Source organism: Oncorhynchus nerka, linkage group LG7 (genome assembly GCF_034236695.1).
Source record: "Oncorhynchus nerka isolate Pitt River linkage group LG7, Oner_Uvic_2.0, whole genome shotgun sequence".
Classification (NCBI taxonomy): Eukaryota; Metazoa; Chordata; class Actinopteri; order Salmoniformes; family Salmonidae; genus Oncorhynchus; species Oncorhynchus nerka.
In genome coordinates this window covers 47,347,393-47,419,481 of record NC_088402.1, presented here as the reverse complement: position 1 = coordinate 47,419,481, position 72,089 = coordinate 47,347,393, and the positions used below count along the sequence as shown (strand labels likewise).

The following is a 72,089-nucleotide window of genomic DNA, read 5'->3' as shown; positions in this document are numbered from 1 at the left end:
TTTAATTTTGTTTTAATTGTTAACTTAATATAATCAAGATGAACTAGTGTTGATTTTGATTAATCACAGATCACAATCCTGCTGTCACGCCCTGGCCTTAGTTATCTGTGTTTTCTTTATTATTTTTGTTAGGCCAGGGTGTGACATGGGTGATTTATTGTGTTTCGTCTTGTCTAGGGGTTTATTAGATTAATGGGGTTGTGTTCAGTGTAGTTGTCTAGGTGAGTCTATGGTTGCCTAGAGTGGTTCTCAATCAGAGGCAGGTGTTTATCTTTGTCTCTGATTGGGAACCATATTTAGGCAGCCATATTCTTTGGGTATTTGGTGGGTGGTTGTCTCCTGTGTCAGTGTTTGTGCCACACGGGACTGTTTTCGGGTTTTCACGTTTCTTGTTTTGTATTCTGTTCATGTATAGTTTATCTGATTAATGAACCATGAACTTTAACCACGCTGCATATTGGTCCTCCGATCCTTCTCGCTTCTCCTCTTCGGAAGAAGCCGTTACAGAACCACCCACCACAACAGGACCAAGTGGCGTGGTATCGGGCAACAGCGGCCGAAGAATCAAGACTCCAATTAGTTTTATTTGATTGTCAATTTTTTTCCCAGGATATCAGCCATGAGAACCCATTTTGGAGCTGATAATGCTGCAAACCACTGCCTACAACAGTGGTTCCCAACTCCAGTCCTTGAGTGCCCACAACGGCACACATTTATTGAAGCCCTGGACAAACATAATAGATTAAACTCATTGAGGGCTTGATGATTAGTTGACAAGTTGAATCAGGTGTGTTCGTCTGCAGCTACAATAAAACTATAATGTCGGGGGGTACTCGAGGACCGGAGCTGGGAACCACTGGCCAATAGTATGATGGCATTTGCCTTATGGGCATTTGCAATGCACCCCTTGACATTGTGCAACTGAAGCAGAGAATAGCTTAACTCACACACTGTTTTAATATTGTTAAAAACAATATCAGTCGATAATGTATATGAGGCTAATCATTATACTACATTTTGTACATGCCTTGTGCTGAAATCCAACCCTTGTGATCTTGGTGGGGAAATGTCTGAAAGCAGGGGATGAGATCCTTAGCTTAAAACATACACACAACTACTACTACCAATTTCAATTCAAGATACTTTTCTCCAAGGTCTGAGTGGCACTTGTAGGTGACACTGTGATAATGAAGATGGTTTGCCTAAGACTACCAAAACAATTACATTGTCTAAATCAACGCAGGTGTAGACCTCAGTGAAATGCTTACTTACAATCCCTTAACCAACAATGCTTTAAGAAGATAAGAAACAAATAAAATAAGTGTTAAGTAGAAAATAGAAAATAAAAGTAACAAATAATTAAACAGCTGCAGTAAAATAAGAAGTGAGGCTATATACAGGGGGTACCAGTACAGAGTCAATGTGTAGGGGCACTTGTTAGTTGAGGTTATTGAGGTAATATGTACACTACCGGTCAAAAGTTTTAGAACTCATTCAAGGGTTTTGCTTTATTTGAACTATTTTCTAAATTGTAGAATAAAGTGAAGACATCAAACTATGAAATATGATTCCATATGTGTTATTTCATAGTTTTGATGTCTTCACTATTGTACAATGTAGAAAATAGTGAAAATAAAGAAAAACGCTTGAATGAGTAGCTCTTTAAAAACGTTTGACTAGTAGTGTACATAACTAGAGTTAAAGTGACAATGCATAGATTATAAACAGAGTAGGAGTAGCGTAAAAGAGGGGTCTTGGTGGCCCTTTGATTATCTGTTCAGGATTCTTATGGATTGGGGGTAGAAGCTGTTAAGAAGACTTTTGGACCTTGACTTGGTGCTCCGGTGTTGCTTGCCGTGCGGTAGCAGAGAATACAGTCTATGACTAGGGTGGCTGGATTCTTTTAGTGCGTTCCTCTAACACCACCTGATATACAGTGCCTGGCACAAATATTCATCCCCCCTTTTCCTATTTTGTTGCATTACAACCTGTAATTTAAACATATTTTTATTTCAATTTCATGAAATGGACATACACAAAACAGTCCAAATTGGTGAAGTGAAGTAAAAAAAAAAAAAAAAATCTGTCACGTTCTGACCTTAGTTCTTTTGTTATGTCTTTGTTTTAGTATGGTCAGGGCGTGAGTTGGGTGGGTTGTCTATGTTCCTTTTTCTATGTGGTGTTTTTGTGTTTGGCCTGGTATGGTTCTCAATCAGAAGCAGGTGTCGTTAGTTGTCTCTGATTGAGAATCATACTTAGGTAGCCTTTTCCCACCTGTGTGGTGTGGATGATTGTTTTCTGTTTTGTATATTCACCGTACAGGACTGTTTCGTTTCGTTCGTTCTCGTTATTTTGTTTTTGTGTTCATGATAATAAATTATCAATATGGCCACTTACCACGCTGCGCATTGGTCCTCCTCTTCTTCCATCACAAACGAGCGTTACAATTTCAAAAAAACGAAAATGAAAAAAAAAATGAACATTTGTGCATGCATATGTATTCACCCCCTTTACTATGAAGCCTCTAAATAAGATCTGGTGCAACCAATTACAGTTGAAGTCGGAAGTTTACATACACCTTAGCCAAATACATTTAAACTCCGTTTTTCACAATACCCTGTCTTAGGCCAGATAGGATCACCACTTTATTTTAAGAATGAGAAATGTCAGAAAAATAGTAGAGAATGATTTATTTCAGCTTTTAATTCTTTCATCACATTCCCAGTGGGTCAGAAGTTTACATAGACTCAATTAGTATTTTGACGCCAAACCCACTGGCTCCAGGTTATCTACAAGACCCTGCTAGGTAAAGTCCCCCCTTATCTCAGCTCACTGGTCACCATAGCAGCACCCACCTGTAGCACGCGCTCCAGCAGGTATGTCTCTCTGGTCACCCCCAAAACCAATTATTCCTTTGGCCGCCTCTCCTTTCAGTTCTCTGCTGCCAATGACTGGAACGAACTACAAAGATCTCTGAAACTGGAAACACTTATCTCCCTCACTAGCTTTAAGCAACAGCTGTCAGAGCAGCGCACAGATTACTGCACCTGTACATAGCCCACCTATAATTTATCCCAAACAACTAACTCTCTGTCACGCCCTGACCTTAGAGAGCTTTTTATGTCTCTATTTTGGTTTGGTCAGGGTGTGATTTGGGTGGGCATTCTATGTTCTTTTTTCTATGTTTTTGTATTTCTTTGTTTTGGCCGGGTATGGGACATCTATCGTTGTCTCTGATTGGGAACCATACTTAGGTAGCTTTTTCCCACATGGTTTTTGTGGGTAGTTGTTTTCTGTTTAGTGTTTTGCACCTGACAGGACTGTTTCGGTTTCGGTTATTCATTTTGTTATTTTTTGTTTAGTGTTCAGTTTAAATAAAGAGTCATGAACACTTACCACACTGTGCACTTACCACACCACGGTCCGATTCCTCTTCATCCGACGACGACACCCGTTACACAATCCCCCCCACTGTATTTATTTTGCTCCTTTGCACCCCATTATTTCTATCTCTACCTTGCACATTCTTCCACTGCAAATCTACCATTCCAGTGTTTTACTTGCTATATTGTATTTACTTCGCCACCATGGCCATTTTTTGCCTATACCTCCCTTATCTCACCTCATTTGCTCACATTGTGTATAGACTTATTTTTTCTACTGTATTATTGACTGTATGTTTGTTTTACTCCATGTGTGTTGTTGTATGTATCGAACTGCTTTACCTTATCTTGGCCAGGTTGCAATTGTAAATGAGAGCTTGTTCTCAACTTGCCTACCTCGTTTTTTGTTATGGCAAGGAAGGGAACACCCCCTCCCATTCAGCTGAAAAGGTGGCGCGGGAAATTCCAAAAATATTCTTTAGAAATATTTAATTTTCACACATTAACAAGTCCAATACAGCAAATGAAAGATTAGCAAGAGTTTATCTACCCATCATGTCCGATTTTTAAAATGTTTTACAGCGAAAATACAACATATATTTATGTTAGATGACCACCAAATTCAAAAACACACACAGACATTTTTCACAGCCAAGGATAGAGTCACAAATGCAGATGACACTCATAGGACATCATGTTATACATGTATTGTGTGTTTTGTTCGAATAATGTGCATATATATATATATATATATATATATATATATATATATATATATATATATATAAATCTCAGTTTACATTGGCGCGTTACGTGCAGTAATGGTTTGATACCAAAACATCCGGTGATTTTGCAGAAATACTCACAATAAACATTGATAAAAGATGCAAGTGTTATTCACTTTATTTATTCAAAGTTCCATCAAGTCCATCATTTAGCCACTTGTTGTTAGCTTGTTCAGCCCAGCATTCAAACCTCAAAAAGCACGAGCAATTCCTCCAGACAAAAACTCAAAAAGTTCCGTTACAGGTCGTAGAAACAAGTCAAATGATGTATGCAATCCATATTTAGGATGTTTTAAACATTAATCAGCAATAAGGTTCCAACCGGAGAATTTCATTGTCTGAAGAAACGCATTGGAACGGAAGAACACTCTCTGGTGACCGCATGCAATGAGACCGAGGCTTTCTGCCAGACCACTCACCCAAAGAGCTATTATGAGCCCCTCCTTTATAGTAGAATCATACAACCAGAATCTAAAGACGGTGACATCTTGTGGAAGCCATAGGAAGTGCATGCACATCCATATCTAAGCTGAACTTCAAATGGCACTGTTTTCAAAATCGAGGTCTCACTTCCTGTTTGGATTTCTTCTCAGGTTTTTGTCTGCCATATGAGTTCTGTTATACTCACAGACATAATTCAAACAGTTTTAGTGTTTTCTATCCACCAGTAATAATAATATGCATATATTCCCATCTGGGAAAGAGTAGGAGACAGTTTACTCTGGACACGCCTTTCATCCAAAAGTGAAAATGCTGCCCCCTAGCCCCAACAGGTTAAATAAAGGTGAGATAAAAACACACAATTACAACATAAATATTCCCTTACCTTTGATGGTCTTCGATCATAATGTAGTGGAAGAAGTCATACTTACCCAAAACATCGTTTGGTTTCAATTCGTGTGTCTTTGTATTATCAAATGCTGCAAGTTCCAGCTGAAATACTACCAAAAATTACTTCTGGTCACAAACAGTTGCGCAACAAAACTTCAAAATTACATATTATACGTCGACTAAACTGGTCAAACTAAGTGCAGAATCAAGCTTTAGGATGTTCTAAACGTACAAAACTATTATCTAATCTCTCGGACGAACGTGTTGCTTGGCAGGCTATCTGGAACAAAGGAACCTGTCTCCAAGAAGTGCGCTCCCGTAACCTTGAATTTTCTCGCGACACTCAGTCTTTTGCCGACTAAAGGCTCAAACCACGCGGGATTTGCACAATTAAACGCTGTACTGAATGAGGACATCTAGTGGAAGACATAGAAAGTGCCTCCAGATCCATAGCTGGTTGGGAAGGGTGGGGGCGATGACGTCAAAGTTGCCCCAAGTTTGAGGCTTCCAAAAATAGTATGGAAGATTGCCTGCCCTGTGAGTTCTGCTATACTTACAGACATAATTCAAACGGTTTTAGAAGCTTTAGAGTGTTTTCTATCCAATAATAATTATTATATGCATATATTAGCAATTTTGGACAGATTTTTTTTCAGTTTACTATGGGCACGCAATTCCTCCAAAGGGGGCAGTATTCTGCCTATCCTTAACTGGTTTTAACCTCTTGATTCCAGCCATCCCGGATCCGGGATCGTGAATACAGCCTCAAAGCTCATTACCATAACGCAACGTTAACTATTCATGAAAATCGCAAATGAAATTAAATAAATATGCTAGTTCTCAAGCTTAGCCGTTTGTTAACAACACTGTCATCTCAGCATTTGTGTAAGATTATTGATAGCTAGCGTAGCATTTAGCGTTGCATTTAGCGTAGCATTCTGCATGCAAGTTTTCACAAAAACAAGAAAAGCATTCAAATAAAATCATTTACCTTTGAAGAACTTCATAAGTTTTCAATGAGGAGACTCTCAGTTAGATAGCAAATGTTCAGTTTTTACAAAAATATTATTTGTGTAGGACAAATCGCTCCGTTTTGTTCATCACATTTGGCTACGAAAAAAACTTGTATCCAGGAGTGTAATTCTCTAGGCAAGCTCATTAGTATAACGCAACGTTAACTATTCATGAAAATCGCAAATGAAATGAAATAAATATATTTGCTCTCAAGCTTAGCCTTTTGTTAACAACACTGTCATCTCAGATTTTCAAAATATGCTTTTGAACCATAGCTAAACAAGCATTTGTGTAAGAGTATTGATAGCCTAGCATAGCATTTAGCCTAGCATTCAGCATGCAACATTTTCACAAAAACAAGAAAAGCATTCAAATAAAATAATTTACCTTTGAAGAACTTCAGATGTTTTCATTGAGGAGACTCTCAGTTAGATAGCAAATGTTCAGTTTTTACAAAAATATTATTTGTGTAGGACAAATCGCTCCGTTTTGTTTGGCTACGAAAAAAACCTGTATCCAGGAGTGTAAATTCTCTAGGCAAGCTCATTAGCATAACGCAACGTTAACTATTCATGAAAATCGCAAATGAAATGAAATACTCTCAGTTAGATAGCAAATGTTCAGTTTTTGCAAAAAGATTATTTGTATAGACAAATCGCTCCGTTTTCTTCATCACGTTTGGGTAAGAAAAAACCCGAAAATTAAGTCATTAAAACGCTAACTTTTTTCCAAATTAACTCCATAATATCGACAGAAACATAGCAAATGTTGTTTAGAATCAATCCTCAAGGTGTTTTTCACATATCTGTTCGATGATAAGTCATTTGTGGCAGTTTAGTTAATCCTCTGAAGAAATGGAACGCGCAAGGACCTGGGGATTACGGCATCATTTCGACGCAGGACACCGGACGGACACCTGGTAAATGTAGTCTCTTATGGTCAATCTTCCAATGATATGCCTACAAATACGTCACAATGCTGCAGACACTTTGGGGAAATGACAGAAAGGGCAGGCTCATTCCTGGCGCATTCACAGCCATATAAGGAGACATTGGAACACAGCGCCTTCAGAATCTGGGGCATTTCCTGTATGAAACTCCATCTTGGTTTCGCCTGTAGCATTAGTTCTGGGGCACTCACAGATAATATCTTTGCAGTTTTGGAAACGTCAGAGTTTCTTCTTTCCAAAGCTGTCAATTACATGCATAGTCGAGCATCTTTTTGTGACAAAATATCTTGTTTAAAACGGGAACGTTTTTTATCCAAAAATTCAAAGAGCTCTGAAGAAGTTAAGAAGTTAAGATGCAGATTCAATACACACCAAAATACAGTTGAAGTCAGACGTTTACATAGACCTTAGCCGAATACATTTCAACTCAGTTTTTCACAACTCCTGACAATTCAGTTTTAGGTCAGTTAGGATGACCACACAGTCGTCCGGAACAGCTGATGCTCTCATGCATGCCTCAGTGTTGCTTGCCTCGAAGCGAGCATAGAAGTTATTTAGCTCGTCTGGTAGGCTCGTGTCACTGGACATCTCTCGGTTGTGCTTCTCTTTGTATCTTTGTAGTCTGTAATAGTTTGCCACATAAAACGAGCATTGGAGCCGGTATAGTATGATTCAATCTTAGCTCTGTATTGATGCTTTGCCTGTTTGATCGTTCGTCGCAGGTCATAGCAGGATTTCTTGTAAGCTTCCGGGTTAGAGCCCGCACCATGAAAGCGGCATCTCTACCCTTTAGCTTAGTGTGAATGTTGCCTGTAATCCATGGCTTCTGGTTGGGTAATGTACGTACACTGGGGACGACGTCCTCAATGAACTTATTGATAAAGCCAGTGACTGATGTGGTGTACTCCTCAATGCCATCGGAAGAATCCCGGAACATGTTCCAGTCTGTGATAGCAAAACAGTCCAGTAGTTTAGCATCTGATTCATCTGACCACATTTTTAAAGACCGAGTCACTGGTGCTTCCTGCTTTAATTTTTGCTTGTAAGCAGGAGGATAGAATTGTGGTCTGATTTACCAAATGGAGGGCGAGGGAGAGCTTTGTACGCTTCTCTGTGTGTGGAGCACAGGGGATCTAGAATTGTTTTCCTCTGGTTGCACATTTAACATGTTGATAGAAATTTGGTAGAACTGATTTAAGTTTCTATTCATTAAAGTATCCGGCCACTAGGAGTACCGCCTCTGGGTGAGTGGTTTTCTGTTTGCTTATTTCCTTACACAGCTGACTGAGTGCGGTCTTAGTGTGGTGGTAAATAAATAACCACGAAAAGTATAGCTGAAACTCTCTAGGCAAGTAGTGTGGTCTGCAATTTATCACAATATACTCTACTTCAGGCGAGCAAAATCTAGAGACTTCCTTAGATTTTGTGCACCAGCTGTTGTTTACAAATATGCACAGACCGCCCCTCCCTCGTCTTACCGGAGTGTGCTGTCCTATCTTGTCGGTGCAGCATATATCCCGCCAGCTGAATATCCATGTCGTCATTCAGGCACGATTCCAAGAAACATAGGATATTACAGTTTTTGATGTCCCGTTGGTAGAATATTCATGATCGTACCTCGTCTAATTTATTGTCCAATGATTGCACGTTGGCGAGTAGTATTGACGGTAACGGCAGCTTTCCCACTCGCCTTTTCCGTGTCCTGACCAGGCATCCGATTCTTTGTCCTCTGTACCAAATAACTGGGATGTTGGCCCTGTGGGGTGTTTGGAGAATGTCCTCCTTCCTATAGAAAAAAATATTTGTCTAATTCGAGGTGAGTGATCACTGTCCTCATACCCAGAAGCTCTTTTTTAGCATATGATATGGTTGTAGAAACATTATGTACAAAATAAGTTACAAATAACACGAAAAAACCCCACATAATAGCACAATTGGTTGGGTGCCCGTTTTGCTAAGACAACTGAACCCAAATAAATTCAGTTAGCATTTACAAGCCACCTGTTGTATGCTTTGTCATTGTCAACACACACACACACACACACACACACACACACACACACACACACACACACACACACACACACACACACACACACACACACACAGCAAATGCAGGGACAGTTATTTTTCAACAGACATTAGCTATGTCATCTTCAGTCCAGCTTAATGAGGTGGAGCTAACAAGACATTACAAAAACAAATCTGTCAACAAAATGTATTTGACTATCTGAGGTGGAATCTAGCTACAGTAACTAACGTTACCTTTTAACGGGTACCCTGATAAACTGTGTTGCAATGTTAGTTGCATTTCAGTTGCTGGCTAAATTGATTTGCTTTGGGGTGTAGGTGTTCACAAAACACTTCAGACGCAATTAGTAAGTTACCTTCAACTAGAGTTGCAACAAGAGTTGAGTTGTCCAGTATCTAACGCTAGCATAGTCAACAACAGTCATGACCAGTTAACGTTACTTCAGGCTCCATTGCATTGACTCCTTCGTTCAGTCGCTTTTGCTTGACACCAAAATCAGCGATGTTGATGATGGTCAATCGGTAACCCCTACACCATAACCCTCAAAATGTCAAATGGAGGAGCAAAGCTTCAACGTAGGCCTATGATTCCTTTCCATTCAGAAACCCCCGGTTGCTGCATCGAAAGTGCCCTTCATCGCAAAGTCTGCCTCCGCGAAATGCTGTCTGCAGATCCTGCTAGCTCGAGCTGGCACGTCCTTCGTCTTCGGGACATGGAGCAACTTCTTCAAAAGTTGTAGGTCCTGGTAGTCGACGGTAGTTTACCGAGGGATTTTTTTGGAGACGATTCAAACAGCCTGGCGCTATACAGTTCATGTTTGAATTACTATTTGCTGTTGCCATCTTCGTTGTCCGCCCTAAACTCTATTCGATTCACTCTCTAGGCGAAATCTCAATACCAAAGAGAATTTTCTGATTCCTGCCAGTCACACACGGACTGGTGTCAGTCGTTACTATGACAATTTAAAATGGCACTGACCATAGCTGAAATAAACCTTGTCGACGATCAAAATACTAAATATAGAGATGTTTTTGTGTTAAATGCACATTTAGTATTAGTGGATTGAAATAATTTATTTGCTTCGATTTACTTCCCTACGTGGTTCCATTCCCCTTTAAAGTAATGATGAACTGTCATTTCTCTTTGCTTATTTGAGCTGTTCTTGCCATATTATGGACTTGGTCTTTTACCAAATAAGGCTATCTTCTGTATACCACCCCTATCTTGTCACAACCCAACTGATTGGCTCAAACACATTAAGGAAAGAAATTCCACAAATGAACTTTTAACAATGCACACCTGTTAAATGCATTCCAGGTGACTACCTCATCTATTTTTCTTGATCTACACTTGAACAGAAAATTAATGCTGGTGGATGCCTTCCTCATAAACAGACTAAAGCACCTTATAGACTTTACGAACCTTGTCCTTTTAAGTGTAAATGATTTCATGAGTCAAGTCAAAACAGAGGATTCTAATCTTTTAATATGTGTTTCCTTCATGTTAAGCGCTCTGACCACATATAAACTGTTTTTGATACGTTTATACTATCTGTTTGGTAATTAAGTGGATTCAGTCAGTGTGGATTCATGATGAAATTCCAATGCTTCTGTGGAATGTCAGGTAGTCTGTTATTTTTTTGTCGACAGGTGTAGACAATACATTTTTTATTTTCAGATTTATTAACAGTGAAGACATATTGAAACCTAGGTTCATTTTTCAAAAATGCCCTGTATAATACAACATATTATAAAAAATATGGGACACGCAAATAAAATATCACAAATCACCCAGAAAACAGTTACATTCCTCCACAAATAAGTCCCCAGTCAATACTTTAATTGCTCGAACGACACCAGGACATCAAGATGAAATGTATTTGGAATTTTGTTTAAGTAATACGGTGCATTAAAACTAAAAACAGATTTATCTAGCTCAGTGGAGACCCTAGGAACCTCAAGAGTTAACCAATCCTGTGGAACGGGTTAGGCAACTCAGGTGCCTATACTTCAACAGCAAAGTTAAATAAGACTGAAGTTTTTGAAGTAGGGCCTTAATAAAAGAGAGTAATATAGAGATCTATGGGTCTTTAGCGAAGTTCAGCCAACCTTTTGATACAGGATGCAGTGAAGAATATCAAAACTGTCACCTCTAACTAAAGTAAGGGCACTATGGTAGATAGCTTCTTAAACCTTTGGATGCTAACTGCTTCAAAGACACAATGAAAACGTTGATGGACTGTCATACCTGTAAATTACCTAGATTATCCTAATAGTGATTAGCATACTGTGCCCCTTTCAGTGGCTACGAGTCATTCAGGGTAGGCGGGGACAGAGCCCCACCTGTTTTGAGCCCCACCTGTTTAACAAAATAATTCAATAAAATAAAAACATTTTGGTGCCTGTTTTGCATGTTATTTTGGCATTAATACATGTCACATATCAGTTTGCAGACAATGTAAAAATATATATATTGAGTTAATAGAGCCTCATACAAACATGGTCTTGTTTTTGCTTTCTTTGGTAAGGCAGCTCCAAAATGCAGGTGTTTCAGCCTAGATCAGTACTTTATATGGTGGTGGGGCAGCCAGTGAAAATACAGAGCATGTTGGTAATGTTCTCTAGTTGTGACGTGATTGGCTCAGTGTTCATGGAGACACAACGTCACCGCAAAATCTACAGGGAGAGCTCGAAAATTTCTACTTGCACATCAGCTTCTGCACATCTATCACTCCAGTGTAAATTTGCAAAATTGTAAATGAGAACTTGTTCTCAAATAGCCTATCTGGTTAAATAAATGTGAAATATCGATATATATATTTTTAAACAATAGCATGGTATTCTTACACTGTAATAGCTACTGTAAATTGGACAGTGCAGTTAGATTAACAAGAATTTAAGCTTTCTGCCAATATCAGATATGTGTATGTCCTGGGAAATGTTCTTGTTACTTGCAACCTCATGCAAATCGCATTAGCCTACATTAGCTCAACCGTCCCTAAGGGGAACCACCAATCCTGAAGAATTTTTAATTATAGATTAGCAATTACACTTACTTTTGCTACATACGTATATTTAAAACCAAATACTTTTAGATTTTTACTCAAGTAGTATTTTACTGGGTGAGTTTTATGTGAGTCATTTTCTATTACGGTATGTTTACTTTTACTCAAGTATTACAATTGGGTACTTTTTTCACCACTGCCTACGTCCTACCACACCATCTTCAGAGATAGCTGCGCACATGGAGATGTTTCCCTCATATTGTCTAGGCACTTGGACGGTCAGCCATTGGCCAATGAGGTTCTGCCACAGCAATGAGTTTTGGCCAGGTTGAAGCCTGCTTCATCAAAGATACGCTTGTGATGGTTCACAGCAGCATCAAGCACCATCACTCTCTAAAAATATATTTAGGTTAGTTCATGGTAAGGCCTCGGTTTGCTACGTGGTCAACAACGATGGCCCAGACTTCATTAGACACAACAGTTCCCTGCCGCCTGCCTCGCTCTTTCTGATCTCCACCTCTTTGATATGGCCCATGTCCAACTATATGATGGGGCCCCATGCTCACCTTATAAAAATGCCCCTTGTCCATGAGCTCTATGATTTCTTCCTCTCCCTTGCCATCTATCCTGTTCCATATTGAAAGAAATTGCAAGTGTTCACACACCCTTTTATATGGTAACCAGTTGTGCTTAACAAAACTTCTTCCACACCGATCTAGACAAACCATGTCTGTATGGATGGGAGCATTGTTATACTTAAACATAAAATAAATTTACATAATCTTACATCAGCTGATATATCAAAGTGCTGTACAGAAACCCAGCCTAAAACCCCAAACAGCAAGCAATGCAAGTGTAGAAGCACAGTGGTTAGGAAAAACTCCATAGAAATGCCAAAACCTAGGAAGAAACCTAGAGAGGAACCAGGCTATGAGGGGTGGCCAGTCCACTTCTGGCTGTGCCGGGTGGAGATTATAACAGAACATGGCCAAGATGTTCAAATGTTCACAAATGACCAGTTCCATAGCTGCAGGCAGAACAGTTGAAACTGGAGCAGCAGCACGGCCAGGTGGACTGGGGACAGCAAGGAGTCATGCAAGGTAGTCCTGAGGCATGGTCCTAGGGCTCAGGTCCTCAGAGAGAGAGAAAGAAAGAGAGAAAGAGAAAATTACAGAGAGCATACTTAAATTCACACAGGACACCGGATAAGACAGGAGAAATACTCCAGATATAACAGACTGACCCTAGCCCCCCCGACTCAAACTACTGCAGCATAAATACTGGAGGATCAGGAGACAGGAGGAGTCAGAAGACACTGTGGCCCCATCCGACAGGACAGGGCCAAAAAGGCAGGATATAACCCCACCCACTTTGCCAAAGCACAGCCCCCACACCACTAAAGGGATAACTTCAACCACCAACTTACCATCCTGAGACAAGGCTGTGTATAGCCCACAAAGATCTCCGCCACGGTACAACACAAGGGGGGGAGCCACCAACCCAAACAGGAAGACCACGTCAGTGACTCAACTCACTCAAGTGACGCACCCCTCCTAGGGACGGCATGGAAGAGCACCAGTAAGCCAGTGACTCAGCCCCTGTAATAGGGTTAGAGGCAGAGAATCCCAGTGGAGAGAGGGCAACCGGCCAGGCAGAGACAGCAAGGGCGACTCGTTGCTCCAGTGCCTTTCCGTTCACCTTCACACTCCTTGGCCAGACTACTGAAGAGATGAGTCTTCAGTAAAGACTTAAACTGAGTCTGCGTCTCTCACATGCGTCGGCAGACCATTCCATAAAAATGGAACTCGTTAAAAGACCAAAAATGTAGCTTGTTAAAGGGCCTTCCCCAAACTGTTCCCACAAAGTTGAAAGCACAGAATCGTCTAGAATGTAATTGTATGCTGTAGCGTTAAGACTTCCCTTCACTGGAACTAAGTGCTCTAGCCCCCACCATGAAAAACAGCACCGACATTATTCCTAATCCACCAAACTTTACAGTTGACACTATGCATTCGGGCAGGTAGCGTTCTCCTTGATTTCCCAAAACACAGATTTGTCCGTAGGACTGCCAGATGGTGAAACTTGATTCATCACTCCAGCGAACGACTTCCACTGCTCCAGAGTCCAATATCGGTGAGTTTTTAACCACTTTAGCCAACACTTGACATTGCGCATGGGGAGCTTAGGCTTGTGTGCGGCTGCTCGGCCATGGAAACCAGACGAACTGTGCTGACGTTGTTTCCAGAGGAAGTTTGGAACTCGGTAGTGAGTGTTACAACCGAGGACAGACAATTTTTACACGCTAAGCACTTCAGCACTCCACAGTCCAATTCTGTGAGCTTGTTTGGCCTACCACTTCACAGCTGAGCTGTTGTTGCCCCTTGATGTTTCCACTACACAATAACAGTACTTACAGTTGACGGGGGCAATTCTAGCAGGGCAGAAATTTGACGAACTGACTTGTTGGAATGGTGGTATCCTATGTCGGTCCCATGTTGAAAGTCACTGAGCTATTCAGTAAGGCCATTCTACTGCCAATGTTTGTCTATGGAGATTGCAAAACGTGTGTGCTCGATTTTAAACACCACAGACGGCTGCTGAGGGGAGAATGGCTCATAATAATGGCCAGAACGGAGCAAATGGAATGGCATCAAACACTTGGAAACCATGTGTTTGATGTATTTGAAACCATTCCACTGATTCCGCTCCACTCATTACCTTGAGTCCGTTCTCCCCAATCAAGGTGCTACCAACTTCCTGGTCTTTACACCTTTCAGCAACGGGTGTGGCTGAAATAGCCAAATCCACTTATTTGAAGGGGTGTCCACATACTTTTGTAGATGTATTTGTCTTTTACATTATTATAATTTATTTTGGTAAGACAATATATGCGTCCCATGACACAGTGCTATATTTGAACCATATAGTGTTCAGGCACCCTATTTTAAGCTGTTTGACCACAGTAAAAGTCCAGCAACCCTTCCTATGACCCTACTGAGTCTTTTTCACACAACTTTAGCTGAGACAGGTAATAGACAGTCCAATACACTGTATATTGTATTAGCACGTATGGAGGGGGGCGAAATAAAAGCCAGCAACATTATGACACAGTCCCCCTGCAAAACTAAACATATTTGGTTAGTAGTAATCGCTAGTGGACAGATTAATGGTTAGTGACACTTCTGCAAGAATTTTACTTCTTGGTAACTGAGATTAGGTTAGTAGAGACCGTTCGGAGTCCTTTCCACCTCACTTTAGCGCTCTACAGTTCAATATGTGTTCCATTGTTATGTTCTATGTTCTGTTGCATGGGTAAATAGTCACACACTCCGAAAGACCAAATAATTAGCATTTGTTAGCAAAAGATTGTAAGACAACTGCTGGACACAGTACATAGTGTTATGGTTTCACAGAACTAGGATAAGACACAAGGCTTTAAGCCACAAGGATAAAGATAACCACTATTATTTTATTAATTTAACCTTTATTTAACTAGGTGTAAAGGATGTGAAATAGCTAGCTAGTTAGCGGTGGTGCGCACTAAATAGCGTTTCAATCGGTGACGTCACTTGCTCTGAGACCTTGAAGTAGTAGTTCCCCTTGCTCTGCAAGGGCCGCGGCTTTTGCAGAGCAAGGGGAACTACTACTTCAAGGTCTCAGAGCAAGTGACGTCACCGATTGAAACGCTATTTAGTGCGCACCACCGCTAAATAGCTAGTTATTTCATATCCGTTACATAGGCAGATCAGTTAAGAACAAATTCTTATTCTCAATGACAGCCTACCGGGGAATAGTGGGTTAACTGCCTTGTTCAGGGGCAGAACTGCAGATTTGTTTTACCTTGTCAGCTCAGGGATTCAATCCAGCAACCGTTGTTACTGGCCCAACGTTCTAACCACTAGGGTTCCCTCAGTCCCACCACTAGGGCCATATAATCATCCAGGAATACATCTCAAGAAAACTGGAAAGACATTTAAACTGTGATAGGATCTGTAAGAACCAAAAAAACACCTTTAAGCACAGAACCACTCATATACATAACATAGCCATTTTTCAATGTGCTCCACCTTACAATATTATTTATCTTATGTAAAGTTGTCATTCTCTTTAGTGCACTATGACTATGCAAAAAATATTGATTTCTTATCATACACAGCGTTTAAACAACAGATGTTTATTTTGAAGGAAAACCGGAAGTTTTAATGTTGCTGCCATGACGCTAATAAAGACCAACGAAGCAAGCAGTGCCTACACATAAACCTTCCGGTGAAGAACACGAAAGCGCGAAGGTTCTGCCTTCGAGAGTGTTGAACTACGCATGGTTGTTTGCATTCGTTGTTTCAGTCATGATCCATTAATAGTGTCTAAAACTCAACAGACACTTTTTATTTATTTATAAGTGAATTATTATCATAATTTTTCACGTCCTGCGAGATTTCAATTTCCTATACCTCCCTATATGTCCGTCCGCAAAATATTCCGACTGATTCATACAGGAAGCACATTAAGTTGTGTGCAGTTCAGCTCCTATATATTTCATCTTAAACATATTGTCAATTTATCAATCATTCTGAAACATGGCTGTATCGAATTATTCATTGAAGGTCAACAGACAGCTTTTGGATCCCAGCTTTGAGAGTTACAGACTGTCTCTGGAGCCCATACCAATTTACAACGTAGAGCTAGATGCTGGTGAGAAACTGCCCGCCACGCTGCATTATCCTTAGAGCATGCTAATATTGCCATTATTTTTGATTTAGCTAGAGGGCTGCTAACTTTTGAAGAAAGCTTGGCGTGAGTGAGATTTGCTATGTGAATTTCATTTCCCCTAACACAACCCATGTTTTAAATGGAATTTCCTGTAATTATATGTATTCTTACATGGCTTAAGCCTAAAACCAGGTTGGAATAAATAAATAAAAAATCACAGGTTAGGAGTGTTCAGGGTGCTTTCAACATTAAATTAACACTCAAAATTGGATGACTTTGTTACTTAGCGATTTTTTTTGGGGTGGGGGGTGCAATTTGCTAATAAAGTATGCTAATATTATTTCAATTGTTTTTTTGTGGTTTTACACTATTCAGGCAGTAATTAAATACTAAAAACGGTGGGAAGATTGGAAGCAGAGATTGATCCCTGTTCTTATGCAACACGTGTCAGGGAGTGTTACCAATACACCAAGGCTCTGCACAGGAAACATTCATGTTTAATGGCAGTGGGTAACCAAATCATAGATTGCAGTTGACTTTTCTATATACTGCTTTCAAGATAAGGACACAAACATTTTGTAATTTGGGTGAAATCTCTTGAAGAAAGGTCTCTTAAGAAAATCCTGCTTGCTCTCCAGGAGGGTTGGCCACCACCCCTGATCTATGTTTCCCAAGTGCCGGGGGATTGAAATGTTTTTCTTATTACAATTAATTTCTCAAAATCACCAAACCTTGAAGAAAAATCTGATGAATTTGGGTGGTTTATACCTACTAGGTGAAGATCCTTGACATCATCTTACTCTACCTAGACACAATATTATGCTTTATGAGTTGCCTAGAATGTGCACAATAGTAAAATGTCAAATTATATTTGATTCTTGGAGCATTTACTATCCAATGCTTATTTGTATGACTTGTTCATGAATGGCTGCAATAATACATGGCCTCATAATTAATTTCCAAAGACACAAGTAGGCATATGAGATTTCTAATATGTGATTACACTGGCAAAATTGGGAAGAAGTGGAATAATAAAACACATGTGGGGAATAACAGCAGTGTTCTTGCTGACAAGCACAGTAATTACCCTATATTTTAGCCCATTGTTAGGAATGCACATTTTTCCACTGATCAGACTAAATATAGTAAATGGATAATAACATCCATTGATGACAAATCTGCCCCTACACTTAACCAAATTATTTTCCTATTGTCCTCCATCTAGAATCAAATGTACACTTTTGGGTTCACAATCTGTTTAACAAAATTATTTTCATAGTTACAAGTCAGGTCACCCTACCAAACCTCCCTGCTAAAACATACTGTAGGTCTGTCTGCTGCCTTTTCGTCACAAGCTAAATGCCAATCCCCAAACGAGGGGACTAATGTAAATGTGGAACAACTTTAGTACATGCTGACAAAGGGCTGCAATTCTGCAATAGGGACGGGAGTAAAAGCAACCTAATTTTGTCGACAACATTGTACATAAAACAGCGCTACCATGCTACTCTTTTTACAGTTTTAGAAACTCAGTGGAGAATGTTCTAGCTCGCCATTCAGTGTCACTCTAATCTTGAGGGGTGTTTCTTTACCACATGATTCCTTACATAACTAGACCAATCATAATGGTTCAATGTGCCGCCCCAAGACAGGACAATGATAGAAGTTCCGCTCGTGATGTTAAATTGCAGGCCCAGATGCTGCAATTTCAAAATGATTTGGAGCACCGTTGAAAAGTTAACGCGCTGACTATACAGTACAATGGACAAATAAAAACAGTACTTTTCAATGTTTGAAATATGAGGTATGTCGTGAGAAGAGGGTCAATTTTTTAAATTTATTTTTTATTTTTTATTTAACTAGGCAAGTCAGTTAAGAACAAATTCTTATTTTCAATGACGGCCTAGGAACAGTGGGTTAACTGCCTGTTCAGGGGCAGAATGACAGATTTGTACCTTGTCAGCTCGGGGGTTTGAACTTGCAACCTTCCGTCTACTAGTCCAACGCTCTAACCACTAGGCTAATGGGTAAGAATTGGCAGCTCTATAGCTGGCAATTTTTTCCCCATTGTTTGACTATATACAGTATTACAAGAAATGCACACTAATGACATGGTCTTTGAAAATCATTTGTCAATGTTAAAGGGATAGTCCGTGATTTCGACAATGAAGCCCTTTATTTAAGAGTACTTCCCCAGAGCCACTTGTATGTATCTGAGTCCGGTTTAAAGGAAGTAGGAGGTAGTTTCGCGAGCCAATAGAGATCAATGGCGACTATAGGCTCCCACTCCGCCATGGCTCATTGGCCAAAGCCTATGGAAATCATGTTTGGTTGTTGTTGGATTAATGGCAAAACGTTTTGTTCTGAGAATTTTCATCAGCTAGTCACTTTTAGCGAATGTTGAAGCATTTATATAATAAAAGCAAGCACATAAAGCACACAGGCTTAATAATTCATAAAGGCCATGTTAACTGATAATAATTTCACAAATGCAAAATATACACTTATTGTACACAGTTTTAACATTTTTGACAGTATTTTTTTTCTGTGATGACACGTTTGTGGTGTCTGTCTTCTATTCATACATAGGTGTTCAGAGACGCAGATATCATCCCAGTAACGGGATGTCAGCCCAAAGAGGTAGCACAGGTAGTCATCTCTGTCTTCCGTCTGTTTTGCATAAACAAACGTTGTAACGTGGAAATATGGCTGTGCAGGAACCCTATCCCTATGAAGATGTGTAGTAATTTAACCTTTTTTTGATATTATTTCTCGCTGATATGAAAGATGTTTCCAAAACCGTGCTGCAAGCGATGCGTTTTAATGTTTAATTCAAATGTCGGGGCTCTTAACAAAAACTCCACCAGCCAGAAGATCGTCAATAGGAGCTAAAGGTACTTAGCAACTTCCTTCAAACTGAACGCAGAGACATAAAATGGTATCCATGAGTTCATCGGGCTCTGGGGAAGTGGATAAAGGGCCTCATTGCCAAAATCCCGAACTATCCCTTTAAGTCAATGGCAAAGTATTGCTGAAACAAATCTGGGCTGGAGATTTATTTCTGGGGTTTATTCACTTCAGATTGCTCACACTATTTGGCATATACTCAAAAAATAAGAAGTGTATGCAGGAAAATTATTTGTGCTTCACAGCTAAGAGTTGCAACATCATCTATGTAGAATGATTGTACCTTTTTATAAGTTTATAGGTAGATAATATTCATCAATGGTATAGCATCCAGTTTTTTAAATGACATTTCACAAATTTACATTACCTCCTCTCTATAGCTGTGGCGGAGGTGAAACTGAAGGACAGTCAATACACCCTGGACCATGTGCGTGCTTTTGGCATGTACAACTACCTGCATATAGACCCCTGGTATGAGGACAGTGTTTTCTTTGTTGACTGCAAAGGGCGAGTGCTGAATCTTACGGTTACCCTGGTAAGTATCTCTCAAAATGCTTGATTGGTATCTTGTAAATGTCTTCTGAAAAATGAATGCTGCTTCACAGTGGAAATGTTTTTTTGTTTTTATACCAAGAGCCCAACACCTCTCAGGACATTGCTTCAGTTATACCTCCATCCAACTTGAAATTGATGCCTCCATAATGCATAGCTTTTGAGAAGTATTATTAGTGGAGCAAAGTCTATCTGATACTAATATTCTGACTTGTCCACTCAATGCACTGGTAAAACAGCACATGGGTAACCCACTTAATATGTATATACTGTATTCTAGTCAAGGCCTATCCTATATAACTAGTGTTGTACATACCTTTTTATATTCCTATACTGCCCATGTCTATCTATACACACCATCATATACATACAGGGCATTCGGAAAGTATTCAGACCCCTTGACTTTTTACACATTTTGTTACGTTACAGCCTTGTTCTAAAATTGATTAAATGTTTTTCGTCATTAATCTACACACAAAGCAAAAACAGTTTTTTAGAGTTGGTGCATCCCATTTCCATTGATCATCCTTGAGATGTTTCTACAACTTGATTGGAGTCCACCTGTGGTAAATTCAATTGATTGGACATGATTTGGAAAGGCACACACCTGTCTATAAGGTCCCACAGTTGACAGTGCAGTGCATGTCAGAGCAGTAACCAAGCCATGAGGTCGAAGGAATTGTCCATAGAGCTCCGAGACAGGATTGCGTCAAGGCATAGATTTGTGGAAGGGTACCAAAAAATGTCTGCACCATTGAAGGTCCCCAAGAACACAGCCAACCTGAGCAATCGGGGGAGAATGGCCTTGGTCAGGGAGGTGACCAAGAACCCGATGGTCCCTCTGACAGAGCTCCAAAGTTATTTTCTGTGGTGGTAGAACCTTCCAGAAGGAGAAAAATTTCTGCAGCTCTCCACCAATCAGGCCTTTATCTTTGAGCCATGAGATCGAAGGAATTGTCCGTAGAGCTCTCGAGAGCAACGAAATTGTCCGTAGAGCTCTGATACAGGATTGTGTCGAGTCACAGATGTGGGGAAGGGTACAAAACAAATTCTGCTTCTTTGAAGATCCCCAAGAACACAGTGGCCTCCATCATTCTTAAATGGAAGACGTTTGGAACCACTAAGACTCTTATTAGAGCAGGCCCCCCGGCCAAACTGAGCAATCGGGGGAGAAGGGCCTTGGTCAGGGAGGTGACCAAGAACCTGATGGTCACTCTGACAGGTGTGGCTTTGGTACAAGTCTCTGAATGTCCTTGAGTGGCCCAGCCAGAGCCCGGACTTGAACCCTATCGAACATCTCTGGAGAGACCTGAAAATAGCTGTGCAACAACGCTCCACATCCAACCTGACAGAGCTTGAGAGGGTCTGCAGAGAAGAATGGGAGAAACTCCCCAAATACAGTGTGCGAAGCTTGTAGCGTCATACCCAGAAGACTCAAAGCTGTAGTCGCTGCCAAAAGTGTTTCAACAAAGTACTGAGTTAAGGGTCTTAATACTTACATTTGCAAACAATTTTAAAAACTGTTTTTTGTTTTGTCATTATAGGATATTGTGTGTAGATTTGATGAGGAGAAAAAACTGTTTATTACATTTTAGAATAAGGCTGTAACATAATAATGTGGAGAAAGTGGAGGTCTGAATACTTTCCAAATGCACTGTATATATTTATATTCCGGACTCTGACATTGCTCGTTCTAATATTTCTATATTTTTGAATTTCTTTGTTTTACATTTTTTGGATTTATTTGTATTGTTAGTTATTGTTGGAGTTACACTGTTGGAGCTAGGAACATAAGCATTTCGCTACACCTGAGATAACATCTGCTAAATATGTGTACATGACCAATACAATTTGTTTTGGGTAAATCCATTTGAATTTAACCACTTTTTGACAGTATCCCTTTTGATTCCAACAACACTTTCCATATGTTTTCCCATGGAAGAAGTGGTCAGAAAATGACATTTTGTACCTGAATGCCAAAACATTCAGTATATAAAGCTGCTCAAATTTTACCCATTTTGCACACCCCACCATATCGTGAGATCCATGTCTTCATCACTGGAAAAGGTATACAGTTGAATTTTATATAATTTATAAGCTTACAAACAGGGTTGTCCTTATTTAAACTTTTTTTTTTCATAAAAAAAGAATGAATCGTTTGAACCTTGAACATCAATTATCTAAAAAAGCATAAACTAATTCACATATGTTGAAGCTTAGACCCTACTTTACATCATCGGAGGTTTTTGTATTGTGCCCGCCATCGGTTGAGACACAACATGCTCTTGAAAACAGGGTGGGTCTCATTTCAGTCATAGAAATATAATTAATAGAATTGACTATCCCTTCAAACCACTGCAATTTAGTTGGTACACCATTGAAATGTAAATTGAATTGACATTTTTACTTCTAATTACTACCACAAAGATGGCTGCCGGTCCACCCACTGTCAACTTAAGTGGTCATGTCTATTCTATTATCTATATTTCTATGGTTTCCTATGGTCAGTATACTTTAAAACAGCGATATTCCCATTCAAGTCAACATTCTCTGATGTGTGAGCCTCCAACGATATTTGTGTTACCATTTAAAAAAAAATCAATTTTATTCCCATTTTAGTACGTTTATCAGCCGAAACATGACACCCGCCCTGTATTCAAGAGCATGTTGTCTCAACCGATGACGGGCACAACACAAAAAACATCAGATGTCAAGTAGGGCTTAAGCTACAACATATGCGTTTTTAGATCATTGCAGTTTAAGGTAAACAAAAAAAAGATTTTTTTTAGGAAAGGGACATTTTACCGCTAGACACTATTTAGTTTTTTAACCGAGTCTTTGTACATAATTATGAGTAGTGAAAGATGTTTCAGACGTAATTATGCATCATAGCGGTATTTTCAAATTTTTGCGTCGTGAGAGTTCACCCAAGGACGTCATTAGTTGATTGAGCCTGCTGTCTGATCTAAAAATGAACGGAGTCATGTTTTGTAGCAATTATTGTGGCCTTTTTTTTTGCCGATTGCACGATCACGCTAGCAGCGTGTAAATATGGTTGTCCTTGTTTAATAGAGCCATTGGACTTGCAGGATATCTAGAATCTAGGATACCTTTGCCCTGGCTTTGTGAAGACTACCGCTGACGGGAGCCCTAATTCCTTGTCCAATTGTGTTTCCATCCTCCAAGGGAGGCTTTTAAAAATGGATAGTACTAGTTTCTACAGGTTCACGGGAGCTACAGTGGGGCAAAATAGTATTTGGTCAGCCACCAATTGTGCAAGTTCTCCAACTTAAAAATATGAGAGGCCTGTAATTTTCATCATAGGAACACTTCAACTATGACAGACAAAAAGAGAAAAAGAAATCCAGAAAATCACATTGTAGGATTTTTAATGAATTTATTTTCAAATTATGGTGGAAAATAAGTATTTGGTCACCTACAAACAAGCAATATTTCTGGCTCTCACAGACTTGTAACTTCTTCTTTTTAGAAGCTCCTCTGTCCTCCACTCGTTAGCTGTATTAATGGCACCTGTTTGAACTTGTTATTAGTATAAAAGACACCTGTCCACAACCTCAAACAGTCACACTCCAAACTCCACTATGGCCAAGACCAAAGAGCTGTCAAAGGACACCAGAAACAAAATTGTAGACCTGCACCACGCTGGGAAGGCTGAATCTGCAATAGGTAAGCAGCTTGGTTTGAAGAAATCAACTGTGGGAGCAATTATTAGGAAATGGAAGACATACAAGACCACTGATAATCTCCCTCAATCTGGGGCAAGATCTCACCCCGTGGGGTCAAAATTATCACAAGAACGGTGAGCAAAAATCCCAGAACCACACGGGGGGACCTAGTGAATGACCTGCAGAGAGCTGGGACCAAAGTAACAAAGCCTACCTTCAGTAACACACTACGCCGCCAGGGACTCATCCTGCAGTGCCAGAGGTGTCCCTCTGCTTAAGCCAGTACATGTCCAGGCCCGTCTGAATTTTGCTAGAGAGCATTTGGATGATCCATAAGAAGATTGGGAGAATGTCATATGGTCAGATGAAACCAAAATATAACTTTTTGGTAAAAACTCAACTCGTCGTGTTTGGAGGACAAAGAATGCTGAGTTGCATCCAAAGAACACCATACCTACTGTGAAGCTTGGGGGTGGAAACATCATGCTTTGGGGCTGTTTTTCTGCAAAGGGACCAGGACGACTGATCCGTGTAAAGGAAAGAATGAATGGGGCCATGTATCGTGATATTTTGAGTGAGAACCTCCCGTCAGCAAGGGCATTGGAGATGAAACGTGGCTGGGTCTTTCAGCATGACAATGATCCCAAACACACCGCCCGGACAACGATGGAGTGGCTTCGTAAGAAGCATTTCAAGGTCCTGGAGTGGCCTAGCCAGTCTCCAGATCTCAACCCCATAGGAAATCTTTGGAGGGAGTTGAAAGTCCGTGTTGCCCAGCAACAGCCCCAAAACATCAATGCTCTAGAGGAGATCTGCATGGAGGAATGGGCCAAAATAACAGCAACAATGTGTGAAAACCTTGTGAAGACTTACAGAAAACGTTTGACCTCTGTCATTGCCAACAAAGGGTATATAACAAAGTATTGAGATAAACTTTTGTTATTGACCAAATACTTATTTTCCATCATAATTTGCAAATAAATTCATTAAAAATCCTACAATGTGAATTTTCTGGAGAAAGAATATCTCATTTTGTCTGTCATAGTTGAAGTGTACCTATGATGAAAATTACAGGCCTCTCATCTTTTTAAGTGGGAGTTCTTGCACAATTGGTGGCTGACTAAAAACCTTTTTGCCCCACTGTATTTGGCTGTCAGGAGCTAGCTAGCAATATACGCTTTCTTTTCACACAATGCAGTGTTGTTCAGTCAGTACAGTATAATTTTGTGATAGATTTGGACATAACGTGGCTTGCTAGTACCACTACAAGCAAGTTGAGCCAGCTAGCTTTGTTTACTATACCCAGAATGTATACAAAGGGAATACTTGCATTTGGTGTGGGGGGTGCAGTGAGGTGTTCATAGTCACTTTGATACAAGGGGAGATTGTAGCATAATGTTGTAGCTATGCATCTCATTAGTAGCAAAACTGGAGAAATGTTTTGACGATGATGACGAAGAGTAAAGGAATTACTTTGGCTTCGACTCAAATCAAAGCTTATACCTGTGTGTTCTAGCCAACAGGTGTCTGTGAGATGTGTAATATACTCCCATCGTGCTGTGACAGTAGCAATACAGACAGTACACAACGATTGCCCATGAAAGTCTAATAGCATTTTTTTTGTAATTCTTTTACAGACAATACCGCTTGGTGGCTTACATATTATTTTTGGAGTTTGGTGTATGTGGGGAGAAGTTAGGCAGCGAACACCAAATCCCAGTCCCAAAGCCACTCCTGCATTGTCTTGGCTATGTGCTTAGGGTTTGTTGTCCTGTTGGAAGGTGAACCGTCGCCCTAATATGAGGTCCTGAGTGCTCTGGGGCAGGTTTTCATCAAGGATCTCTCTGTACTTTGCTCCGTTCATCTTTCCCTCCAACCTGACTAGTCTCCAGGTCCCTGCCGCTGAAAAACATCCCCACAGCATGATGCTTCCACCGCCATGCTTCACCGTAGGAATGGTGCCAGGTGTCCTCCAGACATGCCGCTTGGCGTTCAGGTCAAAGAGTTCAATGAGAATATCTTGTTTCTCATCGTCAGAGTCCTTTAGGTGCCTTTTGGCAAACTCTAAACGGGCTGTCATGTGCCATTTTACTGAGGAGTGGTTTCTGTCTGGCCACTCTACCATAGCGGCCTGACCGGCCATAAAGGCCTGAAAGCTGTTGGGGAATAATCAGAATTGGTTGGTAACATAGGTAAGATGTTTTAGTGTTCATCATATGTTTGTAAGTTACTTCTCATCAGAATGTTATTTTTGTATAATACTGTGGCGGGGTTGCAGTATCTGTTCTATGTCAAGACTAAGTTGTTTGGGCCGGAGAGAGGGGAGAGGTCAAAAGCGTGTATCTCTTGGCTCCACAATGTCTGTGTGCCAGTCAGTGTGTCTCTGTGATCTTGTCAAGATAGGATGGATTTGATATATGCCTGTTGATATGGAGGATTGGTTTATGGTTCTGAGTTTGAGAAAAGACATTGTTTAGGAGACAAAGCTGAACGATAAATTATGTCAATGCTGTCTAGCTATGTGTGTTTTTTGCTATTAAAGGATCTCAGTTGCAATGTGGAAGGAACTCTCAGAGAATTAATTGATAGACACTGAATTGATCTGAGAGTCACAGGGTTGTGATAGAGCTCATATAATTAAAGATGGACTTTGTGATAACTAACTGACTTGTGTGTGGTTTGCTCTCATGATTTGGTAAATAGAGGAAATTTCCACGACAATGCCAACTGACATTTACTCCTGAGGTGCTGACTTGTTGCACCCTCGACAACTACTGTGATTATTATTATTTGACCATGCTGGTCATTTATGAACATTTGAACATCTTGGCCATGTTCTGTTATAATCTCCATCCGACACAGCCAGAAGAGGACTGGCTACCCCTCATAGCCTGGATCCTCTCTAGGTTTCTTCCTAGGTTTTTGCCTTTCTAGGGAGTTTTTCCTAGCCACCGTGCTTCTACACCTGCATTGCTTGCTGTTTGGGGTTATAGGCTGGGTTTCTGTACAGCACTTTGATATATCAGCTGATGTAAGAAGGGCTATATAAATAAGTTTGATTTGTATTGGTGGAGTTCTGCAGAGATGTTGGTCCTTCTGGAAGGTTCATCTCCACAGTGGAACTGTCGAGCTCTGTCAGAGTGACCATCGGGTTCTTGGTCACCTCCCTAACCAAGGCCCTTCTTCCCGATTGCTTAGTTTGGCCGTGTGGCCAGCTCTCAAGAATCTTGGTGGTTCCAAACTGCTTCCATTTAATGATTGAGGCCACTGTGTTCTTGGGGCCTTCAATGCTGCAGAAATGGTTTGGTACCCTTCCCCATATCTGTTCCTCAACCCAATCCTGTCTCTGAGCTCTACGGACAATTCCTTTGACCTCGTGGCTTGGTTTTTGCTCTGACTTGTGACAACTGTGGGTCCTTATATAGACAGGTGTGTGCCTTTCCAAATAAATCTTGGCCAATCAATTGGATTTACCTCAGGTGGAATCCAATCAAGTTGTAGAAACATCTCAATGATGATCAATGTAAACAGGATGCACCTGAGCTTAATTTCGGGTCTCATAGCAAAGGGTCTGAATACTTACGATGTGCAAGAGGGTAAAACAAAAAAGCTTGGTGGCCAAATAAACCCTGGCTTATACTATTTCATTCATAAACAGAATTCATAACAGAGATGAGGTTCTGTAGAAATCCTCCATTGATGACAGGAGACTGACAGGTCTTTGCATTTTGTTGACAGGACACGGCACTGGGGAAGCCCATAGAGGTCTTCCACATGCCCTCTGACCCCACTGTGTGTGAGGAACATCTCTGTGCCTCTCTTAGCTTCACCTCTGCCACCTGGGCATCTCTCTCTGACGGTGCGGGCAGACTCTACCTCCTCAGAACCAGCATGAGAAGGGAGAATTGCAGTCTGAAGTGGGAGGTAAGAAGACTTGGACATGCAATATACTCATAATCAATGTTCAGATATTTACCAACAACATTGCATCCACTTTCCACTTTAGTTTTTTTCCCAGATTATTTTTACATCCCATTTTAATAAAGGTCAGCAGTTATATCTCGCTTGAAAAAGAGATATCAATCTCAATGTTACTTGTTTGTGTTTGTCAAATTAACCTACCATAAACCCATGGTGGAATATATTAATCCAGGCCTGTTTTATCTTGAGTCCTCTTTTATATACCATTCTGAAGATCAGGTTTAGCATGTTGATAAGCTTGAAAGAAATTAATAACCTCTACTTAATCACAAGCCCAGCAATTCCAGCCAGTTAGACATTTGGGTAAAGCGTTACATTAACTTTATCCGCAATAATAACATAGGTTACCCAGCGACAAGAAATTCACATTAAATTAACATTATACATCATAATTTATAAAAGCTTTATAATGTATTTGACATGATTATTTATGGTATAAATGCACAAAAGCTGTAGCTTGTTATATGAAGCTTTACTAACGCTATGTCACATACTCAGTGGACAGTTTGTTAGGTACACCACCCCATTCATGAAAAATTATTAGCTCCTACAGTGTGAGTCACGTGGTCGTGGCTTGCTATATTTAGCAGGCATCAAGACATTATGTTACTGTTCAATGTAACGTTAGAATGGGCAAAACGAGTGACCTAAGTGACATTGAGCGTAGTATGATCGTCGGTACCATGCGCCAGTCCCAGTATCACAGAAATGGCCGGCTTCCTGGACTTTTCACGTACGACAGTGTCTAGGGTTTACCGACAAACCAAAAATATCCATTTAGCGTCATGCCAATGGGCGAAAACGTTACGTTGATGAGAGGTCGAAGGAGAAAGACAAGAATTGTGCAAGCAAACAGGCGGGCCACAAAACGTCAAATAACGGCGCAAAATGGGATCTCGGGAACGCACAACTCGTCGGTCCTTGTCACGGGTCGGCTAATGCAGCAGACGAACACACCGGGTTCCACTCGTATCAGCTAAAAACAAGAAGTAGTGGTTCCAGTGGGCACACAATTACCAACAATTGAGGCGTGTAAAAACATTGCCTGGGCTAACGAATCCCGCTACCTGTTGCGTCATGCTGATGGCAGAGTCAAGATTTGGCGTAAGCAGCATGAGTCCATGGTGCCATCCTGCCTGGTGTCCTGGCACACATTAGATCCCTTGATACCAATTGAGCAACGTTTCCATGCCCCGATGAATTCAGGCTGTTCTGGAGGCGATGTGAGGTCCGACTCGGTACTAGATGGGTGTACCTAATAAACGGGTGTACCTAATATCTTGTTCTTATAGATACTACATTTCGTACCCACTGTGCATGGATTGATCTTAAAACTTAGAACACATTTCTGTCTGTGAACTAACTAGACTTTTGATTTTGTGTGTTTGTCAGCCCTTGTTCAGTGAGGAGATGGGGGAGCCCTTCACCATCCTCCACAGCATATCTCACGTCCAGGCTGGGGTCCACTCCATGGAGGTCCTGCTCCTCCGCATCCAGAAAGACCCATCATCGGACTCTGATGCAAAGGGAAGTGGCTACTCTGTTTCTTTGGAATGGATCACAGTCTCTAACACTGCAGAACAGGGTGAGTGGGGTGGGGCACTTTGTCTGCGTCCCAAATGGCACCCTATATTCCATATACTGCTCATAACACTAGGGGATGACGAAACCTAACTCTTCTATATGGATGATGGTATAATGAGGGAGTTGGGAATAGTAACTAAGTCATTCAGGATCATTTTGTGCCTCAGTTAAATTAAACATCTTATTCATATGGAGATGGATCACTTCATTGTTTTTTTTTGTTTCTCAGTGAAAGAGCATAATAAGTTGATGACGACTAGCTAATTAGCAGATTAGCTATGTGAGCATTTGTGGCATGTTGACCACCTTCATGCCCATCATTTCTATTATCAATGGCCATAATTTCTATTATCAAAGGTTGACCTACAGAAACAACATTTACTTAGGGTTTGGGAAAACGAAATGTGCGTTAATTGACTTTAATTTGCTCTGATATCTCAACTGTAGATCTGTGTCTTCCAAAATAAATGTTGCTAAGGAGAATCTTCATAAAAATTCTGTGCATTCGACTTGAAATAGTTGCAAAGAAAAAGCCATATCTCAGACTGGCCAATAAAATATTAAGATGGGCAAAAGAACACAGACACTGGACAGAGGAACTCTGTCTAGAAGGCCACAGCATCCCGGAGTCGCCTCTTCACTGTTGATATTGAGACTGGTGTTTTGTGGCTACTGTCTGTGGCTGCGTGGGGAAGAGTAATCCACGGAGACTGTGCCACAAAATGAGTGACAAAACATTACAAAACCTGGCCAAATAATTTCAAGTCATCAGTCTCAAGTCAAAGACGAGTCCCGAGTCTTGAGGCTCCAAGTAAAGTCGAGTCTCAAGTCATCAAATGTGAGACTCAAGCCCAAGTCATGTGACTCGAGTCCACACCTCTGAAATTGCATGTCAGTACGAAAATGTAACAATCCTCTCTGTAACAAGTATTTTCTTCATTTGTATACTAGACAAATATTTAGAGGTAATAACTTGAATAATAATAAAAATGTGTAATGGTAATAGTGAAGTTGCAGAGAAAATACATGTATTCTGTATGAGAATTAAACCTGTAAATTGCAATCAAATCAGTCTAATAATGCTTGCACATGTATTCTGTGTGTGCTGTATCGGCCATTTTCAGGTCAGGAGAAGAAGTACAAGGTAAGGAAGAGGAAGATGCTGAGGGGGAAGTCAGTGCCCCACTATGCAGCGTTGGAGCCCCAAGGGAAAGGGCTAATGGTGGCTTCGGAGAAACCTTTTGTTTTCACACATGTGGACGGGGCACTGCTGGAGCAGCCTGCGGCACAGGCCATGGAGATGGAGTCGAGCGCTGGTGGGTCAATGCTACAGGTCATAGGTAAAAGCTACATAGGAAATATAACATATGAAGAAACTTTTAAGTATGCCATTGTTTCCACTGCTCAGGATTGGATAGAACATTGAAAGGTGCTGTAAAAGGGTTTGTGAATGATCACAGTTTGTATTTGAGATTGGATGGACGGGCGTGCCTATGTGAAATACGTATGTGAAATAGGGAAATTAATATCATGAAATGGGTGACAGGAAACATTAGACTAAATTCATAGATTAAATTCATAGATTTAATATTCTGAATGCATTGTCATTCCAGTGTCTGAGTTTTGTGATGAAGTGGCCCTTTGGTGTTTGAAATCATGATTCAAGCATGGGGGAAACCTGGCACCATTATAATAGGCTAATAAAAACTCTTGCTAATGTTAAACGAGAACCATTTGCCATTGTTAAGGAGATTGCGTGTAGCCTAATATGTTTCTTTGAGTTTTATTATATGGGCCTAAATCATTATAATATTTTCTGACTGGTTTATTCCCTCTACACAAAAAATATTAGGCTACCATTTATCCATCTCTCATTCAATAACCAAGCATGCTCAAAAGTAATAGACTGGTAGCCTAGACAGTACATAGTGCCTTTGGAAAGTATTCAAACCCCTTGACTTTTTCCACATTTTGTTTGGTTACAGCCTTATTCAAAAATTAAGTCGTTTTTTTTCCTTCATCAATCTACACAAAAACATATTTTTTTATATATATTTTTTTTAGAAATGTTTCCTAATTTATTAAAAATTAGCTGAAATATCACATTTACATAAGTATTCAGACCCTTTACTCAGTACTTTGTTGAAGCACATTTTGTCAGCGATTACGGGTTCAAGTCCGGGCTCTGGCGGTGTCACTCAAGGACATTCAGAGACTTGTCCTGAAGCCAATCCTACATTGTCTTTGCTGTGTGCTTAGAGTCGTTGTCCTGTTGGAAGGTGAACCTTCGCCACAGTCTGAAGTCCTGAGCACTCAAGCAGGTTTTCATCAACAATCTCCCAGTCCCTGCTGCTGAAAAACATCCCCACAGCATGATGCTGCCACCACCATGCCTCACCGTAGGGATGGTACCAGTGTTTCCTCAAACGTGACGCTTAACATTCAGGCCAAAGAGTTCAATCTTGGTTTCAGCAGACCTGAGAATCTTGTTTCTCATGGTCTGAGAGTCTTGAGGTGCATTTGGCAAACTCCAAGCGGGCTGTCATGCGCCTTTTTACTGAGGAGTGGCTTCCATCTGGCCACTCTACCATAAAGTACTGGTAGGTGGAGTGCTGCAGAGATGGTGGTCTTTCTGGAAATTTCTCCACAGAGGAACTCTGATTGCTCAGTTTAGCTGGGCGGCCTTTTATTTCTATATATATATATATGTGATGTATATATTTGGATATATGGTTCCATTTGTAACATACACTGCTTTTTAATCAGCTATGATTCAGAGAGACTGATGTAAGACTATCATGGAACTGTCAGTTTGTCAGAGGCCGACAGGACGGGTGTGGCATTGAGGTCTGTCATTGCGCATATATGCCTAGCTGTTGAATCATTTTCAAATAGAGGAGGGTTTACCCAAAGGGCAATGCCTGAATGTTCCTTAAAGGGATGGGCTACAATTACAACATCTGTCTGATTCTCGGCCTGTTCCAGCTATTACCCCTCTAATAGGGTAGTCTGTGATTGCTTACATACATTTCTCTAGACTCATCCCTCAGCGGTTTACCAAAATAGTGGCAGGGAGTCCGCTTTGCTGTTGCTTTGAACTGCAGATTGCCCTTTTTAATAAGAGTAATGTGTTTCTCATGCTGGTGTGGTGCGGACGGTCGCCCATTAGGCTAGTGATGATAAGAGCCTCAGAGCTCATGAGAGAATACCCCCCCCCCCAAGGAAAAAAATAACCTCAAACTGCAACATGACCATTTATTATAGTTTTAGTTTCGGACTTGGTTTTCAGGGTAATTTGATACAGTTCATGCTTTGTATTACATGTTTCATTTATATATTAATCAGATACGAGTCTGTAGAAATCTTAATGTACTCAACATGATTGACATTTCATTTTTATTTCTCCCCCATGCCATTCAGATCCAATCTACTTCTGGCAGCAGACAATAGAGGATATAACTGTATCTGTGCGTATGCCCGAGGGGATCACCAAAGACGACGTGCTCTTCAAGCTCTCCATGGAAAATGTGAGTGTGGGGGTGCAGGGTTTTGCCCCCTTGCTGGAGGGGCAGCTGCATGCCCCTGTGGACCCCGAAGCCAGTGCCTGGATCATCAAAGACGAGAAAAGGTTAGCGGCCTTGGTCAAAAGTAGTGCACTACATGGGGAATAGGGTGCAATTTCGGATGCAGGCACACATCTGCTTTTACTCAGCCCAGAGTCATGAGTCGGATTTCCTTTAATGGTGAATTCGCTTTTGTGAAAATATCAGAGCATTACCACTATCTACAAACAAACAGGAAACTATAGTTTGACTCATATGAGAGTTAGTTTTTGTTCTCTATTTGTTAGATACCATTCAAATACAATTAGATTTTATTCGTCACATGGTTCGTAAACAAACAGTGTAGACTAACAGTGAAATTCCTTCTACGGGTCCTTCCCAACAATGCAGAGGAGAAAATAGAGCAATAAAGGAAAAGTTATAACATAATACACAATGAGTATAGCGATAATTTGGCTATATACTGGGGGTACCAGTACAATGTCAATGTGCAAGGGGTACAAGGTAATTGAAGTCAGTATTTAGTGTGCATTTACTGTGAACACAGGCTGTACCCGCTTTAAGTTACAGTTTTAACAGTGTAGGCTACTGTGACTAACAAGTGCATTATTATTCTCATACCATTATTACAGAGAATCCGACAATTTATGCTACCCTCTGCCTGTTGTCTACTTAGTTTATTCAAGCCTGTCTCAAAATACAACACTGTCCCTTTAAGACAAACAAAGCTCTTTACTAAAATTACAACACTGTTACTTTTTCAAAGATGTCTAGAAACGCTCTTGTTGGAAGCAATCACTCCCTTATTGCTGACTGCAAATGATCTAAAACTGGGCTAATAACGCAATAATTAGCAAAGGATTTGAACAAAATGCTGCTCTCGCTTTGATCTCAAAACAAGTGCTTCTATTCAGTGAAAGCACCGCCAGCATTCAAAAGTGACCAAAACATCAGCCAGGAAGCATAGGAACTGATAAGTGGTCTGTGGTACCACCTAGACACCCCCAATAAAGGAGTGGTTCTGCAGGTGGTACCACAGACCACTTCTCAGTTCCTATGCTTCCTGGCTGATGTTTTGGTCACTTTTGAATGCTGGCGGTGCTTTCACTCTAGTGGTAGCATGAGACGGAGTCTACAACCCACACAAGTGTCTCAGTTAGTGCAGCTCATCCAGGATGGCACATCAATGCGAGCTGTGGCAAGAAGGTTTGCTGTGTCTGTCAGCGTAGTGTCCAGAGCATGGAGGTGCTACCAGGAGACAGGCCAGTACATCAGGAGACCATAGGAGGGCAACAACCCAGCAGCTGGACCGCTACCTCCGGCTTTGTGCAAGGAGGAGCACTGCCAGAGCCCTGCAAAATGACCTCTAGCAGGCCACAAATGTGCATGTGTCTCTCAAACGGTCAGAAACAGACTCCATGAGGGTGGTATGAAGGCCCGACATCCACAGGTGGGGGTTGTGCTTACAGCCCAACACCGTGCAGGACATTTGGCAGAGTACACCAAGATTGGAAAATTCGCCACTGGCGCCCTGTGCTCTTCCCAGATGAAAGCAGGTTCACACTGAGCACAAGTGACAGACGTGACAGAGTCTGGAGACGCCGTGGAGAACGTTCTGCTGCCTGCAACATCCTCCAGCATGACCGGTTTGGCGGTGGGTCAGTCATGGTGTGGGGTGGCATTTCTTTGGGGGGGCCGCACAGCCCTCCATGTGCCAGAGGTAGCCTGACTGCCATTAGGAACCGAGATGAGATCCTCAGACCCCTTGTGAGACCATATGTTGGCCCTGGGTTCCTCCTAATGCAAGACAATACTAGACCTCAGTGTGTCAGCAGTTCCTGCAAGAGGAAGGCATTGATGCTATGGACTGGCCTGCCCGTTCCCCAGACCTGAATCCAATTGAGCACATCTGGGACATCATGTCTCGCTCCATCCACCACAGACTGTCCAGGAGTTGGCGGATGCTTTAGTCCAGGTCTGGGAGGAGATCCCTCAGGAGACCATCCGCCACCTCATCAGGAGCATGCTCAGGCATTGTAGGGAGGTCATACAGGCACGTGGAGGCCACACACACTACTGAGACTCATTTTAACTTGTTTTAAGGACATTACATCAAAGTTGGATCAGCCTGTAGTATGATTTTCCACTTTTAATTTTGAGTGTGACTCCAAATCCAGACCTCCATGGGTTGATACATTTGATTTCCTTTGATCATTTTTGTGTGATTTTGTTGTCAGCACATTCAACTATGTAAAGAAAAAAGTATTTAATAAGAATATTTCATTCATTCAGATCTAGGATGTGTTATTTTAGTGTTCCCTTTATTTTTTTGAGCAGTGTATATATATTTTTTAAATGTTTTATTTGAGTTAGGCTATATGATCAAACCGGTAATAGATCCATTGTTGTATAATTTGTGAAGCATAGCAGAATCAGCATACATTTCAATAATTTGATTTTTATTTTACTGGGGTGATGGTGCCTGCATCTGATGCTTAGTATTAGCGTATTAGCAGCACACTGCTGGTCCACCTCTCAACATCCCTCCCATCCCTCCCTCCTCCACTGACACTGACCAAAAAGGGACAGCGTCTTCCAACTTATGGGGCTTCATTATTTCTGCCTCGTGCACAAATTCATGTTACTCCTATGAACAGAGAAAGTTAAATATTCCTTGATATTAAAAAAGAACAAGCCGCTAATAATAACAACGCAAGCCTATAGATACTTTCCTACTCATTCATTACTGCTGCAGTGCTTGTTGTAGCACTAAGTGGAAATAGGAAGAACGTGCATTTGAACGTGCATTGGAAAGTATTCAGACCCCTTGAGGTTAGGTCATAGCCTAAAATGTATTAATTAGTTTTTTTCACATCAATCTATCAATCTGCCTAGTTAAATAAAGGTTAAATAAAAAAATAAAAACACAATACCACAACGACAAAGAACAAACAAAAATTACAACTGAAATCACATTTACACAAGTATACAGAATATTTTACTCAAGTACTTTGTTGAAGCACATTTGGCAGCGAGTCTTCTTGGGTATGATGCTATAACTTGGCACACCTGTATTTGGGGAGGTTCTCCCATTCTTCTCTGCAAATCCTCTCAAGCTCTGTCAGGTTGGATAGGGAGCGTTGCTGCACAGCTTTTTTCAAGTCCGGGCTCTGGCTGGGCCACTCAAGGAAATTCAGAGACTTGTCCCAAAGCCACTCCTGCATTGTCTTGGCTTTGTGCTAAGTGTCAGTGTCCTGTTGGAAGGTGAACCTTCACCCCAGAACGTGGGTCCTGAGCATTCTGGAGCAAGTTTTCATCAAGGATCTCTCTGTTCTTTGCTCCGTTCATCTTTGCCTCGATCCTGACTAGTCTCCAAGTCCCTGCCGCTAAAAAACGTCCCCACAGCAAGATTCTGCCACCTCCGTGCTTCACTGTAAGGATGGTATTGGCCAGGTGATGAGCAGTGTCTGGTTTCCTCCACACGTGACGCTTGGCATTCAGGCCAAAGACTTCAATCTTAGTTTCATCAGACTGGAGAATAATGTTTCTCATGGTCTGAGGGTCCTTTAGGTGCCTTTTGGCAAACTCCGAGCGGGCTGTCGTGCCTTTTACTGAGGAGTGGCTTCTGTCTAGCCACTCTACCATAAAGGCCTTATTTGTGGAGTGCTGCAGAGATGGTTGTCGTTCTGGAAGGTTCTCCCATCTCCACAGAGGAACTCTGGAGCTCTGTCAGAGTGACCATTGGGTCCTTGGTCACCTCCCTGACCAAGGCCCTTCTCCCCCGATTGCCCAGTTTGGCCAGCTCTAAGAAGAGTCTTGGTGGTTCCAAACTTCTTCAATTTAAGAATTATGGAGGCCACTGCGTTCTTGAGGACCTTCAATGCTGCAGAAATGTTTTGGTACCCTTCCCCAGATCTCTGTCTCGAAGCAATCCTGTCTTGGAGCTATACGAACAATTCCTTCAACCTCGTGGCTTGGTTTTCGCACTGACAACTGTGGGACCTTATATAGACAGATGTGTGCCTTTCCAAATCATGTCCAATCAATTGAATCTACAACAGGTGGACTCCACAAACAAGTTGTAGAATCATCTCAAGGATGATCAATGGAAACAGGACTCACCTGAACTCAATTTCGAGTCTCATAGCAAAGGGTTCTGAATACTTATGTAAATAAGTTATTTCTGGTTTTTATTTTTGATAAATTTGCAGTTTTTGCTTTGTCATTATGTTGTAATGTGTGTAGATTATTGTGGATTTTATATGATCCATTTTAGAATAAGGCTGTAAACGTAACAATGTGGAAAATTTGAGGGGTCTGAATACTTTCCGAATGCACTGTACATATGAAGTGGGTAAAACAGTATGTAAACATTAAGGTGTTCAATGACCATGTACATAGGGCAGCAGTCTCTAAGGTGCAGGATAGAGTACCTGGTGGTAGCAGGCTGGTAACAGTGACTGACTAGTTCAGTGCAGGTTACTGGGCGGAGGCCGGCTAGTGGTGACTGTTTCACAGTCTGATGGCCTGGAAATAGAAGCTATTTTTCAGCCTCTCGGTCCCAGATTTGATTCACCTGTACTGTCTCCTTCTTCTAGATGCTAGCGGGGTTAACAGACCGTGGCTCGGGTGGCTATGTCATTGCAGTGGTGTAAAGTACTTCAGTAGTATTTTTTCTACTTCTACTACAGTAGTATTTTTACTTATGTGTACCTTTTACTATTCATATTTTTGAGTACTTTTACTCCTTGTGTTGAGGATCAGTGTAGCGTAGGTGTTGTTACTTACCATCACCACCTCGGGTCGGCCTGTCAGGAAGTCCAGGACCCAGTTGCACAGGGTGGGGTTCAGACCCAGGGCCCTGAGCTTACCGATGAGCTTGGAGGGCACTGTAATGTTGAAGGCTGAGCTGTATTCAATGAACAGCATTCTTGCATAGGTATCCCTCTTGTCCAGATGGGATAGGGCAGTGTGCAGTGCGATGGGGCAGTGTGCAGTGCGTGGATCTGTTGGGGAGCTATGCAAATTGTAGTGGGTCAGGGATGTCTGAAGTGAGTGCTAGTCATTTAGTTCACTTACCTTAGCTTTCTTGGGTACAGGAACAATGGTGGACATTTGAAGCAAGTGGGGACAACAGACTGGGTTAAGGAGAGATTGAATGTCTGTAAACACACCAGCCAGCTGTTTGGCACATGCTTTGAGGACGTGGCTTGGGATGCTGTCTGGGCTGGCAGCCTTGCAAGGCTTTTTATTTATTCATGTTATTTAACCTTTATTTAACTAGGCATGTCAGTTAAGAACTAATTATTATTTACAATGACGGCCTACGCCGGCCAAACCCGGACGAAGCTGGGCCAGTGAGCCCCTATTGGTTAACACTCTTAAATATCTTACTCATGTCTGCCACAGAGAACAAGAGCTCACAGTCCTCCCCCTGTGATGGCTAATTTCTTTATTATCAAATGAGGAGAGACAAACTTATCACACAAGTCAGAGTTATACTTACACTAAATATTTAATCACTTATTAATAAGGGAGCAGGTCAATACAACGCACACATATAAAGTTAATCAATTGAGTGCTCTACGATAATGATGGCTGGTCGACGATTCACGCTCAGATGATTCGTTAAGAGCCCCGAAACAAAAGTACAAAGGTATTTTATAGCCAAGATACACCCCTTTCAAACTATAGTTTTGGCAAGTCAGATAGGACATCTACTTTGTGCATGACAAGTAATTTGTCCAACAATTGTTTACAGACAGATTATTTCACTTATAATTCACTGTATCACAATTCCAGTGGGTCAGAATATTATATACACTAAGTTGACTGTGCCTTTAAACAGCTTGGAAAATTCCAGAAAATGATGTCACGGCTTTAGAAGCTTCTGATAGGCTAATTGACATAATTTGAGTCAATTGGAGGTGTATCTGTGGATGTATTTCAAGGCCTACCTTCCAACTCAGTGCATCTGCTTGACATCATGGGAAAATCTAAAGAAATCAGCCAAGACCTCCGAAGAAAAGTTGTAGACCTCCAAGTCTGGTTCATCCTTGGGAGCATTTTCCAAACGCCTGAAAGTACCACGTTCATCTGTACAAACAGTAGTACGCAAGTATAAACACCATGGGACCACGCAGCTGTCATACCACTCAGGAAGGAGATGTGTTCTGTCTCCTAGAGATGAATGTGCTTTGGTGCAAAAAGTGCAAATCCATCCCAGAACAACAGCAAATGATCTTTTGAAGATGCTGGAGGAAACGGGTACAAAAGTATCTATATCTACAGTAAAACGAGTCCTATATCGACATAACCTGAAAGGCCGCTCAGCACAGAAGAAGCCACTGCTCCAAAACCGCCATAAAAAAGCCAGACTGCGGTTTGCAACCTCACATGGGGACAAGATCATACATTTTGAGAAATGTCCTCTGGTTTGGTGAAACAAAAATAGAACTGTTTGCCCATAATGACCATCGTTATATTTGGAGGAAAAAGGGGGAGGCTTGCAAGCCGAAAAACACTATCCCAACCGTCAAGCACGGGGGTGGCAGCATCATGTGGGGGTGCTTTGCTGCAGGAGGGACTGGTGCACTTCACTAAATAGATGGCGCCATGAGGAAGATAAATGAAGTGGATATACTGAATCAACATATCAAGACATCAGTCAGGAAGTAAAAGCTTTGTTGCAAATGGCCCTTCCAAATGGACAATGACCCCAAGCATATTTCCAAAGTTGTGGCAAATGGCTTAAGGACAACAAAGTCAAGGTATTGGAGTGGCCGTCATAAATCCCTGACCTCAATTCCATAGACAATTTGTGGGTAAACTGAAAAAGCGCGTGTGTGCAAGGAGGCCTACAAACCTGACTCAGTTACACCAGCTCTGTCAGGAGGAATGGGCCAGAATTCACCTAACTTATTGTGGGAAGCTTGTGGAAGGCTACCCGAAACGTTTGACCCAATTTAAAGGGAATGCTACCAAATACTAATTGAGTGTATGTTAGCTTCTGACCCATTGGGAATGTGATGAAAGAAATAAAAGCTGAAATAAATCATTCTCTCTACTACTATTCTGACATTTCACATTCTTAAAATAAAGTGGTGATCCTAACTGACCTATGACAGGGAATTTTTACTAGGATTGAATGCCAGGAATTGTGAAAAACTGAGTTTAAATGTATGTAAGGTGTATGTAAACTTCCGTCTTCAACTGTACATGACGAACAACAGATTGGTCACAAGGTTAGTATAGAATGGGTCACAAGGTTAAGATTTGTATGAAAGATACCTATAATTCATAGCAGACTGTTTCTGCTGTAAAAACAGTAATCTTTGTGTATAGACCAGAGTCTAGCCCTGGGGTCATCTCTCCCTGGTACCATATAGAACAGAAACATTAACTCATGCTCTGGAATGCTCTTTAGGTTTTACCACCCAAAAGACATCTTAAATCTCCTGTCAGTGTTATCTCCCAGAGGTCAATCCTCAGTAGAACACACACACAATATTTATGAGAATCCTCTATTCTGTTGCATGAAACAACCATTTGATGCAATAAAAGTATTATAACATAATCTTGCAATTTTCCACCATACCCCTCACCCAGTATAGTCCTACCGCCCTGTCTGTCTCTGTGTGTGTGTTCCTAGCCTGGAAGTGACTCTCCAGAAGAGGAGCGAGGGGCCCATGTGGCCAGAGCTGCTGACTGGAGGAGACGGGAGAGGAGAGTTCCTGATGAGTGAGGAGCAGACGGCCTTGCTCCACGAGAGACTGACATACCTTACTACTGAGGACATGGTGAGACTCACTGACATACGCTGAGCCTGGTCTTTTAATTTTGGGCCGTGTTCATTAGTCATAAAATGGAAGAAAAAGGAGTGAAACAGGGAGTGATTTCTTTACCTGAAATGCATCTTTCCATTTTCCATTGCTCTAATGAACATGACCCTGGGTTACTGATGATGAATCCAATCCTGTGCTCTCCTCAACCCCCTCAGTCTTTATTTATCCTTTAGGAACGCCTCATTTGCTGTTCATCTCTCTATTCTCCTTTTTACCTCCAGTCTTGATGTTACTTTCTGTGCCTCTATGCATCTAATCTTCCCTAAATTGACCCCCCTCCAACCCCCTCTCTGAGCCCTCACTTTTAGCCTCTTGTTGCCCCTTTCCCCTACCTTCAGGTCTTCTCCTCATTCTCACCCCTCCCTCTTTAGTTTCTGAAAGCAGCTCTACTTCTCTCTCACACCATCATGTCCAGTTCTCTTGAGCTGCCTCAGTCTCAGCTTCCTATTTTTTATTATATTTTCAGTCCCAACTTGTTTAACCACTCACTGCTCATTTAGGGATTTAGTGTTCCCATCGCCATTAGCTTCTAATGAATGAATTCAATGCATCCTCTCACTGTTAACGCTACCCAATCTCTCTGCTTCCATCTCTCTTGAGTTCAGAATGCCAACCCAGACAAGGGCAAGCCCCCGTGCAACGCCCAGGAGCTGGAGGACTGCGATGGCTTCCCAGAAGACAGCTCCAACCTGACACGCTTCGATGGAGAGTCGCTCAAGCCCACTCACGTGGTGAGACCCTTTTCACCACCCACCTTTACTCCACTCCCTCCTTCATTGTTATCAGCGAGCCCCTATTGGTCATATCCACAGTGGCGCAGTAGACATGCACACCTTCTCCATTTGCGTTGTCAGTGACGCTTGTCTTGATTTAATGAACATGGAATTGACCACACATATCTTGGGGTTCTTTATTTGACATGAAGAGAGCTATCCATTGGGCTCAATTAGGATGGCTAGAATGTCTCAATTCAGATGCCTAGAATGTCTCTCAGGCTGCTGTGTGAGTAGAACCAATTGAGTACACTTGGCATTGCCTCAGAGCCACCAGAAAACATGTGGCGAGACAGCATTTGCCACAGTAATTTTATATTTGGTGCTGCGCCGCCACACCACTTTCAAAGCAGTGGCAGCGACCAGGCTATTTACTTCTCAGCGCATTTTGCGGTCCAGTTCAACATTTACCTGCTCTGTCGCGGTCTACCATGGAAAACCATTGAAGACTACACGAAGAATAGTCGTGCTCTTTGTATTTGAGCAATATGATTGGCCGTTCATTCAAATACAGCATTCTACTGCAAGTCACAACTTCTCAATCAGTACAGAAGTTGATAGCTACATTCACACAGCACCTGCGAGCTGTCCTGAGCAAAAAAGCAGCACCCATCAATCTACTCACTGATATTATTTTATTTTAGGGAAAGTTATTTACAAAAGTTAAACATTCAATAGTTAACATAGCAGCAATATGCTGGCCACTGTTGATAGTCACTCTTTACACTTTAGCATTGGCTAGCCTACTGCAGCCAGGTCGATATCTCTTTCAGAAACGGAATTGTCTTAAAGGGGCAGTATTCTATTTTGAGAGGGGGATATTCTCAAAATTACATACTTTAGAAACAAAAATGAATGCAATTAAGACTATGCAATTCTTAAGAATGGAGTAATGACTTACGTTGCTAAATTATATTAAACACATTCTGTTCGGCCAGTAGATATTTGGCCAACTTGCCCGGTCGGGTCATTAGTAAAAACGTTGGACTGTCATATCCTATAAATAGAGTTTTACCTGACCAGGTCATGAGATAAGGAAAAACTCCAGGCCACAGAAAAGACACGTAAGAATTTGAAATCTGTGGTGCATTGGCTTAACAAGCTGCTGGTAGAATCCTGCTGTTAATTTTTTTTTTCTGGATTTATGCCACAGTTGAGACCTATGTGGGTCTTACAGGTGTAGTCGCATCATCTGACTTCTTCCGTATTGAGCGAGGCACTGGTACTTCCTGCTTTGGTTTTTGCTTCTAAGCAGGAATCAGGAGGACAGAATTATATGCCAAATGGAGGGCGATGGAGAGCTTCTCTGTGTAGAGAAAAGGTGGTCTAGAGTTTTTTTTCCCTCTGGTTGCACATGTGACATTCTGGTAGAAATGAGGTAAAACAGATTTAAGTTGGCCTCCATTAGAACCTCTTAGAGCTACCCCCCTACTTTGTGCAATTTCTGCCTGAAGACATACCCAAATCTAACAGCCTGTAGCTCAGGCACAGAACCAAGGATATGCATATTATTGGTACCATTTGAAAGACTGCACTCTGAAGTTTGTGTAAATGTGAATTGAATGTAGGAGAATATAACACAATAGATCTGGTTTAGATAAAACAATGAAAAAAAAACATTTTATTTTTGTATCATCTTTAAAATGAACAAGATAAAATAAACATTCAGATAGGATGATGGGGACAATTTCAGTGAAAAATATACGAGGGCAACAGTACTTGTGCAAAGTTTCAGAATGATAACTTCCAAAATGAGTGTGCTACATGACATTTATCATGAAGTTACCCAGGTGTCCCACACAAGTATCCCAAATGTACCCAAGTGGCCAAATTGGTGAAGGTATACATTTTGAAACAAATAACTATATACAAAATACCAAAATGGTATTCTAACACACCCCCCCCCAAAAAAATGGAGAGAAAAAAAGACAACAAAAAAAAAATATATATATATATATACATTTACAAAATAACATGGGTAACTATTTACACACTTTCAATATTTGGAAAACCCTCAGTCCTCTATCAAATCAAATCAATTTATATAGCCCCAGCCTAAAACCCCAAACAGCAAGCAATGCAGGTGTAGAAGCACGGTGGCTAGGAAAAACTCCCTAGAAAGGCAAAAACCTAGGAAGAAACCTAGAGAGGAACCAGGCTGAGGGGTGGCCAGTCCTCTTCTGGCTGTGCCGGGTGGAGATCACAGTGGTTGTAGAGGGTGCAACAGGACAGCACCCCAAGAGTAAAAATGAACAGTTTAGGGTTCCATAACCGCAGGCAGAACAGTTGAAACTGGAACAGCAGCAAGGCCGGGTGGACTGGGGACAGCAAGGAGTCATCATGGCAGGTAGTCCTGAAGCATGGTCCAAGGGCTCAGGTCCTCCGAGAGAAAGAAGGAGAGAAAGAAAGAGCAGACTTAAATTCACACAAGACACCGGATAAGACAGGAAAAGTACTCCAGATATAACATACTGACCCTAGCCCCCACCCACTTTGCCATATAACCCCACCAACTTTGCCAAAACTCTAGACAATATTCTGCTGCTGATGCCAGATGTTATAGCAGTCTCTTTCTGATGTAAAGCAGAGGGTCACTGAGCATGTGGTGCATGTGATGGGAGACTTCATCTTGCAAACAAAACAGCAACGCCTCCATGCTGTGCCCTTTTGGCCCTTAGGCACATCCATGCCTGCACAAATATATTTGGGCAGATGAACACTTGTGGCAGGAGCAGAAGGGACAGGGCTTGGTGCAGTGTTGCTGTAGCCAGCAAGCTCCTTGATGAGCTGCTCTCTGAAGGCTTTCTGTGAGAGGAAGGGCTTTCCAGTCGGAGTCAGTGCCACTGTGAAAGAACATTTTCAGTTAGAATAGTTTCACATATGAGCCCTGTATCAACAGGTATAATAAACATATACAGTGGGGCAAAAAAGTATTTAGCCAGCCACCAGTTGTGCAAGTTCTCCCACTTAAAAAGATGAGAGAGCCCTGTAATTTTCATCATAGGTACACTTCAACTATGACAGACAAAATGAGAAAAAAAATCCAGAAAATCACATTGGCAACAGCCAATTTAAAATATTACATGACATTACATTTCATAACACATTAAGTGTGGCTTCTCAGGCCTCTACTCACATATCTACAAAATCCATGTGTGCGTGTGTGTAGAGTGCATGTCTTTATCATGTGTATGTGCATCTGTGCCTTTGTGTGTGTCATTTCACAGTACCCGCTGTTCCATAAGGTGTATATTTATCTGTTTTTTAAAATCTGATTCTACTTTTTGCATCAGTTACCTGATGTTTTATAGAGTTCCATGTAGCCATGGCTCTATTTAATACTGTGTGCCTCCCATAGTCTTTTCTTGACTTGGGGATTGTGAAGATACCTTTGGTGGCATGTCTTGTGGGGTATGCATGGGTGTACGAGCTGTGTGCTAGTAGTTTAGGCAGGTGCATTCACTTACAAAAACAAGTAGTGATGAAGTCAATCTCTTCTCCACTTTCAGCCATGAGAGATTTACTTGCATATTATTGTTAGCTCTACGTGTACATTTAAGGGCCAGCCGTGCTACCCTGTTCTGAGCCAGTTGTAGTTGGACAGATTTCTCCCCATCTTAGCTACTGTCGTGTGATGACTGCTATTTATCGAATAATTACCTACTACGTAAAATGTTTACTCAATATAAATGAATCATGTACCAATTAACTCATTAGAAATGTGGGGCACCATGGGAAAAGTTTGTTTATTGAGTTACCGTCTCCCGAATTAAATCAAGAATATATAGATATCATATCAGTCACCAATTAATAATTTCCTCATATCAGTCTCATTCTGAATTTTGTGAGGCCCTTCTCCCCTGATTGCTCAGTTTGGCTGGGCAGCCAGCTCTAGGAAGAGTCTTGGTGATTCCAAACTTCTTCCATTTAAGAATGATAGGGGCCACTGTGTTCTTGGGGACCTTCAATGCTGCAGAAATGTTTTTGTACCCTTTCCCAGATCTGTCTCTCGACTTAATCCTGTCTCGAAGCTCTATGGACAATTCCTTCAACCTCGTGGCTTGGTTTTTGCTCTGGCCTGCACTGTCAACTGTGGGACCTTATATAGACAGGTGTGTGCCTTTCCAAATCATGTCCATCCATTTACCCTAGGTGGACTCCAATCAAGTTGTAAAAACTTCTCAAGGATGATCATTGGAAACAGGCTGCACTTGAATCCTTTTGTAAATAAAGAAATTCTGAACCTGTTTTCGCTTTATGGGGTATTGTGTGTTGATGAAGAAAATGTTTTATTTAATCTATTTTAGAATAAGGCTGTAAATGGAAAACAATATGTGGAAAAAGTTGATGGGTCTGAATATTTTCTGAATGCACTGTATGTTGATTATGACGTTACTTTAGCAAATATGATGACAATGATTTAGGCCAATGGTTCCCAACTTTTTTCGGCTACTGTACCACAAACTGTTGCTCTGCCCAGAGTACCCCTGAAGTACCCCCTCCATGTTCATTTTACCAGTTAGCCTATGGTCTCATGGGTATTTCTAGTACTCCCTGTGGATAGGCCAAGATGCAAGAAGGAATACAACATGGCTGCTATGAAAGTGAACTATGTTTACGTGTTATCACGGGTGTATTCATTCTGCTGATTCTTTTGAAAAATGTTTCTGAAATGGGGGTAAACATCCCTGAATTTGTCCAATAGAAACTCTCGTTTGAAACTTTTGGACTGATGGACTGTTGGACTGATGATTACACCCTAGATGCTGTCATGAGTGTGTCACTGTCTGTCACCTCATATTTTTCTCTCGACCTGTGTGCACCTACATTGTAAACATTCATTCATAGACTAGGTTGTAGCAACCTTATGAATGATGGGTATAGGGAAAATGTGAGTATCATGTAGTATCCTAAACCTATCAATGTCGAACTGGGTGATTGGAATGAGAATGACATTCATCCAATATGCTGTAATACAAATAAGGCCATACTCGTCAAAAAAACGTCCTTCCCTCATCTTAAACGGGACCGATCACCACTGGCATGGCGTCATGTGGGCAAGTGGTGTGCTGATGTCAACGTTGTGAGCATAGTGCCACATGGTGGCTTTGGGGTTGTGATGTATGGGCAGGCATAAGCTACAGACAGTGAACACAATTGCATTTTATCGATGGAAATTTGAATGCACAGCGATACCCTGATGAGACCCCAGAGGCTCATTGACGTGCCATTCATCCCCCACCATCACCTCATGTTTCAGCAGGCTAATGAACGCTCCTGTGTCGCAAGGATCTGTACACAATTCCCAGAAGCTGAAAATGTCTGGTCTTTCATGGCCTGAATACTCACCAGACATGTCACCCATTGACAATGTTTGGCATGTACGACAGCGTGTTCCAGTTCCCGCCAATATCCAGCAGCTTCGCACAGCCATTGAAGAGGAGTAAGACAACATTCCATAGACCACAATCAACAGCCTGATCAACTCTATGTAAAGGAGATGTGTTGCGATGCATGAGGCAAATGGTGGTCACACAAGATACTTACTTGTTTTCTGATCCATGCCCCCTGCCTTTGTTTTAAGGTATCTGTGACCAACATATGAATATCTGTATTCCCAGTCATGTGAAATCCATAGATTAGGGCCTAACAACACAAAAGCATGCATGAGAGCACCAGCTGTTCCGGATGACTGTGTGGTCACGCTCTCCGTAGCTTTAAACAGTTCAACATTCACAAGGCCGCAGGTACAAACGGATTACCAGGAAGTGTACTCAGAGAATGTGCGGACCAACTGGCAAGTTTCTTCACTGACATTTTCAACCTGACCGAGTCTGTAATAGCTACAGTTAGGGGGAAAACGTATTTGATCCCCTGCTTATTTTGTACGTTTGCCCACTGACAAAGAAATGATCAGTCTATAATTTTAATGGTAGGTTTATTTGAACACCCCAGGTGGTAAGGGTGGAAAACAGCACATCTGCCATGCTGATTCTATACACGGTGGCCCCTCGGGTGCTGTGTATACAACTGTGTGGCCAAGCATGACTCCAACACCATCATTAAGTTTGCTGACGACAACAGTGGTAGGCCTGATCACCGACAACAATAAGACAGCCTATAGGGAGGAGGTCAGAGACCTGGCAGTGTGGTGCCAGGACAATATCATCTCCCTCTACGTAAGCAAGGCAAAGGAGATGATTGTGGACTACAGGAAAAGGAGGGCCGAACATGCCCCCATTCACATCAAAGGGGCTGAGCGGGTCGAGAGTTTCAAGTTCCTTGGTGTCCAAATCAGCAACAAATGATCATGGTCCAAACACACCAAGAAATTGGTGAAGAGGGCACGACAACGCCTTTTCCCCCTCAGGAGACTGAAAATATTTGGCATGGTTCCCCAGATCCTCAAAAAGTTATACTGCTACACCATCGCAAGCATCCTGGTCGGCTGCATCACCGCCTGGTATGGCAACTGCTCGGCATCCAACCGAGCAGAGGGTAATGCTTTACTCTACTCTTACATAATTTATTAGGTTTGAACGTCGTTGCAGACTTTAAATTACGGCCTAAGCTATTGTCGACAACATTCATTGTCATTCTATTTACACAAACAAGACTTGTGAAATCCCAATTGGCTGATTTGACATAGTGTGAGGGCCACAAAAAAGAGAACTATAGCTTTGAGGATTGTTCCACGTCCGTGGAACTGTCACCAACCGCCAACTATCAATCACTTACAGGCCTGTTTATGATTCAAAGGTTAAATAGATGTCAAGTGAGCATGGAAACTGGAGGGGAGAACTGTCTACCAATAAAACTTGTTGGCAAAGAGATTCACATGTGAAACACTGGATGATCAGACCTTTCAATACAATAATAGCACAAGGTTGTGTATAAAGAGAACAACGTCATGGTATAAATTGTCTGAACATGTGCTTCAAAACGGGACTCAATCATTCTCTGGCTTTCTCTTTGTCTTTCTAAATTTATATTTTTCTCTGATTCTCTCTCTCTCTCTGTCACGCTCTATTTCTTCACGCCTTCTCTCTTCCGGCCTCCGCTGTGGGAGGAATAATGAAGGCAGACTGATGCATTCAGAAAAACTGGTTGCACGCACTGGTTCCATGTCCTCTCCTGATTAGAATACTTTGATTCTCTGTCCCTATTGATTGTTTTTCTGTCCTCCAGTTAATAGACACTTAATTTGGAATGTTGTGTATGTTTCATGGATGGTGTTAATGCATAATTGATTAAAAGGAACCATAATGGTTTTGTTTGAGGGAACTATTTTACTTTTTTTCTTTTTTTTAATCGAGTTGAGATTCACTGAGCTTTAAAAGTTATGATTGGAGGGATGAAGAGATGCCAGATGAAGAACTGCATATCTTTAGGTTACAGATTAGGGTTAGTGGAAAGTTAGTTGAAATGTCTACATCTACAAACCATCTATTTGCGACTAATAAAGTCTTACTACAGTATATCTCTTTCTCCAGGTGAACTTGGGGAGCCATCAGTACCTGTTCACGGTGGACTTGAACCCATCTGAGATGCCTAGTTTCTGCCTGCGTCATGACGTGGATGCCCTGCTGTGGCAGCCCCGCCCAGACCAGCCCAGCAACATGTGGGAACACATCGCCACCTTCAACGCCCTTGGTAGGTGTAGAAACTTTTTAGATGAGTAATTATTAGTACTGGCAGTTCTGTCAACACCTCAGACACACCTCTTACAACTCTAAATCAGGGAAACAAATGTGTTTTCAGATGGCATCTGTGTGCTAGGACATTGCCTCAGACTGAAATGAAATGACTGAAATGGCACAATAGTAATTAAAATCGAATCAAATTTTATTGGTCACATTCACATATTTAGCAGATGTTATTGCAGGTGTAGTGAAATGCTTGTGTTCCTAGCTCCAGTAGTGCAGGAGTATCTAACAATTTACAACAATACACATACATCTAAAAGTAAAAGAATGGAATTAAGAAATATATAAATATTAGGAGGAGCAATGTCGGAGTGGCATTGACTAAAATACAGTAGAATAGAATACAGTATATACATATGAAATGAGTAAAGAAGTATGTAAACATTATTATAGTGACCAGTGATTCCGTGTCTATGTATATAGTGCAGCAGCCTCTAAGGTGCAGGGTTGAGTAACTGGGTGGTAGCCGGCTAGTGATGACTATTTAGCAGTGATGGCCTTGAGATAGAAGCTCTCTTTCAGTCTCTCGGTCCCAGCTTTGATGCACTTGTACTGACCTCACCTTCTGGATGGTAGCAGGGTGAACAGGCCGTGGCTCGGGTGGTTGATGTCCTTGATTATATATTTGGCCTTCCTGTGACATCGGGTGCTGTAGGTGTCCTGGAGGGCAGGCAGTGTACCCCCGGTTATACGTTGGGCAGACCGCACAACCCCTTGGATAGCCTTGCAATTGCAGGTGGTGCAGTTGCCGTACCAGGCGGTGATACAGGATGCTCTCAATTGTGCATCTGTAAAAATTTGTGAGGGTCATCGGGGCCACGCCAAATTTCTTCAGCCACCTGAGGTTGAAGTGGCACTGTTGCGCCTTCTTCACCACAGTGTCTATGTGGTGGACCATTTCAGATTGTCAGTGATGTGTACCCCAAGGAACTTCTCCACTGCGGTCCCTTCGATGTGGATGGGGGCATGCTCCCTCTGCTGTGTCTTGAAGTTCACGATCTGCTCCTTCGTTTTGTCGACTTTGAGGGAGATGTTATTTTCCTGGCACCACTCCGCCAGGGCACTCATCTCCTCCCTGTAGGCTGTCCTGTCATTGTTGCTAATCAGGCCTAATACTGTTATATCGTCTGTAAACTTTATGATTGAGTTGGGCGTACAGGAGGGGGCTGAGCACGCACCGTTGTGGGGCTCCAGTGTTGAGGATCAGCGAAGTGGAGGTGTTGTGTCGTACCTTCACCACCTGGGGGTGGCCCATCAGGAAGTACAGGACCCAGTTGCACAGGGCGTGGTTCAGACCCAGGGCTCCAAACTTACGTGGTTGGTTTTCCCTTTGTAATCTTGTCTGTAGACTCTGCCACATACGTCTCGTGTCTGAGCCGTTGAATTGCAACTTCACTTTCTCTGTACTGGCGTTTTGCCTGTTTGATTGCCTTACACAGTGACTAACTCCACTGTTTGTATTCGACTATATTCCCAGTCACCTTTCCATGGTTAAATGCAGTGGTTTGTGCTTTTAGTTTTGCACAAATACTGCCAACTATCCACGGTTTCAGGTTTGGGTAGGTTTTAATACTCCCAGTGGCAACAACATCCCCTATACACTTCCTGATGAACTCAGTCACCGTGTCCGTGTATACGTCAATGTTATTCTAAGAAGCTACCTGGAACATATTCCAGTCCGCGTGATCAAAACAATTTTGAAAAATGGATTCCGATTGGTCAGACCTGCATTGAATAGACCTTACGATGGGCACTTCCTGTTTGAGTTTCTGCCTATAGGAATGGAGGAGCAAAATGGAGAAGTGATCTGATTTGCCGAAGGAAGGGTGGGGGAAGGCCTTGTAGGCATCCCAGAAGGGGGAGTAACAGTGGCCAAGCTTTTTTTCAGCGCGAGCACTATAGTCAATGTGTTGATAGAGCTTAGGTATCGTGTTCTTCAAATTTGCTTTGTAAAAATTCCCAGCTATAATAAATGCGGCCTCAGGATATGTGGTTTCCAGTTTGCACCAAGTCCAGTGTAGTTCCTCGAGGGCTGTCGTGGTGAGGGGGAATATACAAGGCTGTGACTATAACCGAAGGGTATTCTTTTGGGAGGTAATGCGGTCAACATTTGATTGTGAGGTTTCTAGATCAGGTTAACAAAAGGACTTGAGTTTCTGTATGTTATCACAATCACACCATGAATAGTTAATCATGAAACATACAGCACGACCTGCCTTCTTCCTGGAGAGTTCTTTATTCCTGTCTGCGCGATGTACTGAACACCGCTGGCTGTACAGACGGGGACAGTATATCTGGAGAGGGCCTTGATTCCGTGAAACTGTATGTTACAGTCCCTGATGTCACTCTGGAAGGAGATCCTTGCCCTGAGTTTGTCTACTTTATTGTCCAGAGACTGAACATTAGCGACTAATATACTCTGAAGCAGTGGATGGTGTGCACGTCTCCTGAGTTGGACTAGAAGTCCACTCCGAATACCTTTTTTCTGCCTGTGGTGTCTTGGTGCAGCCTCTGGGATAAGTTCAATTGCCCTGGGGGATCCAAAGGATCCAATTCGGGAAAGTCGTATTGCTGGTCGTAATGCTGGTTACCGCCGCTCTGATATCCAAAATTCTGGGCTAATAATGTAAGAAATAACACAAAAAAAGAAAATACTGCGAAGTTGCATAGGAGCTAGAAGCAGAGCTGCCATGTCTTTCGGCGCCATCTTGAGCTAGTTCAATGCTAATTCCTGTGTGGCTGATGTTTGTCACAACAAGCCCTGTGTTTCTCAGTGTCTTTGGAGATGAGTAGAAGGTATCAATTTGTAAGTCGCTCTGGATAAGAGCGTCTGCTAAATGACTTAAATGTAAATGTAAATGTATTCTACCAACGTGATTTTCTTCCAACTTACTAATTTTCTTACTCATTTTTCGGATCTCCTAGGCTACGTCCAGGCGTCGAAACGTGACAAGAAATTTGCCACCTGCCCCCCAAACTTCTCCTATGCCGCTTTGGGGGAGTGTCTTCGCCGGGTGTTCATCTACCGGCAGCCGTCAAAAGTGGACACAGTCCTGTTCAACAGGATGCAGGGTCGTCAGGTGGGCCAGGTCGCTAAGCAACAGGTGGCCAGCCTGGAGTCAAACAACATTGTCCTTGGCTTCAGAGCCACCAATGAGAGACTGTTCGTCCTGACCTCTAACAACCTATTTGTTCTGAAGATCAACAATTAGATCTGGGACTACTTTTATGGCCAGTTTTACGGACACATCCGGGATGGAGAATCCCCATTGAGATAGCATTTTAGTCCAGGACTAAGCTTAATCTGTGTCCGGGAATCTGCCCCTTAGAATGTTTCCATCCACCATACACACTGTCCACCCCTGAGGCAGAGCTATACCATTCCACAAAGTAAAAGGAGTGTATCTAGAACCTACAGTAAGTGTGGTGGTGTAATGTCATTTGCGTTAGGGGTCTGATCTGTCAGTAATATGTCTACACTTTCAAATGTCTGTCTTCATATTTGTATGTTATTCTGTGAATATCCTACTGGTGTTGACACTGTATAGGAGCCCAAATGTAGTATGATTCATGTTCTCACATTAAATTATGCCCTCAGAAGCTTTGACCAATAGAAGCAGAATGTAATGAAAATATTCCATTAAAACCAAACAAAGTTATGAGTTTTGTACCTTTATACCTGGGCTGTCAAACTCAATTCCTGGAGGACCATGTGTCTGCAGATTTTTGTTATTTCCTTTCAATTTGTGTCCAATTTAAGACCTAGTCAACCAGTTTATAACTAATCAATTACCTTAATTGATCAATCAAGAACAAGGAAGGAGTGGGCCGGTGGGAAGCCTTGTGATGTCAGAAGCTGAGTCCCAAATGGCACCCTATTTATTCCCTTAATAAGGCACTACTTTTGTCCAGGCACCCGAGGCACGTATCCAGAGCCTCTGAGCACAGGAACTCACTAAAGCCCAAAATGTGTCATCATATCCACCTGTGCTTTTCTGTTTACTCCTTTCCTATTTTGACATGCCTGGGTAAGAGAAGGATAAATTGAAAAAGTATTGCTTGCGTAATGGTGATATCAATGTAGGATGTGCCCATATACACTAAGTGGCCAGTTTATTAGGTACACAAATGTGAACAAATGGTTCGCCTCTACAGACAGTGAGGCACATGGCTTGCTATATAAAGCAGGCTTGAAGGCATTCAGTTACTGTTCGATTGAACATTAAAATGGGCAAAACGGGTGACCTAAGCAACTTTGAGGATGATATGATTGTCGGTGCCAAGTGCGCGGGTTCCAGTATGTCAGAAACGACCGTCCTCCTGGGCTTTTCACGCACGACAGTGTGTAAGGTTCACTGAGAATGATGCGGCAAATAAAACATCCAGTCAGAGGCTGTCCTGTGGGTGAAAAAGGCTTGTGATAAGAGGTCGAAGGAGAATGGCAAGATTTGTGCAAATAACTGCGCAATACAACAGTGATGTGCAGAACAGCATTAGTAAGTTTAATTAAGTTTATATCGGATGGCTTCTGTCAAACTGTCAATCATATCTTGTTATTTATAAGGGGGGCGGGACTTCCGCCAAGGTTTTGAATATCACACCCTGGAGTGACTTCACACTAGGATGGAAATATCATACAACACGTGGGTGTGATATTTACATATTTATTACGGGACTATGTGGACCGTCCGGACTTTCAATGTGGCAAATGTTTGCTCGCAGAGGAGACATAGAGGTGAAGTGGCTACTCTTAGCAAACAAGTAGCAAACTTACACAAGCTACTGGGGAATCCACTTCCGCCTACTTTCTCGTCTACTCAGGTAGCTGAACGCCGATCTGACCTGATGATGGGAGTGTCGCTGCCGCGTCGTCTCTCCGTAACAGACCGGCTGGTGCTCTGCAGGGATCCCTCCCCGAAGGGGTCTCCCCCTTCCCTGGAAAATTGAATCCTTTTCGATGAGTTAGTGGATGTTCCGATTCATGACCCTGCCAACCAGCCAGGGAGGCACATCACTCACCATAGAAAGCAGCATTTGGCAGGATACAAACTTCAAACAGCTTCGCCGCCCTGGATACAGAGGTTCCGGTGCCTTCACCCCTGGGGGCTTCCGCGTTGGGTTCGGATGCTTCCCTGTTGCTGCTATGGTAAATTAGGTTTTGTTGGTTATGGGAGGCTCGAACCGTGTGCCAAGAGTTGCGGGCGTGCGAGATTCCGCCACTCGCAGGTCCTCCCAAATCATCATGCCAGGCGTGAGAATGGGCAGATTTCCTCTTTCATCTCGCCGGCCGTTGTCTTAAGCAGCTCTATGGTAAGAAACGCCTTGGTTTCTGGAGCAAAAACCCTGTGCTACCCCTGGGATTGTGTACAGGATATTACTAGACTGCTCCCCACTGTTCTACGTCAGCACACGGAAATTGATCCTGTTGTAGTCCATGTGGGATTTAATGACATTAGGAATGGTAGCTCTGAATGGCTGAAACAGGACTTTGAATAACTGATTGGGTCTCTGCTGGATAACTAAAAACGTCCTTTAATTTCTGGCCCTGTGCCCTCGCTGGCCCTGTGCCCTGGCAAGCTCATCCAGTTCTATTGACTCCTGTGTCACCAAGGATACTCCTGATGTTTTCAAATCTCGCAGAGGGCATGGACTGTTCCATTAAATATGCAAAGCCTAATCTCTAAACTGGACTTTCTGGATGTTTGGGTGCATGACACTAGGCCAGACGTTCTGGTTATCTCAAAGACCTGGCTGAATAATTTGATTATGGATAAGGACGTTGCCATTTATGGTGTTGAATGTGATAGCCACCCCTCCCTCTTTTTTAAAAGTTTATTTATGTAAGAACTTCTGTATGGCATCATGCTTTCTCTTGCCCCAAAATATTTGAGCTGTTGGTTATAAAAGTGTCCATATGCCAAAATATGCATATATTAATTGCTGCAGTCTACCGCCCCCCCCAGCCGCTTTGGCGGAAGCTGTTGGTATTATTTATGATTATTTTATGATTATTTAAACCCCTTCTGGTAACTGAACTGATTGTGTTAGATCTCAATCTTGAACCCATGCCACAGATCAGTTTAAGAATATCTGTTTTGAGTTCAACTTGACTCTGATAATGAAACCTACTTGGATGACTGTAAAATACCTAGTAAACTCCTCCGTCCCCATAATTATTTGGCTAGTGGTGCTTTTGCAAATGATATCAGTGAACACTGCCCAATTGCTTGCATTACAGATACCAAATTGAAAAACTCTGACCATTGTATAATTGTGAAGATACATTTTTTTTTAAAGTTCTAACCCCGATGCGTTCCTTCATGATCTTACAGTACCAGTCAAAACTTTGGACACACCTACTCATTCCAGGGTTTTCTTTGTTTTGACTATTTTCTACATTGTAGAATAATAGTGAAGCCACCAAAACTAGGAAATAACACATATGGAATCATTTAGTAAGCAAAAACATTTTAGATTCTTCAAAGTGGCCAACCTTTGCCTTGATGAAGCTTTGCACATTCTTGGCCTTCTCTTAACCAGCTTCATAAGGTAGTCACCTGTAATGCATTTCATTTAACAGGTGTGACTTGTTAACATCTTATGGCTGAGATCCCGTTACCGGGAGCGAACAACAACATACAGTGAAAGTACAGGGCGCCATATTCAAAAGAACAGAAATCTCATAATTAAAATTTGTCAAACATACATGTATTTTATATAGTTTAAGGTAGTCTTGTTGTTAATCCCACCACAGTGTCCGATTTCAAATAGGATTTACGGGGAAAGCACCACAAACGATTATATTAGGTCACCAACAACTTACTAAAATACACAGCTAATTTTTTTTAATTACGGAAAAAGAAACCCATGCAATAATCTGAGACGGTGCTCAGAAGTAAAAACACCACAGCCGCAAAGATGGCGTCAACATAAACAAGAAATTACATGATAAATATTCCCTTACCTTTGATGATCTACATATCAGAAGGCACTCCATGAATCCCAGGTCCACAATAAATGTTTGTTTTGTTCGAAAATGTCCGTTATTTATGTCCAAATACCTTCTTTTGTTAGCGTGTTTGGTATACATATCCAAACGCTAATTCTGGTCAGCGTTATATCGGACAAAACTTCGAAAAGTGATATTACTGGTCGAAGAAACATTTCAAACTAAGTACAGAATCAATCATTAGGATGTTTTTAACATATAGCGTCATTACTCGTCATTACAACATCATTCATATCTCAAGGGGACTTCATTGGGGACTCTGGTGAATACATACAAAGCTCAGATTTCTGTCTTCCTTTTTGATTTCAACTCAGGATTTTGCCTGCCATATGAGTTCTGTTATAGACATCATTCAAACAGTTTTTGAAACTTTAGTGTTTTCTATCCAATACTACTAATAAAATGCATATATTAGAAACTGAGACTGAGGAGCAGGCCGTTTACTTTAGGCACCTTATTCATCCAAGCTACTCAATACTGCCCCCCAAGCCATAAAAAGTTACAAGTAAATTTGTGGAATTTCTTTATTTCTAAATGCGTTTGAGCCAATCAGTTGTAGGGGTGGTATACAGAAGATAGCCCTATTTGGTTAAAGACCAAGTCCATATTATGGAAAGAACATCTCAAATAAGCAAAGAGAAACAACAGGCCATCATTACATGAAGGTCAGTAAATCCAGAACATTTCAAGAACTTTCTCAAAGAGTTCAAGTACAGTCGCAAAAACTATCAAGTGCTGTGATGAAACTGGCTCTCATGAGGACCGCCACAGGAAAGGAAGACCAAGAGTTACCTATGCTGCAGAGCATAAGTTCATTAGAGTTAACTGCACCTCAGATTGCGGCCCAAATAAATGCTTCACAGAGTTCAAGTAACAGACATCTCAACATCAACTGTTCAGAGGAGACTGCGTAAATCAGGACTTCATTGTCAAATTTCTACAAAGAAACCACTACTAAAGGACACCAATAATAAGAAGAGACTTGCTTGGGCCAAGAAACACGAGCAATGGACGTTAGACAGTTGGAAATCTGTCCTTTGGTCTGATGAGTCCAAATTTTTGATTTTTGTTTCCAACCACCGTGACTTTGTTAGACGCAGAGTAGGTGAACGGATGATCAACGCATCTGTGGTTCCCACCATGAATCATGGAGGAGTGGTGATTTGTGCTTTGCTGGTGACACTGTTTGTGATTTTATTTTGAATTCAAGGCACACTTAACCAGCATGGCTACCACAGCATTCTGCAGCGATGTGCCATCCCATCTGGTTTGCGCTTAGTGGGACTATCATTTGTTTTTCAACAGGACAATGACCCCACACACACCTCCAGGCTGTGTAAGGACTCCAAGGAGTGTAATGGAGTGCTGCATCAAATTACCTGGCCTCCACAATCACCCGACCTCAACCCAGTTGAGATGGTTTGGGATGAGTTGGACCGCAGAGTGAAGGAAAAGCAGCCAACAAGTACTCAGCATATGTGGGAACTCCTTCAAGACTATTCAAGACTTCTCAAGAAGCTGGTTGGGAGAGTGCCAAGAGTGTGCAAAGCTGTCATCAAGCCAAAGGGTGGCTACTTTGAGGAATGTAAAATATATTTTGATTAGTTTAACACTTTTTTGGTTCCTACATGTTTCCATATGTGTTACTTCATAGTTTTGAAGTCTTCACTATTATTCTACAATGTATACATTTTTTTAGAAAAACTCTGGATTGAGGATGTGTGGAACAGGTCAGTACCTCCAGGAGTAACTGTCAGTTGGCTTTTCATATCCTAGCATTGAGGTCGAGACAGCAGAGAGAGAGAGAGAGAGTCGAAAACAACAGGCCCGGGGACACGGTAGCACTTCCAGTGAACAGGTCAGGTTACCATAGCCGCAGGCAGAACAGTTGAAACTGGAGCAGCAGCACAACCAGGTGGGCTGGTGGTAGAAACATTTTGTGTATGTTATTTTTTACATAATGTTTCTACCACTGAAAATAGCTTCTAGATATCAGGACAGCTATTACTCACCCCATACTGGAGGAATACTTTTCTTCAATGAGTCAGACAGGAAGGATTTACTTCAGACACATAACAAAACCCTCATTCCCGTAATTCGCAGGAGAAAGTGACGGAGGTATCATGGACAAAGATCTGGGTGCCTTATTAAGATCTGACGCCGAGAGGGTAATCTACCTTTACCATCGGTCCTATTAGCCAACATGCAATCAATCGATAATAAAATAGACGAACTACAATCACGTATATCCTAACAACGGGACATTAAAAATGATAATATCTTATGTTTCACCGAGTCGTGGCTGATCGACGACATTAACATACAGCTGGCGGGTTTTCATCTTTTTCTGTAGGATAGAACAGGTGGCCTCTGGTAAGACGGGGTGGCGGTCTATGTATATTTGTAAACAACAGCTGGTGTACGAAATCTAAGGAAGTCTCGAGGTTTTGCTCACCTGAGGAAGAGGAAGCTATAGACCACACTATTTACCAAGAGAGTTTTCATCTGTATTTTTCAGAGCTGTCTACATTCCACCACAAACCGATGCTGGCACTAAGAACACACTCAATGAGTTGAATGTGGTCATAAGTAAACCAGAAAGCGCTCCTAGTGGCCGGGGACTTTAATGCAGGAAAACTCTAACCTAATTTCTACCAGCATGTTAAATGTGCAACCAGAGGGGAAAACTCTAGACCACCTTTACTCCACACACAGAGACGTGTACAAAGCTGTCCCTCGCCATCCATTTGGCAAATCTGACCATAGTTTTATCCTCCTGATTCGTGCTTGCAAACAAAAACTAAAGCAGGAAGCACCAGTGACTCGGTCAATAAGAAAGTGGTCAGATGAAGCAGATGCTAAGCTACAGGACTGTTTTGCTAGCACGGACTGGAATATGTTCCGGGATTCTTCCGATTCCATCGAGGAGTACACCACATCAGTCATTGGCTTCATAAATATGTACATCGATGACGTTGTCTCCACAATGACCGTACGTACATACCCAAACCAGAAGCAATGGATTACAGGCAACATCAACACTGAGCTAAAGGGTAGAGCTGCCGCTTTCAAGGAGCGGGACTCTAATCCGGAAGCTTATAAGAAATCCTGCTACACCCTCTGACGAATCATCGAACAGGCAAAGCGTCAATACAGGACTAAGATTGAATCATACTACACCGTCTCCGATGCTCGTCGGATGTGGCAGGGCTTGCAAACTGTTACAGACTACAAAGGGAAGCACAGCTGCTAGCGCCCAGTGACACAAGCCTATCAGATGAGCAAAATTACTTCTATTGCTCACTTCGAGGCAAGTAAAACTGAAGCACGCATGAGAGCATCAGCTGTTCCGGACTACTGTGTGATCATGCTCTCCGTAGCCGATGTGAGTAAGACCATTAAACCGTTCAACTTTCACAAGGCAGAAGGGCAAGACAGATTACTAGGACATGTACTCCGAGCATGTGTTGACCAACTGGCAAGTGTCTTCACTGACATTTTCAACCTGTCCCTGACTATGTAATCCCAACATGTTTAAAAAAGACCACTGTGCACAAAACACTAAGGTAAGTTGCCTAAATAACTACCGATCCGTAGCACTCACGTCTGCAGCCATGAAGTGCTTTAAAAGGCTGGTCTTGGCTCACATCAACACCATTATCTCAGAAACCCTAGACCCACTCCAATTTGCATACCGCCCCAACAGATCCACAGATCTCTATTGCACTCAACACTGCCTTTTCCCACCTGGACAAAAGGAACACCTATGTGAGAATGCTATTAATTGACTACATACTCAGCATTCAACACCATGGTACCCTCTAAGCTCATCACTAAGCTAAGGACACTAAACACCTCCCTCTGCAACTGGATCCTGGACTTCCTGACGGGCTGCCCCCAGGTGGTAAGGGTAGGTAACAACACATCCGCTACGCTGATCCTCAACACTGGAGCCCCTCAGGGGTGCGTGCTCATTACCCTCCTGTACTCGCTGTTCACCCACAACTGTGTGGCCAGGCACGACTCCAACACCATCATTACCGTAATTTCCGGACTATAAGCCGCTACTTTATTCCCACACTTTGAACCTCGCGGTTTATACAATGACGCGGCTAATTTATGGATTTTTCCCGCTTTCACAAGATTCATGCCGCCAAAAAATGGGGCACCGTCACATAATGTGACGTAAATCGAGTGCACTCAAACTTCCCATCATTCTAATTACGGTAGTAATTTTGTCACTATCATCATGGCAAAGACACGGAGAAATGCATATGATGCAGCTTTCAAGTTGCAGGCGATCGATCTGGCTGTTGGAAAAGAAAATAGAGCTGCTGCATGGGAGCTTGGCCTTAATGAGTCGATTATAAGACTTTGTAAACAGCAGCGTGAGGAACTGACTCAGTGCAAAAAGACAACAAATCTTTCAGAGGGAAGAAAAGCAGATGGCCCAAAGTACACTCAACATCAGTGTAAATCGTGCATTTAAGGTGGCGCTCCGTGTTCAGTGGGAGGCTTGGATGACAAGTGGGGAGAAATCCTTCACTAAAACGGGCCGCATGCGAAGAGCAACTTATGGTCAAGTCTGCCAGTGGGTCCTGACAGCGTGGAGCATTGTCAAAAAATCCACTATCATCAACGGGTTTTGAAAGGCTGGACTGCTGCGTGTTGAAGGGGCAGCATGAGCTCAGTGGGGTATTTGCCTCCGGATGAAAGTGACGAGAGCGAGAATGAAAACGATCCAACATCGGATGAAGCAATTCTGAGGCTATTCAACTCCGACACCGAAGGAGATGACTTCAGTGGTTTCAGTGCACAGGAGGAGGAAGATAGTGACTTTACTGGTAGGCTACTGTTTAATTTTTGTTACAAGCCGTGTTTCGTTAAAGCCTATTTATTTTTGTTACAAGCCGTGTTTCGTTTAAAGGCTGTGTAAAGTTCATTTGTTTCAATGTACCGGTAGGCACCTGCGGCTTATTTATGTACAAAATACATATTTTTTAATAATTCAGTGGGTGCGGTTTATATTCGGGTGCGCTTAATAGTCCAGCAATTACGGTAGGTTTGCAGACGACACAACAGTGGTATGCCTGATCACCGACAACAACGAGACAGCCTATAGGGAGGAGGTCAGAGACTTGGCCGGGTGGTGCCAGAACAACAACAACCTATCCCTCAACGTAACCAAGACTAAGGATATCATTGTGGACTACAGGAAAAGGAGGACCGAGCACGCTCCCATTCTCATCGACGGGGCTGTAGTGGAGCAGGTTGAGAGCTTCAAGTTCCTTGGTGTCCACATCACCAACAAACTAGAATAGTCCAAACACACCAAGACAGTCGTGAAGAGGGCACGACAAAGCCTATTCCCCCTCAGGAAATTAAAAAGATTTGTCATGGGTCCTTACATCCTCAAAAGGTTCTATAGCTGCAACATGGTTGAATCATTGCCTGTTACGGCAACTGCTCGGCCTTCGACAGCAAGGCACTACAGAGGGAAGTGCGTACTGCCCAGTGCATCACAAAGCTGCCTGCCATCCAGGACCTCTACACCAGGCAATGTCAGAGGAAGGCCCTAAAAATTGTCAACGACCCCAGCCACCCCAGTCATAGACTATTCTCTCTACTACCACAAGCGGTACCGGAGCGCCAAGTCTAGGACCAAAAGGCTTCTGAACAGCTTTTACCCCCAAGCCATAAGACTCCTGAACAGGTAATCAAATGGCTACCCGGACTATTTGCATTGTTCCTCCCCCCAACCCCTCTTCTCTGCTGCTGCTGCTCTCTGTTTGTCATATATGCATAGGCACTTTAACTATACATTCATGTACCTACTACCCCCGCATATTGGCTACCCGGACTATCTGCATTGTGTCCCACCACCCGCCAACCCCTCTTTTACGCTACTGCTACTCTTTATCATACATGCATAGATACTTTAACCATACCTACATGTAAATACTACCTCAATTAGCCCAACTAACCGGTGCCTGTATATAGCCCCGCTACTGTTATAGCCTCGCTACTGTATATAGCCTCGCCACTGTTATTTTTCACTATCTTTTTACTTTTGTTTTTATTTCTCACAGTAAGGTTTTATTTGGCGCACGTGACAAACTTTGATTTGAAAAGAGAAGCATGTCACATCTGTAGCAGAGGTGTCAGTGCTGTTGTAACGATTCTCGTCCTCCTCTTCTGAGGAGGAGTAGGAAGGATCAGAGGACCAATGCGCAGCAGGATATGTGTCCATGTTAATAGTTAATAAATCAACTGAACACTGAAAAATACAATATAACAAAGTGAAAGACAGAAACGAAAACGAAACAGTTCTGTATGGTGCAGACATAAAATAATCATCCACAAAACACAGGTGGGAAAAGGCTACCTAAGTATGATTCTCAATCAGAGACAATGATTGAGAACCATACCAGGCCAAACACAAAACCACAACATAGAAAAAAGAACAAAGACTACCCACCCCAACTCACGCCCTGACCTACCTAAAACAAAGACATAACAAACCAACTAAGGTCAGAACGTGACAGCTGTCTGGAGAGAAAACATCCACTCCTGCAGTAAGGAAAAGGAAAAGACGGGGCACGGAAGGCTGTGACAGAAACAGTAACTGTGGAAACTTTGGAAAGGTGAGAAATAACAGTCCACTGCGTCAAGGAAGATCATTCCTTTCTTACTGGCCTTTTTGTCCAAAATTTGCTTATTAAGCAAACTGGCTGTTGCAGTTAATGGATTCAATAGGATTAGAACGATTATTTTTTTGTCCCAGGGCTCCTTATGACTTTTAACCAACTGTATACTTTGACACTTTTAGGACAGGTGGTGTTTCATTTCATCATTCACATTTTTTTTTTAAAGTCTTCACAGCGAGAAAGAACTTGTATTCTCCCTGAAATATAGGGTACCATGCAGCTTTCCTACCAGCAGTGATTCAGATGTCTATAAATGTATTGTATGGTGTCCTCATGCCGTTCTCGCTAGTGCTCTTCAGGCAGGCATGGAGCGATGTGGTTGGTTGATAAGGATGAGCTCTTTGCACAAAAGGGGTAAATCTGGCACCAAGACTGTCACTAAGGACAGATGGCATGCATAGTTCACTAATACAATGAGGAGGACAGCCAGCAGTACTACCACCCTCTTTCCTTGTCCACAACCATCCAAACTGCAAGTGGGAGACAAACAAACTAATGTGGTGCTCAAACAAATTACTTTTCACTGGAAGATGAAATGTAAGGGCTTAGAATGTCAAAAACCTTCACTCCAGAAGTGTGTTAAATGCCATTTTGCCATGGACATTTTGGATATCATATGATGGCTCTGCTTAGCCTGGCTGACACAACTCACGTGACTCACAGTAAGAGAGAGCTGTGAGAGACTGGTCTGGACAGGAGGCCATTATTAAATGAAGTATGCACGCAGAGTTGTGCGCTTTGATTGGTTATCTCATTGGTTATCTTTTTCTTTCCTGGGGGGGTTGAGAACTCACCTTGTTTGGATTGGCCCTCGGGCTGTGTGTGGTTGTCCACCTGGGTTTTAGTGAGAAAGAAACAGAGGAGAAATAAATAAAAATAAATCAATAAAAAATCACATCCCTTTCATTATCAACGCATCATGCCAACAACATCAAAATAGCTTTTCCAGACTCTGAATTCAGGGGAACTTTGAGTTAAGTGTAAACCAGATTCAGCTGGCTAGGGAGGTTAACGTCTGACCAGAATGTTAATAAACAAACCTCTACCGTCTAGGGATTCAATTGTTTGAAAAGTAATTGGAGACGGTTACATAATTATTTTCAATTTTTTTACAATATAGACCTATAGCCATATCAGTAATGCACTATGATAATTCCAAGTTATGTGCATTGTATCCCAGGTCAGGTGTATGGCAAAGATAACCTGAATAGTCCCTCTTCTGGTATGGCCACACTCTTCATGACACTTCGAGAGGTAGTGAAAACAAGTTGCTTCCTTATCGAAGTGGCATGAAAATAGTGTTCCTCATGTACAGATGCTGATTTAGCTGAGGTCAGAAAGAATGGGTCTGGCAGTGCAGCTGAACCATCTTATCTACAGGGGTAACATACCAAGTGGCACCCTATTCCCTATAGAGTGCACTACTTTCGACCAGAGCCCAACACTATAAAGAGAATTCAGGAAGAAGATTTTACACTGTTATTCCCACTGAGAACAGACCAGTTGATGATCGGTGTAGACCAATAAGAAATAAAATGCATATAGTGTCCTGTGCAGTAAAGTGGAATATTTAGCATTGTTTGCAATTTTTTCCAAATTTTTTCCTAATCATATTCATCATCCCGTTAACTGCATTCCATAGTGCTTCTAGAATTAGCTATACAGTCTGATCTCATAATTTTGCCCATGTGCCTCTGCGATCCAAAAATAACCTGAAAATAATATTTCGTTCGACAGTGTATGCTATGCCATGTATATCTCTTGTATACTACTAATACTACTACTAATAAAATTGAACCTATATACTTTACATGGCTTGATTCAATCATCACTTGGCGGGTGGTGTGTGGCAGCCTCAGACTTCCGCTAGCAGTGCAGATTCAGCAAAGCAGGTCATCTTCACCGAGGCTCTCGACTCACCAGCTTTTTAAACATCCCAATGCCGGATACAGACTAAGGCGCTGCCTTTCGAAGGCTCTTTCAATTTAAACAGGGATTTTGTGAAACGGGCCGGCGGACATTCGCAAGTCAACCAGGTAGCGGTATTTATGGATGTATAACAAGTCGTGGAGAGGTACCGCGGTTGGACCAGTGCAGGCAAGGTTGTTAACGTGAGTATAAAAACATCCACTGTTTTACAGAATGACTCATATGGTGGGGACATCTTGCCGCATCATCGATGCGGCTTAGTAGGCTATACTGTGGGCTTGTGTCATCGAAACTGTTATGACTTTTCCCATATTGTCGACAACAAGCTATCATTTGCGTTTTTGGAGCATGACTTTGATCATTACATTTACATTTAAGTCATTTAGCAGACGCTCTTATCCAGAGCGACTTACAAATTGGTGCGTTCACCTTAAGACATCCAGTGGAACAGCCACTTTACAATAGTGCATCTAAATATTTTAAGGGGGTGAGAAGGATTACTTTATCCTATCCTAGGTATTCCTGAAAGAGGTGGGGTTTCAGGTGTCTCCGGAAGGTGGTGATTGACTCCGCTGTCCTGGCGTCGTGAGGGAGTTTGTTCCACCATTGGGGGGCCAGAGCAGCGAACAGTTTTGACTGGGCTGCGCAGGAACTGTACTTCCTCAGTGGTAGGGAGGCGAGCAGGCCAGAGGTGGATGAACGCAGTGCCCTTGTTTGGGTGTAGGGCCTGATCAGAGCCTGGAGGTACTGAGGTGCCGTTCCCCTCACAGCTCCGTAGGCAAGCACCATGGTCTTGTAGCGGATGCGAGCTTCAACTGGAAGCCAGTGGAGAGAGCGGAGGAGCGGGGTGACGTGAGAGAACTTGGGAAGGTTGAACACCAGACGGGCTGCAGCGTTCTGGATGAGTTGTAGGGGTTTAATGGCACAGGCAGGGAGCCCAGCCAACAGCGAGTTGCAGTAATCCAGACGGGAGATGACAAGTGCCTGGATTAGGACCTGCGCTGCTTCCTGTGTGAGGCAGGGTCGTACTCTGCGGATGTTGTAGAGCATGAACCTACAAGAACGGGCCACCGCCTTGATGTTAGTTGAGAACGACAGGGTGTTGTCCAGGATCACGCCAAGGTTCTTAGCGCTCTGGGAGGAGGACACAATGGAGTTGTCAACCGTGATGGCGAGATCATGGAATGGGCAGTCCTTCCCGGGAGGAAGAGCAGCTCCGTCTTGCCGAGGTTCAGCTTGAGGTGGTGATCCGTCATCCACACTGATATGTCTGCCAGACATGCAGAGATGCGATTCGCCACCTGGTCATCAGAAGGGGGAAAGGAGAAGATTAATTGTGTGTCGTCTGCATAGCAATGATAGGAGAGACCATGTGAGGTTATGACAGAGCCAAGTGACTTGGTGTATAGCGAGAATAGGAGAGGGCCTAGAACAGAGCCCTGGGGGACGCCAGTGGTGAGAGCGCGTGGTGAGGAGACAGATTCTCGCCACGCCACCTGGTAGGAGCGACCTGTCAGGTAGGACGCAATCCAAGCGTGGGCCGCGCCGGAGATGCCCAACTCGGAGAGGGTGGAGAGGAGGATCTGATGGTTCACAGTATCGAAGGCAGCCGATAGGTCTAGAAGGATGAGAGCAGAGGAGAGAGAGTTAGCTTTAGCAGTGCGGAGGGCCTCCGTGATACAGAGAAGAGCAGTCTCAGTTGAATGACTAGTCTTGAAACCTGACTGATTTGGATCAAGAAGGTCATTCTGAGAGAGATAGCGGGAGAGCTGGCCAAGGACGGCACGTTCAAGAGTTTTGGAGAGAAAAGAAAGAAGGGATACTGGTCTGTAGTTGTTGACATCGGAGGGATCGAGTGTAGGTTTTTTCAGAAGGGGTGCAACTCTCGCTCTCTTGAAGACAGAAGGGACGTAGCCAGCGGTCAGGGATGAGTTGATGAGCGAGGTGAGGTCATGCAATAGTATTAGCATCAAAAGTCAAATAGCAGGTGTACAATAATAATACAGCATGTAATTTCGCTAATGGTACACACAGTATGAAGAAAACACAAATGCTTTTTGCATGAATGTCCTGCGACTGTTTAGGAAAAATGTAATACATTTTAGTGCTGTCTTTGAAATAGTTTAAGGAGTCATAAAGTTATGGGAAAGAGGAAGATTAAGAAAACAAATCACTACCAATGTAAATCTGTGCAGATAGAGCCAGTTGTGGTGCAGTAGTTCCCCTCAGAAAACAATTAGATCAGTGGGCTTCTCAAGATTTTAATAGAATAGTAGGACCGTTTCCGTGACCTCTGTTATCATACTGCATAGGTGATAAAATATGGTGCTATCCTTTCCCCTGTCAAGGACCGCTACAAACTGTTTACATTATCCAATTATTTGCTCTGTCATTTGTAGCATAAAGAAAATTAGAGGAACAGGAGTTGTCAAAGACTATTGAGACATCCATCCACGCATACTTTCTACACTTTTTGGCCTCACTCAATGATCTGAGAGTGATTCGTGCACTGCCAAAGTTATTCCACTGGGATTCTCTGCCTCTAACCCTATTACAGTGGCTGAGTCACTGGCTTACTGGGGCTCTTTCATACTGTCCCTAGGAGGGGTGCGTCAGGGGTGGGTTGAGTCACTGATGTGATCTTCCTGTCTGGGTTGGCGCCCCCCCTTGGGTTGTGCCGTGGCGGAGATCTTTGTGGGCTATACTCGGCCTTGTCTCAGGATGGTAAGTTGGTGGTTGAAGATATCCCTCTAGTGGTGTGGGGGCTGTGCTTTGGCAAAGTGGGTGGGGTTATATCCTTCCTGTTTGGCCCTGTCCGGGGGTGTCCTCGGATGGGGCCACAGTGTCTCCTGACCCCTCCTGTCTCAGCCTCCAGTATTTATGCTGCAGTAGTTTATGTGTCGGGGGGCTAGGGTCAGTTTGTTATATCTGGAGTACTTCTCCTGTCCTATTCGGTGTCCTGTGTAAATTTAAGTGTGCTCTCTCTAATTATCTCTTTCTCTCTTTCTTTCTCTCTCTCGGAGGACCTGAGCCCTAGGACCATGCCTCAGGACTACCTGGCATGATGACTCCTTGCTATCCCCAGTCCACCTGGCCGTGCTGCTGCTCCAGTTTCAACTGTTCTGCCTTATTATTATTGGACCATGCTGGTCATTTATGAACATTTGAACATCTTGGCCATGTTCTGTTATAATCTCCACCCGGCACAGCCAGAAGAGGACTGGCCACCCCACATAGCCTGGTTCCTCTCTAGGTTTCTTCCTAGGTTTTGGCCTTTCTAGGGAGTTTTTCCTAGCCACCGTGCTTCTACACCTGCATTGCTTGCTATTTGGGGTTTTAGGCTGGGTTTCTGTATAGCACTTTGAGATATCAGCTGATGTACGAAGGGCTATATAAATACATTCAATTATTTATTTATTTTTTCAAATGAACCTGATTGATTTTCCTTGTTTATTTTACATCCAGAGAACTTTCAGGAGTAGCATAACCTGTAAAACTCTTCAAGGTTTTGCCTAGGAACTCAAACAGTTGCCTTCACCTTAGACATGCTTGGGTGCAATCCAGGCAGAAGGCAATGCTGCTCTAAATAGAATAATGTAATTTAGGGATATGGAACTAATTTGGGGATGTCTTCCCGAGAGGGGTACTTGTAATATCTTGGTGGAAAGTGGACACGTACTGATGACTCTGACCTGGACAAACATATTAGTTGTTGATAGGGTGACAAAGTACAATGAATGATACAGTATAAGAGCAATAGAGTTCCAGTGGAGGTGTCATAATACCCATAAAACCTAGCGGTCAAACAGGGAAATGGTTCCAATGGTTTTCCACCATTCATTTGTCCCATAGTACATTTTAGAAACACTTAAAATAAGGGCTGTGTTTCGTGTAGGCTTTCCCTGGCGTGACGTTTTGATAACCATGTAAATCTCTATCGGACAAGTTGGCTTCATCAACATAATCAGCTCTATTTACTCTCAAATCTGATAATGCTAATTCGCATCAAAGTAGACATGCAAGGCTGTTAGTTCCTGCACATCATTTCTTGCTTGTGGCAATTTAAAACATGCACAAGACAGTTCACAGAATTGTAAATTTAAAGAAATGCAGCCAATTAATTAATTAATACATTTAGCTAACATTAGATCCAGAGTCTTAACCTTTGCCTCGTTTCGGCAGTCTTGTCCAGATCATCAAGGCATTTGTAGTTCTTTATGATAGCCACATTAGCAGCTAGTTAGCATTCAATTTTTAGGGAGTAAATACAGTCGAATATATTGATAAAAGTCCCCTTGTCCTAGAGAGATTTACACAGTTATCAAAATGTCATGCCAGTCCTTATTTTAAAACAGCCCTTATTTTAAGTATTTCTAAAATCCCCTATGGGAAAAATGTGCAGTGGAAAAGCGATTGGAGCCATTTCCTTGTTTACATTTACATTTTTACATTTAAGTCATTTAGCAGACGCTCTTATCCAGAGCGACTTACAAATTGGTGCATTCACCTTATGACCTCCAGTGGAACAGTAGTGCATCTAAATCTTTTCAGGGGGGGGGGTGAGAGGGATTACTTTATCCTATCCTAGGTATTCCTTAAAGAGGTGGGGTTTCAGGTGTCTCCGGAAGGTGGTGATTGACTCCGCTGTCCTGGCGTCGTGAGGGAGTTTGTTCCACCATTGGGGGGCCAGAGCAGCGAACAGTTTTGACTGGGCTGAGCGGGAACTGTACTTCCTCAGTGGTAGGGAGGCGAGCAGGCCAGAGGTGGATGAACGCAGTGCCCTTGTTTGGGTGTAGGGCCTGATCAGAGCCTGGAGGTACTGAGGTGCCGTTCCCTCACAGCTCCGTAGGCAAGCACCATGGTCTTGTAGCGGATGCGAGCTTCAACTGGAAGCCAGTGGAGGGAGCGGAGGAGCGGGGTGACGTGAGAGAACTTGGGAAGGTTGAACACCAGACGGGCTGCGGCGTTCTGGATGAGTTGTAGGGTTTAATGGCACAGGCAGGGAGCCCAGCCAACAGCGAGTTGCAGTAATCCAGACGGGAGATGACAAGTGCCTGGATTAGGACCTGCGCCGCTTCCTGTGTGAGGCAGGGTCGTACTCTGCGGATGTTGTAGAGCATGAACCTACAGGAACGGGCCACCGCCTTGATGTTAGTTGAGAACGACAGGGTGTTGTCCAGGATCACGCCAAGGTTCTTAGCGCTCTGGGAGGAGGACACAATGGAGTTGTCAACCGTGATGGCGAGATCATGGAACGGGCAGTCCTTCCCGGGAGGAAGAGCAGCTCCGTCTTGCCGAGGTTCAGCTTGAGGTGGTGATCCGTCATCCACACGGATATGTCTGCCAGACATGCAGAGATGCGATTCGCCACCTGGTCATCAGAAGGGGAAAGGAGAAGATTAATTGTGTGTCGTCTGCATAGCAATGATAGGAGAGACCATGTGAGGTTATGACAGAGCCAAGTGACTTGGTGTATAGCGAGAATAGGAGAGGGCCTAGAACAGAGCCCTGGGGGACACCAGTGGGTGAGAGCACGTGGTGTGGAGACGGATTCTCGCCACGCCACCTGGTAGGAGCGACCTGTCAGGTAGGACGCAATCCAAGCGTGGGCCGCGCCGGAGATGCCCAACTCGGAGAGGGTGGAGAGGAGGATCTGATGGTTCACAGTATCGAAGGCAGCCGATAGGTCTAGAAGGATGAGAGCAGAGGAGAGAGAGTTAGCTTTAGCAGTGCGGAGCGCCTCCGTGATACAGAGAAGAGCAGTCTCAGTTGAATGACTGGTCTTGAAACCTGACTGATTTGGATCAAGAAGGTCATTCTGAGAGAGATAGCGGGAGAGCTGGCCAAGGACGGCACGTTCAAGAGTTTTGGAGAGAAAAGAAAGAAGGGATACTGGTCTGTAGTTGTTGACATCGGAGGGATCGAGTGTAGGTTTTTTCAGAAGGGGTGCAACTCTCGCTCTCTTGAAGACGGAAGGGACGTAGCCAGCGGTCAGGGATGAGTTGATGAGCGAGGTGAGGTAAGGGAGGAGGTCTCCGGAAATGGTCTGGAGAAGAGAGGAGGGGATAGGGTCAAGCGGGCAGGTTGTAGGGCGGCCGGCCGTCACAAGACGCGAGATTTCATCTGGAGAGAGAGGGGAGAAAGAGGTCAGAGCACAGGGTAGGGCAGTGTGAGCAGAACCAGCGGTGTCGTTTGACTTAGCAAACGAGGATCGGATGTCGTCGACCTTCTTTTCAAAATGGTTGACGAAGTCATCTGCAGAGAGGGAGGAGGGGGAGGGGGAGGAGGATTCAGGAGGGAGGAGAAGGTTGCAAAGAGCTTCCTAGGGTTAGAGGCAGATGCTTGGAATTTAGAGTGGTAGAAAGTGGCTTTAGCAGCAGAGAGAGAAGAGGAAAATGTAGAGAGGAGGGAGTGAAAGGATGTCAGGTCCGCAGGGGAGGCGAGTTTTCCTCCATTTCCGCTCGGCTGCCCGGAGCCCTGTTCTGTGAGCTCGCAATGAGTCGTCGAGCCACGGAGCGGGAGGGGAGGACCGAGCCGGCCTGGAGGATAGGGGACATAGAGAGTCAAAGGATGCAGAAAGGGAGGAGAGGAGGGTTGAGGAGGCAGAATCAGGAGATAGGTTGGAGAAGGTTTGAGCAGAGGGAAGAGATGATAGGATGGAAGAGGAGAGAGTAGCGGGGGAGAGAGAGCGAAGGTTGGGACGGCGCGATACCATCCGAGTAGGGGCAGTGTGGGAAGTGTTGGATGAGAGCGAGAGGGAAAAGGATACAAGGTAGTGGTCGGAGACTTGGAGGGGAGTTGCAACGAGGTTAGTGGAAGAACAGCATCTAGTAAAGATGAGGTCGAGCGTATTTCCTGCCTTGTGAGTAGGGGGAAGGTGAGAGGGTGAGGTCAAAAGAGGAGAGGAGTGGAAAGAAGGAGGCAGAGAGGAATGAGTCAAAGGTAGGCGTGGGGAGGTTAAAGTCGCCCAGAACTGTGAGAGGTGAGCCGTCCTCAGGAAAGGAGCTTATCAAGGCATCAAGCTCATTGATGAACTCTCCGAGGGAACCTGGAGGGCGATAAATGATAAGGATGTTAAGCTTGAAAGGGCTGGTAACTGTGACAGCATGGAATTCAAAGGAGGCGATAGACAGATGGGTA

The 72,089-nt window shown here is 42.7% G+C and overlaps 1 protein-coding gene across 2 annotated transcripts; it reads left to right on the top strand.

Moving 5' to 3' along the window:
- Positions 1-16,466: 16,466 nt before the first annotated feature.
- nudcd1 (NudC domain containing 1) lies at positions 16,467-52,963 on the top strand. 2 transcript variants are annotated; one of them, XM_029673365.2, is made up of 10 exons: positions 16,467-16,690; positions 19,996-20,150; positions 27,592-27,777; positions 29,227-29,419; positions 30,543-30,734; positions 32,839-33,046; positions 40,633-40,780; positions 41,431-41,556; positions 49,092-49,251; positions 52,230-52,963. In XM_029673365.2, exons 1-10 carry the CDS (start codon positions 16,576-16,578, stop codon positions 52,514-52,516), a joined length of 1,770 nt encoding a protein of 589 aa, XP_029529225.1. In that variant the 5' UTR covers positions 16,467-16,575; the 3' UTR covers positions 52,517-52,963. The 2 variants fall into 2 exon arrangements, with proteins under 2 accessions (XP_029529225.1, XP_029529224.1); XM_029673364.2 differs by having other exon boundaries at positions 30,543-30,758.
- Positions 52,964-72,089: the final 19,126 nt, after the last annotated feature.

Bases quoted from the DNA above. Each gene is read 5' to 3' on its own strand.
- nudcd1 (XM_029673364.2), top strand. From the start codon at position 16,576: ATGGCTGTATCGAATTATTCATTGAAGGTCAACAGACAGCTTTTGGAT. The intron at 16,691-19,995 runs GTGAGAAACTGC...TCCTCTCTATAG, and splicing joins CAACGTAGAGCTAGATGCTG to CTGTGGCGGAGGTGAAACTG. The intron at 33,047-40,632 runs GTTAGCGGCCTT...GTGTGTTCCTAG, and splicing joins ATCATCAAAGACGAGAAAAG to CCTGGAAGTGACTCTCCAGA.